This window comes from Megachile rotundata, chromosome 4 (assembly GCF_050947335.1).
Source record: "Megachile rotundata isolate GNS110a chromosome 4, iyMegRotu1, whole genome shotgun sequence".
NCBI lineage: Eukaryota > Metazoa > Arthropoda > Insecta > Hymenoptera > Megachilidae > Megachile > Megachile rotundata.
Window position 1 is genome coordinate 1,824,797 of NC_134986.1, and position 72,089 is coordinate 1,896,885.

The 72,089-nt window shown below is 36.6% G+C and overlaps 3 protein-coding genes and 2 long non-coding RNA genes across 6 annotated transcripts in view; all 5 read right to left on the reverse strand.

Annotated features, from left to right (window-relative positions):
* Positions 1–20,440: 20,440 nt before the first annotated feature.
* LOC105663531 (uncharacterized) lies at positions 20,441–23,017 on the reverse strand. Its single transcript, XM_076531211.1, has 2 exons — positions 22,343–23,017; positions 20,441–20,605 (listed from the first exon to the last, which is right to left on the reverse strand). Exons 1-2 carry the CDS (start codon positions 23,015–23,017, stop codon positions 20,441–20,443), a joined length of 840 nt encoding a protein of 279 aa, XP_076387326.1.
* Positions 23,018–23,811: 794 nt separating this feature from the next.
* LOC143264357 (uncharacterized) lies at positions 23,812–25,290 on the reverse strand. Its single transcript, XM_076531217.1, has one exon. It carries the CDS (start codon positions 25,288–25,290, stop codon positions 23,812–23,814), a length of 1,479 nt encoding a protein of 492 aa, XP_076387332.1.
* Positions 25,291–30,542: 5,252 nt separating this feature from the next.
* LOC143264360 (uncharacterized) lies at positions 30,543–32,021 on the reverse strand. Its single transcript, XM_076531223.1, has one exon. It carries the CDS (start codon positions 32,019–32,021, stop codon positions 30,543–30,545), a length of 1,479 nt encoding a protein of 492 aa, XP_076387338.1.
* A 24,843-nt stretch (positions 32,022–56,864) lies between these two features.
* Positions 56,865–58,305, reverse strand: LOC143264371 (uncharacterized). The gene is made up of 3 exons (XR_013038090.1): positions 58,006–58,305; positions 57,794–57,926; positions 56,865–57,667 (listed from the first exon to the last, which is right to left on the reverse strand). It is a non-coding gene; the product is annotated as an uncharacterized LOC143264371 (long non-coding RNA).
* A 13,135-nt stretch (positions 58,306–71,440) lies between these two features.
* LOC143264291 (uncharacterized) overlaps positions 71,441–72,089 on the reverse strand; it is a 5,912-nt gene continuing 5,263 nt past the window's right edge. For both annotated transcript variants that reach the window (XR_013037909.1, XR_013037908.1), the window contains one exon: positions 71,441–72,089. This exon is cut by the window's right edge and continues 6 nt beyond it. This is a non-coding gene — a long non-coding RNA (uncharacterized LOC143264291).

Genomic DNA, 72,089 nt, shown 5'->3' on the forward strand with positions numbered 1-72,089 from the left:
TAATATTTCCAATATTTTCCTGTTTACAGAATTCGTTGCAATTATAATTTCTTTATATGAATACGCAAGTTTTTCTTGTTCCTCTTGGAAACGTGAGTTTAAATAGACTCAGTTACGGGCTTCTGAGAGTTAATAATAAGTCGGCGCTCCATTCTACACGCATGTAAACGTACGTAACGCGACGTAACGAACGTGATTGTATGTACTAGTCCTTCGTACATGGTAATCTGTTAATTTCTGCTTGCCTAGATTATTTCTCTTCCCCAAGGGATCTTGTTTCGTTCAGGTGTTTGCTAGCACAAGACGTGAAGCTACAGATAAAATGGTACACCAGAGAAAAGAAAAATTCCGTGTCAAATTATAAAATCAAATTAATTTACAAAGGAGATTTTACACTTCTTAATTACTAATTTTAGTGAAACTGACAATGTTTAGGAGCGGAAAATAGCTCTCGTAGTTAAAGATGGGAAACAATTTTCTGAATATTTTGAAATTTTCTTGTAATACAAAAGATGTATATGTATAAACATTATATACTAGTCAAAAAAATTAAGGGAACAGAAAAATTCCTTAAATTTTTAGGTCATTTTCAAATTGCTCTGCCTCCGTTAAAATTCATCACAGAAGATATCCAGAATAGTCATTTTAAAGCTTCAGGTCTCTAGTTTTCGACCCTTTATCTCAAAAATTTTTTGAGCCTATTATCATTAATAAAACATACAAAAAATCGCGATGAAAAAATTTTAGAATTTTTTTTCTTTTTTTAAGGTTGGTACAAACGTAGAAAAATTTTTTTGATTAATGCCACTTCTAGACTGTTGTTTCCTGTTCCTTCCCCTATCATTTGCACGTCCATGAAGTTCGTTTCGATGATCTGTCGCAAAGTTATGAGCTATCAAAGCCGAAATGACGCTTTTTCCTTTGATAGTCATTATCTCATGAACCTACCATCGAACAAAAATTGTAAATACGGTTCCAGAAAGCGGAAAGTGTACCCTTTAAGGCGGGTATATCAGTTTTTGATTAAACTTTTTTTTTATGCTTAATAGTGGTGTAAAAAAACGTCAAAAAACGGTGTTTTTTCCTCAAATTACAAAAGTTGCGGTATCTTTGTAAATAAGTATTGCAATGATTACGCCTAGGTTTTTTTTTTGAGCTCATATGGCCCACAAAATATATGCGAAGTTTCAAATGGCTCCGATTCTTTGTTCCCTATGAACCGATGGATCAAACTTTGAAATTTGAACGAAAAGATTTAAGGAAACGTCATTACTGTTCCGATCCGCGACTAATTCGTTTGTTGGATAAAAAAGTTTGTGTCTCTACATTTTCCGGTACAATTGCTGAATTTTTTAAAGAATGCTTTGGCCTAAGGAGGTCGGATTTACACTTCCTCTTGTGTGTGTGAGTGCGTGTGTATGTGTGCCGTGTATATGCAGGTATATAAACGTGGGCGCGCGCAGGTATGTGACCCTGCAGCAATGTCTGCGCGGGTGAGTGTAATTTTGTTTTTTCAATAAAAATTTGAGAACTTGTAAATTTAATATCGAGTATTACCACCACGGTTGTTAATTACATCTTGCAAACGTTCACGCATATTAATGCATCGCCGTATTATGGCTTGGGGAATTTGGTTCCAAATTCAAAGAAGTGCATTTTCGAGCGCACGTAAATTCCGTAAACGTGGATAGTCCGTCCGCAATCGACGCACAGTGGCGAAAAACGGCGAAAACGTGGACAAAACTAATACCTTCGATTCTGAGATAAATTATTTAAATGTTTTTCGATAAAATGATTATATTAGTGTTACAAATTAATTTTTTGTGTTAAAAATTGAATTTTGATTTGTTAGTTAACTAATACGGTTAGTTAACTAGTACGTATGAATTTTTATCTCGGAAACTATTTATCGAAATTAATTAAATCTTTTTGCATTTTAAACTTGAATGTTTTAACTATCATAATAATATATTTTTCATTAGCAAATTCATTTTTTATTATCAGAAATTGCAAATAAATTTTTATTTTTTAAATTTTTTAACAATGTTTAAATATCTAATATGTAATATATATATATATGGGTGTGAGTATTGAAATCTCACCTACAAAACAAGACATTTTGCAAAGGTCAGCGACGACATATTTGAAAAACGTCCGAAACCGCTGTTATCACGTATGATAATAGGGCGCGCGCGTGAACATAAATGTGAATAACTCAGAAAACCGCAAACTGCCGCAAGATATCGTTACAGATTCTTGTTCAGGAAGCTTCCAGCTTTCATTTAAGCCTATTTGGTAGGTGAATCGAGGTGAAGATCACAACTTTTACCTTGCACAAACATTAAATATGACAATGGTTCATATGTCTTTCCATATCACTGTTAAAAATAAACATTTTGTTGTGCAACTTACATAATTATAATGTTAAAGTATCATATAAACAGCCGATAATAGTGGATGAACATAATATTTAAAAAATAATGAACAGCGTTATGTTAAACTTTACCCGAAAAAATTGACTTTAAAAAATGTTCAATTTTGGAGGCTCATATCTTCGAAATGGTAATAATAAAGTCATTAAAACTGTGAAAACAGTATGCACAGATTCTTTATAAACTAGTTCCATTAAACGGATTTCAAGAATTGCGATTTTCATTTTTTAACTTTTGTCCACATTTTCGCCGTTTTTCGCCACTATGCGACGCCCCATCATATCCCAAACGTGTTCAATTGGATTGAGATCTGGACTCATTGTTGGATGTGGTAGCATATTAATTCGGTGTTGCGACAGGAACCGTCTTGTAACGTTCGCTGTATGTGGTCGAGCATTGTCTTGGACTAATCTAAATCGGTTTCTAGTGTATTGACGAATAGGTAAGACATGCGGACTTAAATCCGCGGCATTATCGTTAGATTAATCCAACATTGTTTTTTTGACTTTTATGAATTAAATATGATGCTATAATAGAACACAATATGATAGTATTATACATAATATATATCTATTCAGATTGATATCGTTCACATTTATATGCATAAATATGTATACATATAAAATGACTTACGTAAAAATTTGTACATGGTATAGGCCGCATCTACTGAAATTAGAACGGACACATGCTTCGTCGTGCAACAGTTATTAAAAAAGGTTTAATTAGAAATTTATCCACATACTTTATATTAATTTACAATTTAAACCAAAGAAACATTTGAAGATATTGAGATAAATACGTTTTTCAACCTCAATCTTAAAGGCTGCTTTCACCCTTTGAATATAAATGATTGTCAAGAAAATATGTCTAAGGTGAAGTGGGGTAAGTGCAGACTGGTTCTTGTAGAGTTGGTATTTAAACATAAGTATTTTCAGTCTGCTATGTAAATACTTAACGCTGTCGATATCGAACGCTTTGCACAATTACTATTATTTAATTAATATTAACTAGGACCTTAATTTTCCTTGTACATTTTGATTTTGATAGGAAATTATTTAAAATATCAACTACTATGCACTTTCCCTGAAAATGGGGTAAGAGCGTAACTTGAAGTTAAATACTTTACAACTTTATTTCATGTGCAATGGGGCAAGAGCAAAATTATTAACAAATCTGCTATAATATGCGTTTTACTGCATTATGCAAGTACTCTATACTGCAAACAAGTACTCTTAGCTGAAATATAAAAGGGGATATATTGAAACAAAACAAGGAAACAAACATGATAAATGGAGAAATTTCGCACATATTGTAATAAAAATAGCCTGTATACGCATTTGCCCCGTTTACGAACATACACCACTTCACCTTATCAAATATTTTTTGAAAACTCCGTAAATGGAATGAAATGGATTATTATCACTTGAGAAGCTTCCCTTGTCAAAGGTAAATCGTGACTGACATCCAAGAACAACAAGAACTAGGTATGTTGTGCATTGTGTATATAATTGAATCAATGAATTGGAAAACAGTGCAAATACAAAATTAGCCGTTGTTAAATAGCAAGATGTAAAATGTGTAGAATAAGTTGGACGAAAGAACAATGCAAAAATAAGATCCGTTAAACCAAATTATAACTGTGCTCTTTGGGAGAAAGTTATTAGTTCGAAATGATGTACGAAGTGTTGTCAAAAATACTATGCAATTAATAAATTTTTAGTGATGAAATACATAATAATAAAGTATCCTTCTTTGAGATTATATTGTAGCTTGTGTAAATACGTATCCATACATAAGTAGGACAAATTAAGGAAAGTCTGAAGCGCTGAATAAACGTGAACATATTGTACACGTCTCGGTCCACGCATATTTTATGTGCGTAAGTGCGTAAGTGGACATCTATGTAGCTGGTTCCATTGTATGTACATATAAGCGAGAGACATTTTCCGCATTATAGGAGTTTCACGTTGTACGAAATTCAGAATGAAAACAAACAGAACTAAATAGTTATTTTTATATAGCAGAAAGTATTATACATTTTATTTTATGTTAAACATTTTTTTGTCTTATATAAAAATCAGTTTAATTAAGTAGCTAAATAACACTGAAATCGAACTATTGCTAGAATCGCTTAAAATTAAGTTTCACCAGTATTACCCTTTGGGGTTCGATCCAGTGTTTCAGTCGAATTCATGAAATGACACAATTCTATGTAAGAATAACTATCCATTGATCGATTATCGGGGGACCTTAAACGTATGAATAATCTCGTAGTAAATTCGCATTCCAATAGTAAATATTGCATATAATATATGTCATTAAAAAAACTACTCTGTGTGGAGTTTGTCAACAAACTTATTAACCAGAACAGCTTAATTGCAACTAGTATTTATCAACTTTAATTATGCTAGCAATCTTTGGAGTTATTTATCTTAAATTTTATTTCATTAAATTCAATTTTTCATATCTCTACTTCAAATCTCTGTTATTAAACCTTTTGGTTCATCTTTTGTCATTGATACAAAGAAACTCGTTATGCAGCCTAATACCTTAATGCTGAATAAAAACGCGACACACCGAAAGTTCGTCTTGTTCAGATACTTAAAGTTCGTTGGCTCGGTTCGATGGTCTTTAGTTGTGGCTATCTTTCTCTTCAGCATCTCTCGCGTCGTTATCATAATAATCGGCAATAACAGGCAGACCGGGAGGAGCAGTGTAGATGGAAATGCAGTTGGCGCTAATTGCAAAACGCCTATATTGGGCCAAGTGGAATGTACCATTTAGGTGGACTGTAATTGAACCGAGGGAGCATCGTTGCACGATTGGAATTCCTTGACGTGCTATCGTCTGCCTTTTTGATTCAGAAGAATAACATTCAATGCTTTATTATTGTAAACAGCTGTGGCCTATGTTATTAGCGTCTCACAGGCAGTCAATATCTGAAGGAGTACGACGAAACTGAAGAATCGCAAGAGAAAAATTACAGTTCGATCGCGTGCTTGTCTAATAAATAAAGCGAATAATCGTTATAAAGATTTTACGTAAATGATATGTGCGAACGAGAGTATCATCGAGTTGTATATAATCTTCCAAACAAGTTTCTTCGTTTGCTACTTTTTTGACTTTGCTTTCGTTATTGGTGAAGAAGAATATTGTTGATGTTGCACGAGATTTGAACTTTACGTTTGCTGCTTTGTATACCGTTTTTTGAGGAATTCAAAGATCTCTTATTTTATTTATTGATCTATTATTTGTTCAGCGTGTACTTGAGAGTTAATTTTTAAATAACTAAACACATGCAGTTGATAAGTATAAACTCAAGTAACTAGTGATGCAATGGTCGACACTGAACACTAACAATGAGTAATTGCTGAAGGTAGTGAGACTGCTGGGGCTAGATTTGCATTTCATTTGCCTGTTTGCTTGATTGCCTGTATCACGCTACAGTCCACAATTTTGAGTCATTTGACTTGAAATTTTAGAAGTAGATTCGTGAGTCACTCTAAATTTGCTGTATGGCGGCGATCTGGTAATAGAAACTTCTTATCGATGTTGATCGGCATCGAATCGATAAAAAACCGTACTTTTATATGGTTCTCCGTCATTTTTAACACATGGAATCAACTGAAGCCACATTAAAAGTTCTGTAATTCATCGTTGACAACAATACTTCGTCGTTATTGATGTCAGTCGTCGTCAAATCAACAATAATTGTGTTTGTTATCGTTTTCGATAGTTACAGACATGTTCGTGCATTTGGAACGACTTTTAAACCCTTACATCTCATCCCTGTTCTACCTATGTACATGTGTAACGTCCCTAGAACCTAAGTTTAGTTAGTTACAAGCGCTAAAAGGTAAAGAGCGGCTTTTACCCTAAACGACTCGATTTTGCAAGTAAAGATTGTGGGATTCGTGTGGTGTGCGGTTAAGGAGTGAAATCCACAGGTCAAAATCTTTCAACAATTAGATTTATTCAGTAAACGATAAGAAATGAAACTAACAAACAACAATAACAACAAAATAAAGAAAGTATATAAATTATAAATGATTGATTAGTATAAAGAACTAAATAGATCTTGAAATAATAATAATGATAGAAATAATAGAAATTGATAAATTAAACAGTATGTAATACGAGACTCGCTGGTCAGTACTTTATGTTGGATCGTATCTAATTCTGATCTCTGATAAAGTTAACTTCGCTTTTATACGTATTCGATTCTCGTGTTCGAAGGTATCGCAATGACAAAGTTTATCTCAATTTGTACGATTGATTGGTATAAATGTTCTTTGGCGATATTAATTAATACTAGCGCTTTATAATCTACCGCTGCGAGGAATTCGACCTAAGTGAGATTTTCTAAACGCACCTAAATACGCTTTCGCAAAAATTAGACAGATTTATCTACTATCTAACGCGGTGTAATCGATTACGGAAATGACGCTAAGTGAGAACAGTATTCTTTTATTAATTCAAATAACCAAAATTTATCTGAATCTGAGAACTACTCTTCGGAACAATTACTCTTATGATTTGACTCGACAACTAAATGGTTCATGACCCTTTTAGCCAAAACGAATACTGACATCCGAAACCAGATCGCTTAATTGGGGAGCTCTGCGTTAGCCAGCTACTAAAACGACCCAACGATACCAGAATCAGGTGAACAATACAAGTTCGACAGGGTAGCAAATCAATTGACTCTAATTGTAAAATCGTAATTGCTGAACTGCCACCCAAAAGACACGGGTTTCAGAGACCAAGCCGCTCAAATGGGGAGCCTGCTATTCGCTGGCTACTAAACTACCCAGAGCGAGCTCCGAGAATCTGATGGCGCGTTAACAATTCGACCAAAAATCAACTATGAGTAGCTGAGAGCTATCGTTTCGATATCTTAGCCTTTCTTGGTGCTAAGTATAGCTCTCTCCTGACGGAGTTTCAGATACGAGATCGTTTGAATGGGGAGCTCTGCGTTAGCCAGCTACTAAAACGACCCACGAACAAGTATCCAAATGGCGTATACTCGCTTGACCAATCAAGTATCAAGATTCGTTGCGGCTCTTAACAGCGGAAATTGTTCTGAGTTCTTATTCTTATCAATAATACTTCTATCGTGCTCGACTGCGAAAACTGTTCTGCTTTTAGACGGGTTTCGCTCGCCCTTTTATACTCGCAGGTTCGCCGAATTCCTGGAATTTCTGTGACGTCAGAATATCTAAATTTTCATTTAAATTCGTTATTATACATTAATTATAAAATTGAACGGTTTAATTATATTTTAAATGTTGCTCTCTAATTTCTGGCTAACAATTTGATATTAAAATAGTAGTATAACGGTGTTTTAGCGAAAAATACATTTTCTGTCCTTTTCTAATTAATTGCGTACGAATTCTATGAGAGTCGAATCTATTTCGATTTACAGCTTTTTAATTGAAGAAAATAATTGTGGTTCCGGCCATGAGTAGTTTAGTAATGCCTGATTTTGCGTATATAAATTGATTTAGTTAATTAATTAATTTAATGTCTGATAATGCCGTAAATAGAAATAGCATCGCTATCCTTTTCTAGGATTAGCGCTGATCTCAAGGATTTCGGGCGAGTATCGCGGCACGTAGGCACATCATAGCGTAGCGGAAATTTCTTATACAAAACTATTTATTAGAAAAATAAAATAAAATAATACATAATCTTGTTTTAACGATTCAAACTTAATATTCCATTATTTTCGCGGATAATATTACCTACTCTAAATCAAAATTATAAGATAATTAATATAAATGATAATATATATATATTATGATTACCGACTGTCGAATTTGATAGATATGGTAATAGATACCTAATGTACTGTCGATAATTGGCAACTACGGTCGATAATTGACTATTCTAATCGATGGATAGAAGATTGTCGCGATGATGCCGGTAGAAAGAAAAAAAAGTTTCCCCAGGGACGTTACACATGTTTACGGTACGTACTCTAAATTTTAAATGCACATTCAAAGTCGCGTGAGGCAATTGGTCTGTAAGTCTACTAGTGACTATTACATTTTTCTTTACAATTTAGTTTAACACATCAACTCGCTTTTTATGTATGCAGACGTTCATACATAAACATACTAAGCCTGTAATAAACCTATAATGATATATAGTATTATATTAAGAATATTAAGTAAATTTATTTTAGTGGCTTGTTGATCCAGACGGACGATGTCCATTCTCGTTTTGAAGTTCATCTAAAAAGATAAAAACGACTTTATTCTAATTAACATTTAAAATGAATGTACTGTAATAATATATAGACGTTTGTGTCAATACCATAATTAGTTGCTGTACTTTTGTATTTTTTCTACATTTTATTACTGTTTTAACATCTACCAAGATTGCAAACATTAATTTTTACCATTTTTATACCTTTTCATTAAAATTTAAAGCATTTATTTTCATTAAAATATATTAATGCTTTTACTTCGTGGACTATAAGGCACATGATTAGTTACCGAATAACAGCGATTTAAGTTTAATTATTTAGGATTAATGTACTAACTCAAAATCTTACATATGCGAATAATATAACAAAACGCAGTGCAAAAATAAGTGGATATCTCTTTGTTGTATGTCAAATTTGAAGCTTCATATCTTAAGAATGACTTGCACAAAAAATAAAGATTGGTAGTATTTTGAAAACATCTCAATAAGGGATGCAAAAATGTGCAATAAAAAATCCAGGGTTCCATTTAAGAAACAAAAGACGGCGTAAACTTCAAGCGATCATCATATTGCGGGCATCATCTTATGTTCTCCTTGATATTGTACAACTTTCATCTCAAATATTTTTCTATACAGGGCGTCCCGTAACTAGTGTTACTCTCTGAAAGGGGTAGTAGAGGACGTCATTCTGAACAAGATTTTCCTTTGCAAAAATGGGGTTTGAAGCTTCGTTTTTCAATTATTAAGGAAAAACACGGACCAATTAGAGCGCGGATTTCGCGTGCTCAGACGCGAGAGCGACAGCTTTGAAAATGACGGTCGATCGTGATCGTGAACAAGCGTATCGATACCACGTCGGTATAGCGTCGGTATGATAGAAAGCTGTTAGATGAAAGTTACATTGAAAAACGAATGAAAAAATCTGAATTATTATTGAATTATTGTTAGGTTGTAGAATACATTAGAGAGGATTAGACCTCAGGCCAAGTTTTGGGCACAATAGTTTGTAAGTTTTAGGTCCTTCAGAAAACAACATTTGTTACTTTCAATAGCTTTTGACTCGTAGCAGAAATAGGACCCAAGGAGTCATTACATTCTAGCCAGTTTTTTCTTGATTTATTGCCAGTACATCTGGGGTCAGAACCCTTAGCCGTAGTCGTAGAGTCTTTTGTTTGCATTTTCCATTCATGTCGAGGTACTCCTTAGGTTTATTACTCGCTACGGTCATTTTGGGAAAAACCCAATTTTCACTTTTTTGCCACTTCTACTCAATAGTTATCATCCAATAGGAACATCATCTTTGCTATCCCTTCCAAGTTTGAGGAAGTGTAAACGCCCACTGCGAGCTTTCCTGGATTGCGGGAAAGCGTCGGAGAGGTAGATATTAGACATCATCAGACATTAGACAACTTCGTTAGATATTAAACATAACCATTAGACATTAGACATACAAAATACAAAGTTCAACATTTACACAACTCTAAATTTATGCATTTAACTTACACGCAAGTCACTCACGATTCAATAAAGTTTGATATTGTTAAACTCGAAGTTAATCACTCAATACAGTCCACTTATATCCGACTTTGAGAATTGTCACAAATTCTACGCGTCAGAGACCGTCGCTAATTATTGTCAACACGACGACGCACAAACAATTATCATTTATTAATGCATAAGAAATGAAGAAAGTAGTCCCTACTCACGTAATCAGAATAAGTCGGATTTATTCGATACATTTATTTGTTATCGGTGTATCGTCGAAATCTTTCCAACATGGAGAAATTTCGTGTTTCAAGGAATAGATGAATTCGATTGAGGAAGAGGGTAAATAAAAATTGTTTAAACACAATTGAGCCTGAAAAACCTTAATAGTTTATTGGCTCTAGCGATTCGAATTAGGGGAAAAAGCCTTGCGGCATAAAAAACCCCTTACAAAATTATGTATTCATTAACGATTCTACGGTGCAAATGTGTACGAGTATGTATACGTTATGTGTATGGTTGAGTTGATTGTGGATCGATTTGAGGAGAACAGGGTCTCGCTCAATGTTGTTCGATTTGCGTGATAATTCACGTTGCGTGAGATTATTCACGTTGCGTGAGATTATTCACGATGATCGAGTTGAGAGTATAGGACTCACTCGAATAATGTTGATGTGTACGTTTAACCACCCTACCGTGGCCTGTTCGAGGATGTAGGGCTCGCCCGAACAGTGTACAGCGTATGTACGTTTAACCACCCTACCGTGGCCTGTTCGAGGGTGTAGGACTCGCCCGAACAGTGTACAGTGTATGATTTAACCACCCTACCGTGGCCCACTCGAGGAGTGCAGGGTCTCGCTCGAATGGTGTTGTGAATGATTTCCGAACCACCCTGCATTGGTTATACAGTATTGATTCGTAACAAGCAACAGTTTTGTGATTCGTAACAAGCAAATTTCTATCCCCTTTTCTTTGTTTGAAGTCAAACAAGCTGAGTGACAGATCTGAGAAAGAGTGAGAAGTCCGTGAAACCGAAGAAGTCATAAATTTTCACGGACGATCGAACAGTATAGTGGAAAGAGGACAGAACACATATATTTTTTTCTCACTTTGATGCATAGCGATTCTGTCGTTCATTCATCTGATTCTACATCGATTCGTAATAAGCCACTCGCTCGGGTTTGGGCAGTTGCTTGTTACGAATCTGGTATATTATTCCATTCACGAAATCTTACTACTATTAAAAAGAGAAAGCATGCTATGTTCTGTCCTTGTCTAAAGAATAACATTGCTGCTCGACTGTACTACGTTGCGTTACGCGGAAACTTCTAAGTCACGATTGACTTCTTCGACTCTCGATCCGAACCGTGCAAGCTTCAACGTTCGACTGTCTTTTTCTTTTTACGAAGAATCGCCTAAATACCCTCGCGTTTCCGAAGGTAACGGACGAGAGAGACTCTATGCCTTTGTTTGTCAAAAACTGTTTAAAACGAGAGGTACCGCTGTTAGCTGGTTTATGGTCCGTACATGTCTACGGTAAGATTCGTTCGGACCGGATATGATAAACAATAGGGTCCTTGGTGACCCGTATTACAAAGTAAAAACTATTGACGGTGGCCTACGCGCCGACCGCTTGGGCCTTGCAATAAATCGCTTAGCCGCGGCATAGGTTTTGGTTCGCGGCCGAACAATCGCAAAGAAATAATAGATAAAATATGGAAAATTATTCTCGTTAGATATTGTGATGATGAAAAAGAACAAAACCTCATTTTTTAGAATTTGAATAACTTTTCTATTCAACAAATAAAAATGTGAATTGAATAATTAAGAAATTTAAATGTAGCTCACCCATTAAACCGCAAATAATCACAATAAAAATACGTCTCTGTCACCGGTCCGATCCACCGGTCCTTACTGTTAGTATAAATCAATCACCATACAGAAACTCTCAAGAAACTTCATTGTCACCTATCACTTTCATCTTTCATTATTAGTTCTCATTATAACTTTTCTCTCTCATTTTTCACTAATTTGCACTAATTTTCACTGTGAGTCCGACACGTAAATAGGACGAATGAAAACACGTGAACGAATATTCATAAATAATTTAAACTGTACTATCTTGAAAGCAAGAAAACAGAATTTTCGGTTAGAAACAATGATACATTTTATTTCGACACGTTTCTTTCGACAATAAACGACGACCGTCGATCGACGCCGCAGTCGTTCAACAGATCATCGTTGCATGGCAACCATTCGCGACATATGCCTCGCGATCGAGAACGAAACCGCGATCCGTGGCCAGTGTAACAATGTCTTCTAATAAAATATATAATTTCGATTCCTCAATTCGGATATCTTATAATGAGAATAGTATATCGTTAAACATACATATCTACATGTATGAATAATCGTTTACGCGTTTTCATTCGGTCCGTTTACCGGTCGTGCTTATGTTGTGCAATTATTATTAGAAAAAGACAGTGAAATAAATTGAGAGTTCATTGACCCTGCCAGGACATCAGCTGTTGATGCTCTGATCGGTGGATCTACCTGGTGACACAAATATTTTTTATCGAAGCTAGTTTCTTCATGAATCAATGGGTAAGTTTTATTTAAGATGTTTTTGTATTTTTAAAATTAAATATACGCAGCAATTGATTTATTTCATTTCAATGAGGTACTGCATTAGATATTCCATTCCAGTTTTATCCCATTTCATAGATAAGGTACTCATTCGTTTTGAAACGTGAATTTATTCGTTTGCTTCATTCGAAGAGTCGAAAAATTAATTTTCTTGAATTTATTCTTTTTCCTTTTCAAAGGCGTAAAATAAATACAATATACTTGCTCTGGGTAAACAACAACTAATTGGTTTATCTCTAAACATTTTAAACATATTACAATTTACGAATATAATTTAGTTTTCGCATATATTACAATTTAAATATCAAATTGTAACAAAATTTTACGCATGACGTATATAGTCGTTATGATACAAAATTTTGCTACATCTCCATGGCGGACATAGCCGTCAAACACGCTTAACTGGTTAAATTTACCCTGTATATGTGTAGGTTATGGTGTTTTTTAATGAGCTAAAGGTGTGGAATCTAAATGTCGATCGGTTAAAGTAAACAGACAGATGGATTCTTGGACTTATAATTATGATTAAATAAGCTGGTATTTGTATATAATATAATTTAATATATTTTCCAAGACCGAGTTTTACAAGTGTTGAGTGTACTTGTCAGTTAAGAACTGATTGTAATTTGCAAGTGTTATCAAATCTTTAAGTTTAATTTAATTAGTTTAGATTCCGACGGAGCAAGAATTCTTCTCAGTTGTAATGAAAAATAAAATAATTTTAAGAGAAAAAATACACCGACTTCGAAATGCACTAAAAAGTATCAAATAATTTCTATTTCATTCAATCATACAATTACGTCACAGATATGAATGAAACCTATTTACTCGTTAGGTAGTATATTAAATACATTTCAACCTTTTCGGAGGCGGCGCAAAATTAAAAGATTTTCTTGAACATGTCAACCTTTGGACAGCCGACATAGGCAAAGCTGGTATAGCTATTTTCTTTCCATACGTATAACTCGACAGCACGCCGCGAAGTAGGTGTTAGTGCGTATAGAATGTAACTATGGTCTGTCTAGATTCATAGAGCATGCGACGGAAAGCCTCGATCGCCGCATATTCTATAAAGATAGAGCCTATTTGCCGCAAATTTGGTAATTCCCGCGTCGTGGGCTCCGTTTATAGGTTCTTAGATCCATGGCTTCCACATGCGAACGAAGACAATTCAATTGCATTTATATCAGAAACGTTGCGAAATGAAGATGCAGTCGTTACATTTACGTATATTACCAGATATATCTCTAATGGTACGTATTCTTTCTCAGGATTTATTAATTTTCAATACGCCATACTACAATTAACTGGTTATTGGCAGGAACGTTTACTGAGGTATTTTTAATTTTGCGCCGCCTCCGAAAAAGTTGAAATGTATTTAATATACTACCTAACGAGTAAATAGGTTTCATTCATATCTGTTACGTAATTGTATGATTGAATGAAATAGAAATTACTTCATTAGGAAATAGAAATTATTTTATACTTTTTAGTGCATTTCGAAGTCGATGTATTTTTTTCTTGAAAATTATTTTATTTCACGCTTTTTGGTGGAATGGGGAGAATTGTATAGGATACTGTGAGACAGTTCTTCCGGGCTTTTTTTTGTCTGTGTAAATGCCATGAACATAATTAATTAAAAGACAACATGGATATTCGTTTTTCAATTTCTTTTTTCGCTAATATCTCGAAAACTAAAGCTTTCCGTTAATTATGCATAAGGAAAAAGTTGTCCAGAACCATGCCCCTGACAACATATTAAAAGCACATTAAAATCATTCGTAGTTGATTTCAAAAGTTAATAACAATTTTTCGCTAATATCTTGAAAACTAAAGCTTTCCGCGAAATTTGTATATGAACAAAATTGTTCAGAATCATGTCCGCGATAAGATATTAAAAGCGCACTAAAATCGAGAAAAGTTTATTTCAAAAGTTGCCGATTTTTTTGCAATAACAATACTTTGCAATTAAAAAATGAAAAATTTTTTGATAATGATACTAATGAGGATTCAGAACCTACCAGATGCAAAAGGTTTCGTTCCGATCGGTCCATCCAGCTAGGCGTAATCGGCGAACATACATAGGAAAAAAAAAAGAAAATACCGATCGAATTGAGTAACCTCCTCCTTTTTCGAAGTCAGTTAATGGGCAAATGAGGATCGGAGAATATCGAAAAAATGCTTAATAGTAGATTTATGAACTGTATGGTTAAAAATAGACTCGACAAGGACTCTAACCCGGTCTTGTACAAATATTCCTCCAGACTTGACGATAGATAATAGATTGGAACTCGTACAGAGATTTCTTTTACTTGACGTTCAAAATTATCTGAACCCTCGTACAGAGGCACTGCTTAATACACGCCTCATTTACAGCTAAATAATTATTGCTATAATGTTAAGGCAATTAAAGGAAATTGAAATGTTAAGCACATTTTGCGTTCAGCGATCCTTGATTATACATTAGAATTGAAGTAAAAACTCAGATGCAATAAAAATCCGAGTCTGATCGTGATAAATCAGAATTGGAATGTGATAATTTTAACTGTAGTGTGCGTTGCGAACATGACACGATATTGTAGCGCAAATCAACTATGTCCGATATGTCTTCTTCACATCTCTTTTTATACCTAAAAATCAACGGAAGAAAGTGGTAGTGGAAACGATGAGAACAGATCAATGTGAAGTTTTGGTGGGACAATTCTCGCTCACGTTGTCGAAAAATTCTAGCGCGGTACGAAATAAGAAAGTCTCAATCGACGAGAAAGTCGCATACTTGCTTCGCGGAGGTCTCGAACTACATCCGAACATTCAGCTCCAAAATAAAGTAAAAAACGCTTGATATACATAAAATTTATTAGGTTTGTCATGTTCCTTATTACTTTCTATATTTTACTTAAATTTGTACCATTACTACCTATGGATAATAGCGCTTTAAAACGATGCAATTGAACATTCTTCTTCTTTTCTCCGAGTTTAACAAAATGGACATCCAGAAACTCGATTTAGAGATATTTTCGCGCCTACTAAACTCTTCAAATCCGGTACCGTCCAATTATCACTTGTTTCGTTTATTTTCAGATGCGCTTCGCGGTGTTTTATTTAATAAGTAAGACTTGTAAAAATTGGCTTATTAATTGATCCACCTCGAAGGATGCAGCTTTTTACAGTTGTCGAAACTTATCAATCGCTGGTAAGAAGTAATCAGCAAGCCAGCGAAATATATTATTGAATAACTGTAATGATAACTGATTTGAATGTAACTAATTTTGTTGACAAAATAAATGTTTTGAAAACTTATAAAGTACATGAACTTATATCACAACCTGATAGTTTCAATTCATTTTAAATCTGCCCCGTGAAAATGGCATTTGTTGTAGTATATTGAAAAGTAAATTGTAAATTTATTGTTATCAATAAAAAAATGCTGTTATCCTTAAATACAATAACAGACTACAGATCTCCAAAAACATAATTACTATTGTTTTATTGTTGTGTTTTATTATTGTGTCTATTATGACACAATAATCACAATAAAAATGCGTGATAAACGTCAATGTTGATTCAGAAAATTTTCCAGTGGAAATTTTGATTTATCCGACAGTTTGTAAGGTAAGCATTCAATACAACTCTATGATCATGTTTTAAATTGTTACTTCAGTTAAATTTAACATTAACTATACAAAAAATAGCTGGGATATATGGAGACACTTCATTGATAATGTAAAAATGAAATGGGAGAGCTATTCATGAAAAGCCTAATTGTTGTATATCACTTGTTGAGTACAAAAATCATTTTTTTTGGAAAAATCGCTATGTGTGAGTTCGTAAGCTAATTATTTTGGCGTGAAGTGAACGTTAGAATAGCGAACGTTTATCGTAGTAGTACTTAATAACTATGGAACTATTACTTGTCAGTTTTACCTCCTTACGAGTTTTTAATTTAGCCTAAGGTGGGAGTAGTTACAATTTTTAGATTCCACATGTGATTCAAAAAGTCAAAGCGATGATTAGGTTTATTACTGTTACGGTAATTCGCAGGAGGCCGAGTGCCGGGCGTGTCACCCGTGTAACGGTACAGGCTGGATGATTGCTGGTGGGGAAATGGGGAATTCTAAATTCTGGAAAAACCTCGCCGTTCATTCTCTGTCCGGACTTTTTCCCTCCCTTCCAGCGTACTGAACATATACTTATGTAATTTATATTGCATGCCGGTCAATGGAATTAGTCTGTCTTATACCGCTCATGAAACACAAAGAAAGTGTGTCAGAACCGAGAGTGTCCCTTTTCCCTTCCCAGTTAGTCTATAGATAAAAAGAAATAGCTTAAAACGAAATAATAAATTTTTCAAATTTATCCATCTAACCAAGATTTTATGATCTGTAATTCATTATTCAAAGCTCTAAAGGTACGTGTCATGAAAGCCCCAAGTTTCTAACATTCCAAAATGCAAACGTAGTTAAATTTCTGTCCCAAAGCACCAAAGTTTATCAGTTCTATTGTTTATCAATTCTCAAGTATCAAAGTTTCCGTATTTCGAAGTTCCAAATTTTCGAAGTATCAAAATCTCCACATTTCGAAGTTTCAAACTTTCGAGGTACCAAAGTTTTGAATGATTTCGAAGATATTCTAAAGCTGCATAACTCTGAAATTTTTAATCCCACGTTTAAAAACAGTAACATTTCACAACGCATTCACTCTTTACGAATGTTTTGAGAAAAATGAGGGATTTGAATAAAAGATGAATCCGCTCAGGATCTACTATTGGGTTAAAACGTACACATTGAGAGTCTATGCTATATCTAAACCGGGTTTGACGTTGTAATATTGCAAATATATTTTGGATAACTGAAATTAGGTGAAACAATTCCCAATGATGATAAATAATAAATTGACATAACAAAGTATCCGAAAAACGGTCTGTGTCAAACAGCGTCTCACTCTGCAAGATGTCAATATCAAACTTCATATAGTAAATAGCAATCTAAGGAAAAATGAAGTACCTCAACTGCAAATAACTGATAACTAGTAAGTTTTCCTAATATTTACGTTCCTGTATCAACGTTTATCACGAGATACTGTCCAATGCGATTGGCATTTTTTTCAATCTTGGAAGTGCAAACATAACGGGAATTTTCCGTGGAACACGAGTCCTGGGACATAATGATATTAATCTCCAAACTCGTACCGTTTCTCAATGCTCGACGACAATATCGTCGTAAATTTGTGGCAAATCGAATTCAGATTTATTCTCACCGCAGAGGCATGTTTATGCGCGAGCCACCTCTCGAGCGTACAGGTGTCTACTTTCAAATCGGAGAGCCGCTACTTCGTTTGAATGTCAATTCGTTTCGCTGCACGCGGTACCCTTCAAGGAGAACGAGAAGATTTTTACGTTCAATTTTTTATTTCAATTCCTCGAATACACTTTTCTTCCATCCCTTTCGATACGATAGACAGTTCTTGAAAAGTGCTAGTCGATGGCCGAGCGTTCCGAATCGCGACACGAGACTTTCTATCTTCTTTAATAATAGACGTTTTACTTGGCATTTCGCGTGATGAGTCGCGTTGTAAATAAAGTTATTATGGCTGTGTGAATCTACGTGGCTTTTGTATATGTGATGATTATCGATCGTAGATAATAATTGACGCGCGGTTGTGTATCAATCATAACGTAATGGCAGCGGGTACGATTAACGATTGAAAGGGTTAAATGGAATTAAACTGTGACAACTTGTACTTAGCGACGAGTTTCATTATATTGAATGTCAATGATTACGTTTTACGGTCAAAGTACTGAAGGACATTGCACTGTTAGAACTTCTAAACATGTGTGATTATACACGGTGAATCAAAAGTTAGATAAGGTGAAGTGGGGTAAGTTCCTAATAGTATGTTTGTTTCCTTGTTTTGTTTCACTGTATCCCCTCTTACATTTCAGCTAAGAGTACTTATTTGCAGTATAGAGTACTTGCATAATGCAGTAAAACGCATATTATAGCAGATTTGTTAATAATTTTGCTCTTGCCCCATTGCACATGAAATAAAGTTGTAAAGTATTTAACTTCAAGTTACGCTGTTACCCCATTTTCAGGGAAAGTGCATAGTAGTTGATATTTTAAATAATTTCCTATCAAAATCAAAATGTACAAGAAAAATTAAGGTCCTGATTAATATTAAGTAAATAGTAGTAATTGTGCAAAGCGTTCGATATCGACAGCGTTAAGTATTTACATAGCAGACTGAAAATACCTACATTTAAATACCAACTTTACAGAAACCAGTCGGCATTTACCCCACTTCACCTTACTATTTAGTCGAAGTATATTTTTAAAAAACGTATAATCTACATAGTTATAGAATAATTAATAATTATTGTTGAAGTTTTGCAGTAATTTTTTACGTGACGACTATCGGTATAGTTGTATAACTCAAAACTTTGTACAACGGCATTTTGAAGAGCACCGATTATATTTGTGGAACTACATTATCTGCAGTATTTTGAATATAATAATCAAAACTTAAGTAATATGATCCCCGTTATGTTACATTACAATCCCTAATTTGAGCTGTTCAGTCCGATAATTATAAACAATTATAGGATAACGACAAAGTAAAAATATAATTATTATAAGCAATACTAAACTTTTGACTAAAAGTGTCTATGCATTCCCATCGTTTCAAATATAGTGGCAGGTAAATGAAAGTTCGAAATGTATACGGTGTCAAAAATTGTGATAATTATGCAAGACGGAACTGTACTTGAAAAATTAATGGAATACATGTAATGATAATAAATATATGTACATATATGTACATATTAGTATATGTACATCAATAACTATTAGTACCTGAAACATCTTCGAATCTATAAGGCCTCGAGGAAATTTAATGTAACCAAAATTGTACGGTTCAGAGGGGTCTATCATATAGCGATAATTATTTTTGTCTTAATGGAGATGTTTCGGAGTTTTAACTGAACAATTAGAAATTCGTTTTATAGAAAATTACTGAAAGAATACTATAGACAAGTTAAAATAAATATTTTTTGCTTGAAGGAGGAGATACACGATAATTCAGATAACTGGAATAACAATAATTGACAATAGATAGCCTAAAAATAATAATATTAAATGGAATAATGATTAATAATGAATACATTTTACAGATACTAATAATTAGATTTATTATTTTTTATGTTTTAATTGTTATTATAATATTAGAAATGTTGAAACTTTAGTTCTTGTTATAAATACATACATATATAAAAATTGTATTCTACATTTTCCACTTATTTTGTTACATAAATATTTTTTAGCCGTATTAATAAATTATTAACGTCTTCTATATCTTCTAAAATTGTTTTCGTTCGATTTTCTTTGTATTTCATTTCACGTACTTTAGCTACATTTAAATTTCTTTGACTTCTCAAAATAATAAAGTAGAATCTTTATCATTTTATGTATTATCACATTATTGAGTATTTTTAAAGTTTTCTTATGTACCCCTGATTTTTTCAAGTCTTGACAATATCATGGTTTTTATATTTGTAACATATTTTGTGGTATATAGTTGAAAGTTTGTGCCTTTTTCCATTATTTTATCTATTCGCTATATAATAGTGTATATTGTTTATCTTTAGTTATGAATTATATGTATAACATCCATTATTTTTCTAATACTTTTATTCGTCTGTACAAATAAAGTCTCAAAGGGTGTTTGCGTGTGTAAAAACCGACAAATGTATTTTGACTTTTACTGTGTTCTAAACTTATTTTCGTCCGTTTCTTCTTTTTTACATAAAATGGATTAATCACGTTTATATGACTGTACTGTAAAAAATAAGTATATTTTTTAGAAATTTGATTTTGGCTCTCCTAACGTTAACGAATTTTTAATTTTTTATGTAATATAATTGTAATTTTTCGTATTTTCGCTTCACGTTTTTCGAAAAATTTATAATAGTGGAATTTTTCTTGTGTTAAAGATTTGTCTTTATTTAATTTTAAAATTAAATTCCACAGTTAACTGTTTACATTTAGCAAAAAGATGACCGAGTTTGAAAACAGTGTTGAAGTATTGAAAATATTAAAATCTGAAGACGCCAAACCTTACAAGCCTGTATACAGAAAGGAATATAAAAAGTATACAAAATATATTCATATGTAGATTATAGATACTTGTAAAATTTATTAAATACATATGAAATCCAACTCAATCCATAAAAATTAAGAAATCATTTATACGAGCTTGAAAAATGAGACCAAATTCAAATGGTCACAACTACGATGAAAATGATTGTGCCGGTATCGTTGAATAATTGTTTAACTGTATCAGAACAACTCAATTTTTCGACGGTGAATACGCACAGTTTATTTCAATTATTATATAACACACGTATTATAATTTAGTCTGCGAGTGACATCAATATTGCAATCAAAGCCGAAATACTTGATCCCGCAACGAAAGTCTTTGCAAAATATAAAGTAAAGTCCGTAATGACAAACAAGTACGTCCCGTAGTGACAAGTTATAAGTGAAGCCTCGTAACAACAAATATAAAGAAAGAAGCGCGTAGCAACAAATATAAGAGAATGAATCGAAGTGAAGTGCGGGCCCGGTGCCCTCGCTTATTTTATACGTTTCACTCCCCTACGACGTCTCCTAGCAACCACCCGATTTCTTCGAAATCTGCCACGTGCCCTCCATCGACCTTGGCTTCGCGGTCATCCCTCTACGACCGATCCTTGCGATGCCGCCCGCCCTTTGCGGCCGAGCCGCCGCGCCGCCACGCCGCGCGCCGATACCGATGTCGCGCCGGCACTTGCCGGTACCCGCCGTCAAACGGAGCGGTCCGCGCCTTTGTACTCGTTTCTCGAAAATTACGCATCAGGAGACGTCGCCGAAGAGTGCCTTTCTTTTCTGCCGAAGTGCGCACCTGGGTTCGCCGGCATTTCGCGGTGGATCAAATACTTATTAATTGGCATTTTTCTCGGAACTTCAGAGCATGTGCCACGTGCCACTTTTGCCACGTGCCATTGCCACGTGCACCACGCACGTGTACATTTCTTAGAAAAATTAATTATCTATCGTCTTCGAGTGCGACCGATCCCGCAGACAGCTAGCCGGAGCGCAGGGCAAGCAAGCTCGCCCTCGCCCGGGTTCTCACCTCTCCCGAGCGGAGTGGCCCTCGGTGTTTTGGTGAGCACCACCACTCCCGGGCGGATTGGTTACCCCCGGTGCTACGATGGTGTTTTTCATGCCGAGACACTCATGGTGTTCGACGAATACGGCCACAGGTTTCCCCGTGCACGTAGGGCTTCGAGGCATGGAAACTCGCCATGCCTGCTGCTTTTGACCAGTCGTCCCCGAAAACCCCGCTAAATTCATTAAATCTTATGTTTATCTTTAAATTTTCATTCCATGCTCTGAAATGCCTCAATTGGCCAGTTCTATCCGTAACAATCCTCCCCCTCGTACAAAATTCATTTAATTTTGTACCTCATTTATTCCTAGTAGTTTTATTAGTTTTCGTGCCGGACGTATAAAATCACCCGTTCGTGTGCGCACCTCGGCCACTCTGACTTCTTTATCTACACCGGGAAATACTCGTGTAACGGTCCCTTTTCGCCAACTATTTCGCGGTGCTTGTAAGTCTACTATCAACACTATATCGCCTACTTCTAAGGGATTTTCCTTTTCGGTCCATTTCTTACGCGGTACGAGCGTAGGTAAATATTCGCGCAACCATCGTTTCCAAAACGCCTCCGAGAAACTCTGCGCTGTTCGCCACTGTTTTCGCAAACATACATTTTGAAGATCATATCTACCTAGCTGAACCTCACCCGAGGACGATCCTATCAGGAAATGATTTGGCGTCAGTGCCTCTTTATCGCGAGGGTCCAACGACACGTGCGTGAGCGGCCGCGAGTTTACCGAATGTTCGGCTTCTGCAAAGAGCGTAGAAAGAACTTCTTCGGAGGGTGCTTGTTCCCTTAAGATCACGTTTAACGCGGTTTTTACCGACCTAATCAATCGTTCCCACGCCCCACCCATATGCGGTGCGTCAGGGGGGTTGAAAACCCATTTCACGCGTTTCGACAATGCGTATTCCTCGATCTTAGCTCGGTCCATACTCGCGGTCGCGTCTTTCAGCTCCTTATCCGCGCCCCGAAAGTTCGTCCCATTGTCGCTGTAGACCACCTGCGGTGAGCCTCTTCGCGCCGCGAGTCTTTGTAATGCCATTATGGCCGAACTAGCACTTAGCGAATGCGCGATCTCTAAGTGGATGGCCCTTGTCGTGAGACACGTAAACAACACTCCCCAACGTTTCTCTCTTCGCCGCCCGATTTTTACCATCATCGGTCCAAAGTAGTCGATCCCACAGTTTGTAAAGGGTCTCTGCCGAAAAGCTACACGCCCGACCGGTAGCGCGGACATCAACGGGTTCTGTGGCCTGCCTCGCCGTATACGACATACAATACACCTACTTATGAGCGAACGTAAAACGCGTCGAAGACCGATTATATGGTATTTTTGCCTTAATTCGTTGACTACCGCGTCGCTACTCGCGTGATAGAACTTCCGATGATATTCTGCAATTAGTAATTTTGTCGCGGGGTGTCGACCCTCAAGTATGATTGGTCGGTTGTCAAAGCCCTCAAGTCCCGTTGCCGTTACGCGCCCGTTTGCCCTCAAAATTCCCTGTTCGTCTACGTATGGACTTAAACCGGCGATTTTACTTCCCTTGTTGATATTACGGCCGTTTCTCAACGCAACTATCTCAGCTCCGAAATATTCTTCCTGGATAACGCGGTACCAATACTGTTCCCCTATCTGAACTATTTCCAACGGTTCTTTCACGGTGTTCTTCCCCTTCCAACGACCGACGATCGCGTGTACTCGTCGCGCGATGACGAGAAGACCGCGCCAACCCATCAATCTTATCGGTAGCGAAAATTCTGCTTTTACCGTCGCCGCCACGTAGACGCACGCTTTCCGCTGCTCCAATCCGTCGATTGTCGCCTTCTCTTTCGCGGTCAACGTTTTTCTATCGGCCATTCGGATTCCGGACGTCGCAAAAATTCCGGGCCTTCAAACCATCGCGGGCTTATAAATTCGGAGCTATTTTCGAAGCGCGTCGCGTCGTCCGCGGGATTCTGACCGGTCGGAACCCATCGCCACTCCGTCGTCCGCGTGTTTTCCCCGATCTCTCCTAAACGGTTCGCTACGAATACTTGACGCGTCCGCGGCTCCGATCTGATCCATGAAATCACCGTGATCGAGTCTGACCAAAAAACTCGCCTACTAATTTTAATGTCTAGCTCCTTTTCTACGAACGTCGCGAGTCTTGTCCCCATCAGGGCCGCCTGTAACTCTAATCGCGGTATCGTCAACGGTTTTAACGGCGCGACTCTACTTTTGGCCATGATCAAGGAAACGTGCGCGGATTCAGACTCATTTTCGTTTTCGAACCGCAGATAAGCTACCGCCGCGTAAGCCGTTAAGCTCGCGTCGCAAAACACGTGGAGTTGCGCTTCTGACTCCCGCGATTCCGTTACCCCGTAACACCTCGGCATCCGGCATTCTTTTACCCTGTCTATCATGGACACCCACTTGCGCCAACGGACAAAATCTTCCTCCCGTAGTGGGTCATCCCAATTTATACCGCTTCGCCATATTTCCTGCATGATGATTTTTGACTTTAACGTGAACGGCGCGAGGACACCGAGCGGATCGAAAACCGACATGATAACGCGTAAGAACTCTCGTTTGGTGGGCTTCTTTTCGCCTAGCAGGATTTCTTTTGGTATGTTCTTTAACTCGACATTGAATTTGAGTTCGTCAGTCTGTGTGTCCCAGAAAAGGCCGAGGACCCTCTCTCCCCCTCGGTCGCCTAACCGCATGTCGCCCTGCTCTAACCGTTGCCCGTGATCGACGGAATTTCGCAAGGCCTCCGCCTTGTTGCTCGCCCAACCATGCATGGCGAAATTCGCTCGCGCGTTTATCGCGATTACATCCCGAACGAGCTCTGCCGCTTCGCGCACGGTTCTTCGACTCGATAAGAAATCGTCCATATAGCTATCATTAATGATACTTCTAACTGCCTCCGGGTGAGCTTCATTACAGTCTTTCGCGTTCTTGTCTTTGACGTAGATCGCGCTACACGGGGGTGATTTGGCGCCGAAGATTAACGTCGACATCTCGTAAATGTCCGGTTCTCTATTCCTGTCTTTTCCTCGCCATAGGAATCTCTGCGCACCACGATCGCTTTCCCGAATTTGCACGCGTAGGAACATATCTGAAATGTCCGCCTTCACCGCGACCGCGTATTGTCTAAACCGAATTAATATTCCCGGCAATGATTTTAATAGGTCCGGACCTGACATCAGCTGGTCGTTCAAACTTATTCCTCCGGTTTTTGCCGCGGCATCGAAAACTAATCGAACTTTATTTGGCTTGTTTACGTTTCGCACTCCGAAGTGCGGTAGATACCACGTCCTATCCCGCTCCCACATTTTCTCAACCCTTTGAGCGTAACCCTGATCCAGAAAGCGCTGCATTTCCTGGTAATATAAACGTGCATATTCGGGATCGCGATCTAACCTTCGTTCTAATAATTCTAACCTTTTCCGCGCAGTAGACAACCGTTCGTGCTCGGCGCGTGATCGTCCTTCCATAAGAGGCCCGTTTCCCAGATTTTTCCCTTACGCGAACTAGTTTCCTCTAGTATCCGCAACGCGCGATCCTGCTCGCCTTTACACGCGACGCTATCCTTTATTCCGGTATATTCTAGCGCGAAATAACCCTTTACTAAGTCGTCTAAAGAAGTCAGAGCCTCCCCTGTACATTGGTATTCGCTTACCTCTATTTTGTATACCGCGCGTGAGGAGCATTTTGCGGACCCATGCACGGTCCAGCCAAGACGGGAGCGCGAAACCGCCAAATCTGTACCTACTATCTCGCGCAGTTCCCGTGTTACGATTAGGTCCCAATTGTCCTGACCGATTAATAATTCTACTCGTGCTCCGTGGTACGGTCGGATCTCCACGTCTTTGGCGGCATCGTGTACCCGCGCAATAATGTCCCGGCTGATCGACTGTGTAGGAAACTTCAGATTTTTTACGGTTATCGCTCCGCGGATCCGGTGCGTGCCGAAAATCCCCTCTACGTCAAAATCTACCTTTTTGCTGTTCTCTAATCGAATTTCTCCTTCGCCTATTCCTTTTATAGACACGTCTATTCGCGATCCTTTCGCCCCTAGGTCTCGCGCCAGTCTATCGTCTATCAGGGTGACCGTGGAACCCTCGTCTAGTAACGCGAATGTATCTATTGTTCGCTTCGGCCCACCCGCGCGTACCGCTATAATTTTCAGCAATACGCTTTGCCCGTCTAGTCAACTATCTATGGAACCGCGATTTTCCCCCGACCTGTTGTCGCTCGCGACGTATGCCCTGCTCGGTGCACTCTCTCCCCCGGATATCGCCCCGCGCTGAGCCTCATTTTCCGCACTATTTGCGTCGACATATTTATGCAACAGGATGTGATGCTGCCTCTTGCAGACCTTACACATCTCACTTTTGCAATCGTTTCTTGAATGACCGGGCCTCAAACACCCGAAGCATAGGTTGTACTTTTTCACGAGATCCCAGCGCTTACTCACGGGCTCACGGGCAAAGAAGAGGCATTTCGGCGACGGATGATTATCTTTTTTGCAAAACGCGCATTTTCGAGTTTCAGTCGCGTTTGCTTCTACGCGCCTATCTCGCCGTTCTGCTACGCATACCACAGCCGTTTTCGCCGACGGCCGCCGCGATCCACCGAACGCGCCGCGATCTACCCTTTGTGTCGGTCGTTCCGTCGTGAAGTCGATATCAAAAATCCCGGCTTCCGTAGCTAATTCGGCTTCCGCGTATATGAAATCCGCGAGTTTCTCGAGTTCCGATTTCTCTTCTCTAACGCTTACGGCGTACCGGTTATATGCATATCGCAATGCTATCGGTATCTTATGTCCCACGGATTTTACTAGTTCGGGGCTGTGCAGGTACCCTAATAACCTAAACGTTTTAAACGCTACCACTGCACTGCGTAACTTCGTCGCGAATTGTACGAGAGAAATTCTCCCCGAATCTATCTCCGGCAACGTTTTTAATTCCGCGACGATTTTCTCGGCAGCGGCCCGTTTATTCCCGAAATGCAATTCTAACGTCTTTATTATTGTGTCCGCGTCGCGGCTACTCGCGAGCAAAGTTTTAACCACGTCGCGCGCCTCGCCCTTTAGGGCATCGAACAATCGTGCAATGTTTTCGCGGTCCGAGTATCCGCCCGATTCGGATGACGATATATATGCCTCCTTAAAGTGTAGCCACTCTAAGGGATCACCGGAGAAGCTAGGTAACGCTTTCGCGGTTGTGAGACGATTTACTAATCGCGAACTTCCTTCCCCTGCGAGCGACGCTTCACGTACCGCCGCTAACGTACGTTCGATAGCCGCGGATAGTCGATCAGCCGGGTCAATAAAGGATTGCTCACTCACGTTTCGTTGACGCCTTACTGGTAACGCGGTGCTGTTGCTCCATGGCTGATGCGTTGCCCTGTCGTCCTCGCTGCCCTGGATTTCCTCCGCCTCGTCGGAGAAGTCCGTGTCCTCGTCGGCTGCGGATGGGATGCTCGCCTCCGTGGGTTGCCGCTGCCATCCTGCTCCGTGACCGCTGCCTCCTGGCAGCTCCTGCTGCCGCTGTTTCCCAGTGATCCTTGTTGCCCGACGCCCCTGTCGGATGACAGGTAGGATGGGAGACGGTGCCCTGGAAGGCCCCGCAGAATCGTTGTCCTCCATGGTTGCTGGTCCTGGTCCTGGATCTGCCAATGCTCTCGCCTTCGCTGGTCTGCCCCGCTTGGCCGCTGGCTGCTTCCCTGACTGCTGGACTGCTGCTCGTTTTCCTCGTACCATTGTCTCGAGTAAAGTTCACTTTGTGTGTCACTCGCACTTCCACACAAGTCACGATATCGCATCAAACACCGTCTGTCCGGTCAAAGTGTCCCGGGTTTCGGCACCAAAAATTGTATCAGAACAACTCAATTTTTCGACGGTGAATACGCACAGTTTATTTCAATTATTATATAACACACGTATTATAATTTAGTCTGCGAGTGACATCAATATTGCAATCAAAGCCGAAATACTTGATCCCGCAACGAAAGTCTTTGCAAAATATAAAGTAAAGTCCGTAATGACAAACAAGTACGTCCCGTAGTGACAAGTTATAAGTGAAGCCTCGTAACAACAAATATAAAGAAAGAAGCGCGTAGCAACAAATATAAGAGAATGAATCGAAGTGAAGTGCGGGCCCGGTGCCCTCGCTTATTTTATACGTTTCACTCCCCTACGACGTCTCCTAGCAACCACCCGATTTCTTCGAAATCTGCCACGTGCCCTCCATCGACCTTGGCTTCGCGGTCATCCCTCTACGACCGATCCTTGCGATGCCGCCCGCCCTTTGCGGCCGAGCCGCCGCGCCGCCACGCCGCGCGCCGATACCGATGTCGCGCCGGCACTTGCCGGTACCCGCCGTCAAACGGAGCGGTCCGCGCCTTTGTACTCGTTTCTCGAAAATTACGCATCAGGAGACGTCGCCGAAGAGTGCCTTTCTTTTCTGCCGAAGTGCGCACCTGGGTTCGCCGGCATTTCGCGGTGGATCAAATACTTATTAATTGGCATTTTTCTCGGAACTTCAGAGCATGTGCCACGTGCCACTTTTGCCACGTGCCATTGCCACGTGCACCACGCACGTGTACATTTCTTAGAAAAATTAATTATCTATCGTCTTCGAGTGCGACCGATCCCGCAGACAGCTAGCCGGAGCGCAGGGCAAGCAAGCTCGCCCTCGCCCGGGTTCTCACCTCTCCCGAGCGGAGTGGCCCTCGGTGTTTTGGTGAGCACCACCACTCCCGGGCGGATTGGTTACCCCCGGTGCTACGATGGTGTTTTTCATGCCGAGACACTCATGGTGTTCGACGAATACGGCCACAGGTTTCCCCGTGCACGTAGGGCTTCGAGGCATGGAAACTCGCCATGCCTGCTGCTTTTGACCAGTCGTCCCCGAAAACCCCGCTAAATTCATTAAATCTTATGTTTATCTTTAAATTTTCATTCCATGCTCTGAAATGCCTCAATTGGCCAGTTCTATCCGTAACAATCCTCCCCCTCGTACAAAATTCATTTAATTTTGTACCTCATTTATTCCTAGTAGTTTTATTAGTTTTCGTGCCGGACGTATAAAATCACCCGTTCGTGTGCGCACCTCGGCCACTCTGACTTCTTTATCTACACCGGGAAATACTCGTGTAACGGTCCCTTTTCGCCAACTATTTCGCGGTGCTTGTAAGTCTACTATCAACACTATATCGCCTACTTCTAAGGGATTTTCCTTTTCGGTCCATTTCTTACGCGGTACGAGCGTAGGTAAATATTCGCGCAACCATCGTTTCCAAAACGCCTCCGAGAAACTCTGCGCTGTTCGCCACTGTTTTCGCAAACATACATTTTGAAGATCATATCTACCTAGCTGAACCTCACCCGAGGACGATCCTATCAGGAAATGATTTGGCGTCAGTGCCTCTTTATCGCGAGGGTCCAACGACACGTGCGTGAGCGGCCGCGAGTTTACCGAATGTTCGGCTTCTGCAAAGAGCGTAGAAAGAACTTCTTCGGAGGGTGCTTGTTCCCTTAAGATCACGTTTAACGCGGTTTTTACCGACCTAATCAATCGTTCCCACGCCCCACCCATATGCGGTGCGTCAGGGGGGTTGAAAACCCATTTCACGCGTTTCGACAATGCGTATTCCTCGATCTTAGCTCGGTCCATACTCGCGGTCGCGTCTTTCAGCTCCTTATCCGCGCCCCGAAAGTTCGTCCCATTGTCGCTGTAGACCACCTGCGGTGAGCCTCTTCGCGCCGCGAGTCTTTGTAATGCCATTATGGCCGAACTAGCACTTAGCGAATGCGCGATCTCTAAGTGGATGGCCCTTGTCGTGAGACACGTAAACAACACTCCCCAACGTTTCTCTCTTCGCCGCCCGATTTTTACCATCATCGGTCCAAAGTAGTCGATCCCACAGTTTGTAAAGGGTCTCTGCCGAAAAGCTACACGCCCGACCGGTAGCGCGGACATCAACGGGTTCTGTGGCCTGCCTCGCCGTATACGACATACAATACACCTACTTATGAGCGAACGTAAAACGCGTCGAAGACCGATTATATGGTATTTTTGCCTTAATTCGTTGACTACCGCGTCGCTACTCGCGTGATAGAACTTCCGATGATATTCTGCAATTAGTAATTTTGTCGCGGGGTGTCGACCCTCAAGTATGATTGGTCGGTTGTCAAAGCCCTCAAGTCCCGTTGCCGTTACGCGCCCGTTTGCCCTCAAAATTCCCTGTTCGTCTACGTATGGACTTAAACCGGCGATTTTACTTCCCTTGTTGATATTACGGCCGTTTCTCAACGCAACTATCTCAGCTCCGAAATATTCTTCCTGGATAACGCGGTACCAATACTGTTCCCCTATCTGAACTATTTCCAACGGTTCTTTCACGGTGTTCTTCCCCTTCCAACGACCGACGATCGCGTGTACTCGTCGCGCGATGACGAGAAGACCGCGCCAACCCATCAATCTTATCGGTAGCGAAAATTCTGCTTTTACCGTCGCCGCCACGTAGACGCACGCTTTCCGCTGCTCCAATCCGTCGATTGTCGCCTTCTCTTTCGCGGTCAACGTTTTTCTATCGGCCATTCGGATTCCGGACGTCGCAAAAATTCCGGGCCTTCAAACCATCGCGGGCTTATAAATTCGGAGCTATTTTCGAAGCGCGTCGCGTCGTCCGCGGGATTCTGACCGGTCGGAACCCATCGCCACTCCGTCGTCCGCGTGTTTTCCCCGATCTCTCCTAAACGGTTCGCTACGAATACTTGACGCGTCCGCGGCTCCGATCTGATCCATGAAATCACCGTGATCGAGTCTGACCAAAAAACTCGCCTACTAATTTTAATGTCTAGCTCCTTTTCTACGAACGTCGCGAGTCTTGTCCCCATCAGGGCCGCCTGTAACTCTAATCGCGGTATCGTCAACGGTTTTAACGGCGCGACTCTACTTTTGGCCATGATCAAGGAAACGTGCGCGGATTCAGACTCATTTTCGTTTTCGAACCGCAGATAAGCTACCGCCGCGTAAGCCGTTAAGCTCGCGTCGCAAAACACGTGGAGTTGCGCTTCTGACTCCCGCGATTCCGTTACCCCGTAACACCTCGGCATCCGGCATTCTTTTACCCTGTCTATCATGGACACCCACTTGCGCCAACGGACAAAATCTTCCTCCCGTAGTGGGTCATCCCAATTTATACCGCTTCGCCATATTTCCTGCATGATGATTTTTGACTTTAACGTGAACGGCGCGAGGACACCGAGCGGATCGAAAACCGACATGATAACGCGTAAGAACTCTCGTTTGGTGGGCTTCTTTTCGCCTAGCAGGATTTCTTTTGGTATGTTCTTTAACTCGACATTGAATTTGAGTTCGTCAGTCTGTGTGTCCCAGAAAAGGCCGAGGACCCTCTCTCCCCCTCGGTCGCCTAACCGCATGTCGCCCTGCTCTAACCGTTGCCCGTGATCGACGGAATTTCGCAAGGCCTCCGCCTTGTTGCTCGCCCAACCATGCATGGCGAAATTCGCTCGCGCGTTTATCGCGATTACATCCCGAACGAGCTCTGCCGCTTCGCGCACGGTTCTTCGACTCGATAAGAAATCGTCCATATAGCTATCATTAATGATACTTCTAACTGCCTCCGGGTGAGCTTCATTACAGTCTTTCGCGTTCTTGTCTTTGACGTAGATCGCGCTACACGGGGGTGATTTGGCGCCGAAGATTAACGTCGACATCTCGTAAATGTCCGGTTCTCTATTCCTGTCTTTTCCTCGCCATAGGAATCTCTGCGCACCACGATCGCTTTCCCGAATTTGCACGCGTAGGAACATATCTGAAATGTCCGCCTTCACCGCGACCGCGTATTGTCTAAACCGAATTAATATTCCCGGCAATGATTTTAATAGGTCCGGACCTGACATCAGCTGGTCGTTCAAACTTATTCCTCCGGTTTTTGCCGCGGCATCGAAAACTAATCGAACTTTATTTGGCTTGTTTACGTTTCGCACTCCGAAGTGCGGTAGATACCACGTCCTATCCCGCTCCCACATTTTCTCAACCCTTTGAGCGTAACCCTGATCCAGAAAGCGCTGCATTTCCTGGTAATATAAACGTGCATATTCGGGATCGCGATCTAACCTTCGTTCTAATAATTCTAACCTTTTCCGCGCAGTAGACAACCGTTCGTGCTCGGCGCGTGATCGTCCTTCCATAAGAGGCCCGTTTCCCAGATTTTTCCCTTACGCGAACTAGTTTCCTCTAGTATCCGCAACGCGCGATCCTGCTCGCCTTTACACGCGACGCTATCCTTTATTCCGGTATATTCTAGCGCGAAATAACCCTTTACTAAGTCGTCTAAAGAAGTCAGAGCCTCCCCTGTACATTGGTATTCGCTTACCTCTATTTTGTATACCGCGCGTGAGGAGCATTTTGCGGACCCATGCACGGTCCAGCCAAGACGGGAGCGCGAAACCGCCAAATCTGTACCTACTATCTCGCGCAGTTCCCGTGTTACGATTAGGTCCCAATTGTCCTGACCGATTAATAATTCTACTCGTGCTCCGTGGTACGGTCGGATCTCCACGTCTTTGGCGGCATCGTGTACCCGCGCAATAATGTCCCGGCTGATCGACTGTGTAGGAAACTTCAGATTTTTTACGGTTATCGCTCCGCGGATCCGGTGCGTGCCGAAAATCCCCTCTACGTCAAAATCTACCTTTTTGCTGTTCTCTAATCGAATTTCTCCTTCGCCTATTCCTTTTATAGACACGTCTATTCGCGATCCTTTCGCCCCTAGGTCTCGCGCCAGTCTATCGTCTATCAGGGTGACCGTGGAACCCTCGTCTAGTAACGCGAATGTATCTATTGTTCGCTTCGGCCCACCCGCGCGTACCGCTATAATTTTCAGCAATACGCTTTGCCCGTCTAGTCAACTATCTATGGAACCGCGATTTTCCCCCGACCTGTTGTCGCTCGCGACGTATGCCCTGCTCGGTGCACACTCTCCCCCGGATATCGCCCCGCGCTGAGCCTCATTTTCCGCACTATTTGCGTCGACATATTTATGCAACAGGATGTGATGCTGCCTCTTGCAGACCTTACACATCTCACTTTTGCAATCGTTTCTTGAATGACCGGGCCTCAAACACCCGAAGCATAGGTTGTACTTTTTCACGAGATCCCAGCGCTTACTCACGGGCTCACGGGCAAAGAAGAGGCATTTCGGCGACGGATGATTATCTTTTTTGCAAAACGCGCATTTTCGAGTTTCAGTCGCGTTTGCTTCTACGCGCCTATCTCGCCGTTCTGCTACGCATACCACAGCCGTTTTCGCCGACGGCCGCCGCGATCCACCGAACGCGCCGCGATCTACCCTTTGTGTCGGTCGTTCCGTCGTGAAGTCGATATCAAAAATCCCGGCTTCCGTAGCTAATTCGGCTTCCGCGTATATGAAATCCGCGAGTTTCTCGAGTTCCGATTTCTCTTCTCTAACGCTTACGGCGTACCGGTTATATGCATATCGCAATGCTATCGGTATCTTATGTCCCACGGATTTTACTAGTTCGGGGCTGTGCAGGTACCCTAATAACCTAAACGTTTTAAACGCTACCACTGCACTGCGTAACTTCGTCGCGAATTGTACGAGAGAAATTCTCCCCGAATCTATCTCCGGCAACGTTTTTAATTCCGCGACGATTTTCTCGGCAGCGGCCCGTTTATTCCCGAAATGCAATTCTAACGTCTTTATTATTGTGTCCGCGTCGCGGCTACTCGCGAGCAAAGTTTTAACCACGTCGCGCGCCTCGCCCTTTAGGGCATCGAACAATCGTGCAATGTTTTCGCGGTCCGAGTATCCGCCCGATTCGGATGACGATATATATGCCTCCTTAAAGTGTAGCCACTCTAAGGGATCACCGGAGAAGCTAGGTAACGCTTTCGCGGTTGTGAGACGATTTACTAATCGCGAACTTCCTTCCCCTGCGAGCGACGCTTCACGTACCGCCGCTAACGTACGTTCGATAGCCGCGGATAGTCGATCAGCCGGGTCAATAAAGGATTGCTCACTCACGTTTCGTTGACGCCTTACTGGTAACGCGGTGCTGTTGCTCCATGGCTGATGCGTTGCCCTGTCGTCCTCGCTGCCCTGGATTTCCTCCGCCTCGTCGGAGAAGTCCGTGTCCTCGTCGGCTGCGGATGGGATGCTCGCCTCCGTGGGTTGCCGCTGCCATCCTGCTCCGTGACCGCTGCCTCCTGGCAGCTCCTGCTGCCGCTGTTTCCCAGTGATCCTTGTTGCCCGACGCCCCTGTCGGATGACAGGTAGGATGGGAGACGGTGCCCTGGAAGGCCCCGCAGAATCGTTGTCCTCCATGGTTGCTGGTCCTGGTCCTGGATCTGCCAATGCTCTCGCCTTCGCTGGTCTGCCCCGCTTGGCCGCTGGCTGCTTCCCTGACTGCTGGACTGCTGCTCGTTTTCCTCGTACCATTGTCTCGAGTAAAGTTCACTTTGTGTGTCACTCGCACTTCCACACAAGTCACGATATCGCATCAAACACCGTCTGTCCGGTCAAAGTGTCCCGGGTTTCGGCACCAAAAATTGTATCAGAACAACTCAATTTTTCGACGGTGAATACGCACAGTTTATTTCAATTATTATATAACACACGTATTATAATTTAGTCTGCGAGTGACATCAATATTGCAATCAAAGCCGAAATACTTGATCCCGCAACGAAAGTCTTTGCAAAATATAAAGTAAAGTCCGTAATGACAAACAAGTACGTCCCGTAGTGACAAGTTATAAGTGAAGCCTCGTAACAACAAATATAAAGAAAGAAGCGCGTAGCAACAAATATAAGAGAATGAATCGAAGTGAAGTGCGGGCCCGGTGCCCTCGCTTATTTTATACGTTTCACTCCCCTACGACGTCTCCTAGCAACCACCCGATTTCTTCGAAATCTGCCACGTGCCCTCCATCGACCTTGGCTTCGCGGTCATCCCTCTACGACCGATCCTTGCGATGCCGCCCGCCCTTTGCGGCCGAGCCGCCGCGCCGCCACGCCGCGCGCCGATACCGATGTCGCGCCGGCACTTGCCGGTACCCGCCGTCAAACGGAGCGGTCCGCGCCTTTGTACTCGTTTCTCGAAAATTACGCATCAGGAGACGTCGCCGAAGAGTGCCTTTCTTTTCTGCCGAAGTGCGCACCTGGGTTCGCCGGCATTTCGCGGTGGATCAAATACTTATTAATTGGCATTTTTCTCGGAACTTCAGAGCATGTGCCACGTGCCACTTTTGCCACGTGCCATTGCCACGTGCACCACGCACGTGTACATTTCTTAGAAAAATTAATTATCTATCGTCTTCGAGTGCGACCGATCCCGCAGACAGCTAGCCGGAGCGCAGGGCAAGCAAGCTCGCCCTCGCCCGGGTTCTCACCTCTCCCGAGCGGAGTGGCCCTCGGTGTTTTGGTGAGCACCACCACTCCCGGGCGGATTGGTTACCCCCGGTGCTACGATGGTGTTTTTCATGCCGAGACACTCATGGTGTTCGACGAATACGGCCACAGGTTTCCCCGTGCACGTAGGGCTTCGAGGCATGGAAACTCGCCATGCCTGCTGCTTTTGACCAGTCGTCCCCGAAAACCCCGCTAAATTCATTAAATCTTATGTTTATCTTTAAATTTTCATTCCATGCTCTGAAATGCCTCAATTGGCCAGTTCTATCCGTAACAATCCTCCCCCTCGTACAAAATTCATTTAATTTTGTACCTCATTTATTCCTAGTAGTTTTATTAGTTTTCGTGCCGGACGTATAAAATCACCCGTTCGTGTGCGCACCTCGGCCACTCTGACTTCTTTATCTACACCGGGAAATACTCGTGTAACGGTCCCTTTTCGCCAACTATTTCGCGGTGCTTGTAAGTCTACTATCAACACTATATCGCCTACTTCTAAGGGATTTTCCTTTTCGGTCCATTTCTTACGCGGTACGAGCGTAGGTAAATATTCGCGCAACCATCGTTTCCAAAACGCCTCCGAGAAACTCTGCGCTGTTCGCCACTGTTTTCGCAAACATACATTTTGAAGATCATATCTACCTAGCTGAACCTCACCCGAGGACGATCCTATCAGGAAATGATTTGGCGTCAGTGCCTCTTTATCGCGAGGGTCCAACGACACGTGCGTGAGCGGCCGCGAGTTTACCGAATGTTCGGCTTCTGCAAAGAGCGTAGAAAGACCCAATTTGATGTTAAATAAAATTGGCTTATTAACAATTATTTTTGTTGAACAATTTTTAATTATTAAACATTTATTTTTATTCAAATTTCTAAGATTTTAACCGTCACTCTTCTGCGTAGTTGTAGCGATACAAACAGTACTTTGTTAATTTTAAAAAAACTTTCCTTAACTGTGTAGCCCTCCATGTGATGAATTAAATCTTGTACGTTGCATTTTTATGGGTCGAAAGTGATTTACTTTCTGTGTAAACCGAGTCATTTTTATGTTTGCCATGCGATTTCTTTTGACCAAATTATTCGACTTTGAATGAGAAATTGGACAAAAGTATTCGTACACTTGAAATATTGAAATAAAAAGAATATTTCGTATTATTAAGTATATTTAATCATATGTAGCTGTATACTAAACATTACACTTACAGCAACAAATAACCGAAAACCGAAGGCAATAACATCATGTAGTAAGTTGAAATACACGAGACTGTAAGAAATCTTACAAAAGAGTTTATGAGAGGAAAGGAAAGATTGCACGGCATTAAATTGATATCCAACTGTGCAAATGTTTATGTTTACATTAAATTTTGTCGCCAAAATATTAATCACCTATTGGCATTCTTAATGAACGCGATTTGAGGACAATAAGTTGTTGATTAGTGTTATGCGCGTCGACTGCCATGGTCATTAGCCCGGGACAATAAGTGTTTTACCATATTAAATTAAGCTGTTTAAGCAACAATTTATAACTTCTGAAACAATGGATTCTGCCTTTCAAAATCATTATATTGCGTCTTTATTTATTGAATATTATCAAATTATGCAAAAATAGGTAAAAAATAATGCTGGTCCACTATGAAGATTAACCCCATGTCGATCCACAGTGACCTTAGATTTTCTGGAGCACACTTTAAACCATAATAATTGTTCTAACAAGACGAAATGAGAAATGATTTTGCTACAATTATATAGGGAAAAGCATTCTGATAATATCTTATTTTGATAAAATGCGGTACTACTTGAAATTTAAAGGATATTCTTTACCAATTACGGAAAACTTTGAGGCTATAGTTCATTGGGTATTACTTTTTTGATACTAGATTTACTTTCTATCAAAATGACGAATTTTAAATTACTTATTTTTCAATTGGTAAAATTATTAAGAAAATTATTTTTGTCAAAATGTATGTCCACCTTCATTCAGATAAATAATTACTATACATATAAGTTAATTTACATAGTATCTATTATTTATTTATTTTTATAATTTAATTTCAACTTAAAAATAAGTGGTCGTTAAATGTCGGCAAATCTAAGGTCGAATAAATTATTCGTTAAATAAATTCTCCAAAACATCAATAAAAGAAGACATTTTCGTTGAAAATAATTTTCTAGAAAAGAAATGGTCTCTCTGAATTGTTGATCCTAAAACTTTTATTCTAATACAGTTATAAATAAATTTGATTAATGTCATCGTTTTTGAAAAAGGTGAGCAATTAGAAAGCAATATACATATCTACATGCGCAAATATTGATCTGAAGAAATTAATTTCTTAATCAGTGATTAATTCATTTCAATAAAAGTGTGAATTGATTAAATTGTGTTGCTTTCTGTGCTGGAAGACTTGGTATTTTTTACGTAGACTTATAATAAACATTCAATTCAAGAGGAAAATACAATCTTGACATCAACGATGTACCTACTGGTAAGATCAAGTATTTATTCGTTAGTTCTCACTTATGTTTGCAAATAAATTCATAATACGAAAAGTTATATTTTCATCCATTTATTTTCATGTTCCTATCAAGTTTGTAATATTGTAATAATTTCATAATTCACTATCAGTGACGGCTCGCATATAATGACTATGAAACTGCAGCACCCCCTATTTCCACTTGATATTATAAATAATATAGTAAGTAAAATATGTTTGGTTTTGTTCTTTTAAGATTTTATCAAGTTTGTTAATAAATTTGTTATATATTTTTGTTTCCTTTTACACAATTTTAAAACAGAAGTTAAAAATTTTCTGGAGCAACATTCCCACTAATTTTAGCGATGAGTCTGCTCGTGGTGGTTGCATGCTCTACTTATATGAGATCAGTTACGCGCAGCAATGCATTTTCGATTTTTAACAGCTACCTTCAACAACTCGTTAGAATGCTCTCCTCACTCTCGCTCTTTTAATTTCCCGCACGGAAAACGAGCATGACTGACAGTTTTCTTTATATGGATAGTATTATTAAAGTTCTTTCGAGTCAGACGATGAATTTGTTCGGAATCTTGTTAAGGAAATTTTTAAGAGCGATACAATCGTGATGCCCGAAACGTGAGGGTTTTAGGATAATGTGTAGAATTTTCGAAGTAACTTGAGATTTTAAAGAGTTCTTGTTTAATATTCGTACTGCGTATGGTGAGAATAGTATATTAAGAAGGACTGTCATTGTTGGGTTGCTTATGGAGATCTACTCGATTGTCTCAGTCATACTGATTTAAAATGAAATAAATGAATCGTTCAGTGTAGCGCTGATCCTGCATTACAATGATTTAATCAAGCCTAGTGGTTTATTTTTAACCGACTTCGAAAAAGGAGGAGGTTACTCAATTCGATCAGTATATTTTTTTCTTTTTTTTTCTATGTATGCCCGCCGATTACGCCGAGCTGGATGGACCGATCGGAACGAAACCTTTCGCATCTGGTAGGTTCTGAATCCCCATTAGTATCATTATCAAAAAATTTTTCATTTTTTAATTGCAAAGTATTGTTATTGCAAAAAAACCAGCAACTTTTGAAATAAACTTTTCTCGATTTTAGTGCGCTTTTAATATCTTATCGCGGATACGATTCTGAACAATTTTGTTCATATACAAATTTCGCGGAAAGCTTTAGTTTTCGAGATATTAGCGAAAAATTGTTATTAACTTTTGAAATCAACTTCGAACGATTTTAATGTCCTTTTAATATGTTGTCAGGGGCATGATTCTGGACAACCTTTTCCTTTTGCATAATTGACGGAAAGCTTTAGTTTTCGAGATATTAGCGAAAAAAAAAAATTGAAAAACGAATATCCATGTTGTCTTTTACTTAATTATGCTCATGGCATTTACGCAGACAAAAAAAAGCCCGGAAGAACTGTCTCACAGTATCCTATACAATTCTCCCCATTCCACCAAAAAGCGTGAAATAAAATAATTTTCAAGAAAAAAATACACCGACTTCGAAATGCACTAAAAAGTATAAAATAATTTCTATTTTCTAATGAAGTAATTTCTATTTCATTCAATCATACAATTACGTAACAGATATGATTGAAACCTATTTACCCGTTAGGTAGTATATTAAATACATTTCAACATTTTCGGAGGCGGTGCAAAATTAAAAATACCTCACTTACCTCAAAACGTTGCTGCCAATAACCAGTTGATTGTGATATGGCGTATTGGAAATTAATAAATTCTGAGAAAGAATACGAACCATTATAGATATATCTGGTAATATACGTAAATGTAACGACTGCATCGTCATTTCGCAACGTTTCTGATATAAATGCAATTGAATTGACTTCGTTCGCATGTGGAAGCCATGGATCTAAGAACCTATAAATGGAGCCCACGATGCGGGAATTACCAAATTTGCGGCAGATGGGCTCTATCTTTATAGTACATGCGGCGATCGAGTCTTTCCGTCGCATACTCTATGAATCTAGATAAACCATAGTTACATTCTATACGCACTAACACCTACTTCGCGGCGTGCTGTCGAGTTATATGTATAGAAAAAAAATAGCTATACAAGCTTTGCCTATGTTTGGCTGTCCAAAGGTTGACATGTTCAAGAAAATCTTTTAATTTTGCGCCGCCTCCAAAAAGGTTGAAATGTATGTATATAATATACTACCTAACGGGTAAATAGGTTTCATTCATATCTGTTACGTAATTGTATGATTGAATGAAATAGAAATTACTTCATTAGGAAATGGAAATTATTTTATACCTTTTAGTGCATTTCGAAGTCGGCGTATTTTTTTTTCTTAAAATTATTTTATTATACTGAATATGAGTACAATAGGCACAATGTAAATAACGAACACAAATTCTAATTTTGGAATCGTAAAACAATTTTTAATAAACAAATGTTCTATTTTCCAAATAAATATAAACGGATGGCAAGAGATATGTTATATTTATTTTTACAAGTAAAATATGCAACAAATATGTAAATGTACATAAGATATGAAGGATACACACTTGTGTTGCTAATTGTATTGTATTTGTTACAATTAGAAGATTAATAAATTACTATAGTTCTTGAATATAGTACTTCGAAAGATTTTTATGAAAGGATTTACAAAATTATTAATTTCTTTAAATTGATTTTTGTTTATTTTTATCCAGATATTGTAAAGTACGTTCTAAATATTACATACGCAAGATTACATGCAAGAAATGCTTGCTCTTATAAAAGGTTTGATTTTTACCTGAATCATTTTAACTTACAATTAGTATCTAATAATACAACTTACATTATGTTTCAGGGGAAATTCATATTTGATGAGGAAAAGGATGACGGGTAAAGATGGGGTATCACTTACAACTACACTTAAAAAAAATGTTCAGTTTTTTGAACTGTTGGATGACCAACGTGTCCAAACAAATAAGATAGCAAACACTACAGACTCATTTCCAACAAACATACTAATCGAAACGATTTCTACTCCTTACTCATCCTGGACTTCGCACCCGTCCTGAGTCACACTGTCCTTTGACCACCATCCCTACCTCAACCTATCTCCAGCAATAATATATATAAACCTCGCAATGTACAAAAAGGTGCAGAAAAAGTCTAGTACTTATTGTTAGTCGACCCAATAAAGTTGTTCGAGTTTTCTTAAAATAAAGTGTGTTGTCAATTCCCCTGGAATCCAACAGAATATTTTATGAATTTTTCTTACAGTGTCATGTTAAAGGTACCCTTTATATTATACTATCAAAGATATTTAAACCAATTACAAACTAAGATAAAAGAAGCATGTACATCTATATCCAGTGCAAAGTTAACACAAAGTATCAAAATTATAATCAAGAGAAATCAAGAGAAATGCATTTTTGCTAATGGACGTCGCTTTGAACACGATACACAATTAATTTGTAGTGATAACATATTAAGAAAAACAGTACTCTGAAATGTTCAATCTGTTTCTTTTATTTTTTCCCTTTTATGACCTTAAAGGTCATTGTCATATACATAAACAAATTCATATTGACACACTTTCATGTGACAGTAACACTTTCGCTACGGCGCGGTGGTTCAGTCCGTAGCGCCACTCCTGAACGAGACCTCCCGCCGAAAGTGTGCACATTGCGCGTGGATAGTGTATTTTGGAAGAAAAGGGATTTTTCTTTAAAACAATATACTTATAATATCTCCGTAAGATATAAACTTATTTAACGGGTAAAAAAATCTCATTAATAATTGAAAAAAATGAAGAGATAATATATGTTGTTGCGTGAACAGCGCGGATTCGAGCACCTGACACTATTCTGGCCCAGTCACGATTTAACGAGCTCTGAGCCTGGTTTTAAGTGATAATTGTGATGTGACGATTCGATTGAAGGTTCGTTGTTCGAGATATTAGTTGATTCGTTCGTGGTTTCGGTCTTTATTACTCGAGATACAAATGAGTTCGTTCGTGATTTAGATGTGATATTTGAGACGTTCACTGATTACTGTTCGCGACTTAGACGCGTGTTGATTGTGATAGTATCGTGTTCCTTTTCGTGTTTTAGCTATGTGTTGTTCGTTGTATTACTGAGTTCTGTCGTTTTTCGCAAAAGTGACTGTCGATGTTAACTCGGAATCGGTAATTCGGGAGGGGGTGTGTTTTCTTATTGGTTGTGATTTTTGAGAGGTGACCGCCCTCTAAGAAACGGTCACCTCCCTTGTACGAGAAATGGTCACCCCTGGAAGTAGCCGCGACCAAGGGGTGACGCACGAGGGATTCCGCGATTTGGGAAAAACCCGTAGCAGGTAATAAGGTGAAAAAGCACTCTGACCCTGACGACGATGATTGAAAATAACGGAATAGGAAATTAAACATGCTGGTCCCAAGCAGTAAACTTGGGTACCGACGCGAAGGTATTTTTTGCTAACGAAAAATGGTCAATGGCTTCATAAACTTATTGCCTGTACGGTCAGTTCGAGATCCTCGGTCTATTGCCTTGTAAAAATACAAAAGATAGCTGCATCGCACTCTAAGGCGATGCAACATATGTATAATATAGAGTAGAGGGCGAATGTCGCATATATCCGGCGTTCGGCTCCGCAAGTTTTCATGTGGATGACGGATATATCCGTCGTTCGGAGTGAAAGGATTAAAAATTATGCAACATTTTATTCTAAAAAATGTATGGTCGCCTCAACTTCTCGCAAAATAATGCAAGTATAAAAAGTATATATATTTTATTGTGTTGCTAGTAAAATGTAGTTTGTACAACTTTTCCATTTTTGGAAATATTCCGTATACACGAGAAAATCACTGGTACATATTACTATAAACACCCTGTACTTATGAAAAATATAAATTTTCTTAGTTAATAACGGCGACATAACCCTTTAAATTACAATTATCTATTTATGACGCAAACCTTCGAAATTCACAAATTTTACTTTCAGCTCACTTTTTACGTCTTGTGAATTTCGTGTGAAATGTTTCGTAAATCCGTACGCATCTTAATCGGTATTCATATGGCAGCTATGCACGAAGTATATCACGTTCTTTAAGCATTACACCGGTGCGAATATGCTTAATCTCGTCGTTGAGCCTGCTAAGATTTCCTCAGTGCATAATGCACACACGCCAGCGAGTCGTGATTTAAACGGACAGCTTCGAGAATCGAGGATTCGTAGGCTGAAGAGGAACGCTATTTATAAGATATGGGATGCCCGATAACAATAGCCGAATTTTGTATGCCACTCGACTAAGCGCCGTTCCTGCGGCACAAAGGGGCTTCATTCTGAGCACGTATCTTCAGTGGCCAGTTAAACAAGCATTGAATTCCTTCTTCGAAGTGTTGATTGATTTTAAATTGAGTCGAAACTTTTGGCCACGTCTGAATTGCTGAGGTTAACACTCGTATGGCCAGTATTTTTATTTACCGACTCATTAAATAATTCTGTAGAAGTGCAAAATCAATTTTCCTTCGTTACAATTTTTGTAAACTCTTCCTTTCATATAGTATAAACACTAATGAGTGCTCATTTCTTTTTATATAAAAATTTTTGATATTAGTATTTCATATTAAACATTTCCGGATTAAATTAATTGTTAGTTTCATATAAGAAATTTTTAGATTAGATTAGACATTTGATACAGATTTTCCTAATTCTAATTCATTAATTGTTTAATTCATTAAAAGACATTGCTTTTCAAATTTGAGATGAATTTTGTTATCGTTCAAATTGCATATAAATGTTAATGACCGCTGTAAAGCTGCTTTGATACAGCCACTCACAGCACGATGAAAAGAACAGATCTTCTCTAATGCAATACAGTAACTATAAAATAACTATTACAGGTAATTACTCTACAAAGTTATTTGTTCATTCTCAAACTTTGTTTTCATTTTAAAAGGGCAGATTGAGATGGTCATGTTTTTTATCTTGATTTAAATCAATACCTACTTTTGTTTTTTATCTTCATTTAAATTGTGTAGTATGAATTGATACTTTCACCCAGAATCTAATTTTATGTAATAAATCATATGCATTACATTTCCACAGGTTATTCTTACTGTAAAATGTACAACACATATTAATCAAAAAGATCATGCGACACTGTTCTTAACAAGCTCTAATAAAAACATAATAATGTATTAATTTGCAAAAAAAATTTTTTTTTTCGATTAGTTACAACATAAAATCTGTGTTATTCGTTAGAGAAAATATGAATATCGGAGGATACGAACAAGTTGAATGTTTCAAAAACTAAAATTTAAATTAGAGAAACGTGTCTTGTTTTTAATAATAAGTTGAATGTTACTGAAACAACATTTGATAACATTAACCAATTAGAATTTTTGTATTGTTGTGTTGCTTGCGCTTCAACTTAATAAAAAGGCGAGCTCGTTGAATGTGTGGATCAGTGATGCCATTCAGGTGCAAAATGAACGAATAACTGCTTCTGGATAAATATTTTCAATTTATTTAAAAATGAAAGTTTTCTTGTAGTACTTTAAAAGAACACTTCGTAACTACGGACTATACAATTTTGTACTTGATTCGTTGAGAGCGGACAAGAGAATCTGAAGAACCTAAAAAGAATATTTTCGCCAAAAATTTGAATGTGGAGTGGGATCGACATGCTGCTGTGGGTGGACAAGCGATGGTGAAAATTAAACATTGGATTCGTTAAAAAAAAATATTAATGGAAGGGAACAAGAACCGCCCTTACCAAATGCTCGGCCTTAACTAGGCCAAGTTTGAATTACGCCGTCGCTTGTTACCTAACGGTTCGGTAGTAATAAAGCCATAAAGTTTGCTGAGACTCGAAAAAATATGCTAAATAGAAAAATGTTGAAATGCAAATTGTCTGTAATAAACAGCCGCAAATGGCAGCAGTTGTTTGTTCAAGGATATTCTAAAAAATAAAAGATACACTTGGTGGCTTTACGAATTTAAGAGTGTGCCGCAACATGTATAATTATTCGCAATGGGTATTAGACCAGAGGATTATAATTGTCAATTTCATTAGTATACGAACAGAATTTGTCGGCAGATTTAACACAATATGATTGCTTAATACATTCACATACCCACATACACTAGCTACCTGTAAAAGAAAAAGGAACGAAGTGGCACAAAAGAGTACCGCAAAATCGGATTTTTCTGCACTTGATGAAACCAGTTGCAGAAAAAATGCAAGCAAGATGAAAAAGGAATCTAATAAGAGCATCCAAATATCAAATAAAGACTCTAAGGGAGGAAAAAAAACAGAATAAGGGGAGTATGGTGCAGTGGTCGATCGAGGTCGGCGGGCGCCAGGTCTCTGAAGTTTCAAAAGTCATCTCGCGGTGAGTTTTTGTTTCATAAAAGTGTAGGCTATGTAAAGGTCGTTTTACACCGGCGAATCAATGGGGAAGAAGAAAAAGTAGTAGGGCTGAGGGCCAAGCGGCAATGGATTGCCAGCACTGATCACTCCTACCACTTTGTGTGGTCCAGGATGGTTACCCGGTGTATATAGGTGTGACCGCAACGAACATCGTGAACAGGCAGTTCCGACCCTTCTCAGAAGGAGGAAGCTAACCTGACGAGTAGAGAACGGGAAATGCGACGGACAACCGATATTTTTGGTGCATCTTTTCTCGCTTTAAAAGTTAAGGATTGAAAGCAATTATAATATCGATTTCGGTTTCCACAGTATTTACGAAGAGCCTGCAGAAACTTTACCTTAAATAAATTATTAATATTATGAAGATTCGAAATCTGCATTTACTGGGCGTCGTCTAACAGTATCGAAGACCGTAAATTTGATTCATATACACTACCGTCCATAAGTATCCGGACACTTGGATTCGTTACATAAAACATAGGTGAACTTTGTACGAAAGATATTTAGGGTTACCATATCATTTGTAATAATTATTATTATCTTTTTTGAGGTGTCATAACGTAATAGAATTAATTTTTAATTACAAATTATACAATGAAAGTGTGAAAGTAAAATTCATGTCCAGAAGTACAAAGTCCAAATTTGTGAATCTAATGAAACGCTTTCGATTCTAAAAAAAATTTTACTTTCTATTGTGTTTCATTTCTATGGTGCAGAATGTATTCAGAGGATCTGAGAATGTATTCGATATGTTTCAAGTGTTTGTAAACTGTTGGTAGATGTTTAGGTTCCTTCAATAGAGATAAGAATGGAGGTAACGCTATGCACTCGACACTTTCGGCTTAGTTCGTCTGTAGCTTCTTTTCCATCGAGATATGAGTTCCAAACGAGAATTAATTATCAATCGAAAAACGGTCCAGTATTCTAACCTTCGCAGAAAAAAAATCGATTTTAGTTACTGTTGCAGATACTTGCATAACTTTCATGCAATGCGAGTGCATATTTCGCTTGTGTCCGGATACTTATGGACGGTAGTGTACATATATGTAAACGTAGACTGGTGAAAGTTGATATATGGGATAATGAAGTACTCTCATAAAATATATACTTTTTAATTTTATTTTTATTTTTTTCCTAATTAAGTTGTAGACATATAAAGCATGAAATTATACGTAGAACAAGTTACAAGAGTAGATAATATTTATGAGAGGAAGTTCCTAGGAAGAAAGAAAATTTGTGTACCTTTAGTTAGACGAAGGTGATATACAATGAAACCAGAAAACTAATATGCAGTCAGACATAGGAAGTATATTGCTCATGCTACATAAATTGACATGAATGTTATATTATCATTTATAAGTACATCGTCGTTATAAATATTTAAGAACAGCACCTGTATAAGAACAATTATATGCATAGTTTATCTTTCTCAATTTCTGTACGAAAAATTAGTAGATGAGCCGTTTATCTTGAAAGTGGGACAAGTCCACATAAAAAAAATGAAGATTATGATAGCAATGGATAAAACTTCGTATTATGCTTTTATCAGTAAGCAGTTTATAGTAAAAATATTTCAAATTCCTTAATATTTAGACGATGGAAGTTTAGGTGATTAATAGTAATGGGAAGATGTTTATTTTGAAAGTGATGCAACTCCACCTTAGATTGAAATTATTTTTAGCTGGACGCATTGCGGTAAAATTTTAACTTCATACTGACAGCACTGTGAGAAAGTACAAATTATGGATTATTGGTGGTATAGATAACGACAATACGAGTGACGGTGTGCTGTATGCTTGTCTAGGTATGACTGTTAATTTCTATTATCAGCTTGCAAGTAAGTTCTAGTTCAGTTTTTAATAAATTCTTAACAAAATCGATATGGTTCTTGTTTTAGTATCAGGGCACAAAACCCGTTAACAGTACACCTAATTAAGTACGAATTGTGCTTTATTTTATTTAAAAAAATGGCTAGAAAATTATTATTGTGATACATCTGAAAGTAAAGCTGGTAGATAATAATAAGAAAATAAGAATACTTTTCTGAGTAATAATGACACTCTACTAAAGTCCTTGTGTCCAAGGAATTTTATTATTTTTATTTTGTTTATAGAACTAAATCTCATGAGATCTGGTAATATTGTAGAATAAGAATCTTGGTGTTAGGATTGGAACATGAAGACAATTTAAACCAGAATGATTCAGAAAAAATAAGAAAAAGAAAGGCTAAACAACTGAAGCAGTATCCCTCCCATTAATAATTACAATAATTCATTAATTTTGAAAGTGAGGCAGGTATATTTGAATGCAATAAAACCTTTATGTTTTTAGTTAGCATTTTAAACACTACTAGATAATAAACATATATTGTGTAACACTACAAAATACAGAATATGTATATATTAATTATTACCAATATTTTTAAATTTATTGTAATAAATAAATTTAAATCAATGACAAAGAATGGACCTGCTCCATGTTCAAAATAAATGTCGCAGCTGTGGACACATGAATAATATTTACGTTGCAGTGTATAAGTTGCAGAAAATTTTCGTTACATTGTCAAAAACGGTGGCGTAGTAACGGAGAATTCTTGAAGTTGTCACTATAGAAATGTGCAATTTGCGAATTTTTCTACATGTTTACATCAAAATAATTAAAAATGATAACGTAAGGATTTAACATATAGCCTGATATGTGGTGATACACAGTATGGTAATACAACATGTGTTCACATGTTAATTTCCAAATTAAAGCAGATGAAATTTGATTAGGTAGTATTCTTGTTTTTGACTAATCTTGTTAGATATTTCCACATTTTGTTGTATTTATTATTCATAGTTGTAAATAGTTAGCACGAGTATTTTCAATCAGATAAGTGAACAAATTCCTAGTAGTATAGATGATGGATTCGTATGAACATGTGCCACCCAAAATTGGTTGATATAACAATTAATACAATATGTAATGATATAACATTTCATCGTGCAGTGTATAACAATCTAATGCTCAACATTTACCGAAGCATCTGTGACTATAGTCGTACATTAGAAATCGATTCCAATTTTTAAAATTATATCAATTTCCGTGCGACACGATGAGGAAAGAGTTAATAGGGCATATAAAAGTCTATATGAAAGAGGATGACAAAATAAAGAGTTTACTGTATTTTTTATTTATTTTCCTAACAGGAATCAAACCCTTCCTAATAGTCACAGAATTAATATGAAATTCTAAGGAACATCTACATTATTTATAAACATTATACAGTGCTTATTGGTTTTACATTAAAATTGTTGGTTAGATCTTTAATTAATTTTGTAAATTCTCACTGATGTAATTCGTAATCTCACCAGATCGCTGCTACGAGACTCGATGTTGATCAACAATTTGAACATAGTTGCCGAGCGTAATGAATCATGAGAGGGCGGAGGATAGGTAGCTGCTACCAGACAGCTTCTGACGATTTTCGTACGGCGAACAGGATCCCAAACAAAAAACAGAGGCACAACATTCAACTTTATATCACGGTTAAAGTTTTTACCACTTTGATCCTTCGATCAGTAGTGCATCCCTTGTGGTCACGCTCGATTTCGCCTGAACCCTTGCTCCTATATCTCGAGCTTCCTTCGCTACACATCTCCCTTCATTGTTTTTTGAGTTACGTCGATCATATTGCATCAAATGGAAATTATGACCTGAACTATTTACTGAAATATTTTTGGAAAAATGTAGCAATGTCTCTGCGTCGTTTTCATGAAAGTACTTGTTCTGAATCACAAAACTGGGTCATTTATGCTTAAATTCTTGCTAAAATTGTATAGAATAAATTATAGACTATAAATTTGTAGAGTAGCACTATAAGACAGAAATAGTTCAAATTTACTTCCTGAAGTAAAAGTAGTAAATTTAAAATATTGCAGAAACATACGTTGTAACATAAATTGTTATACATAAGTATAAGTTACACTTTTTTAAAGCGATGGGTGCCTTACAATGTTCTTTTAGCAAACACGTATATCCAGTACAGGCTTATTTAGAAACAGTGCGTGAAATACTTGGTACGTACAGATTCACATTTGCTTGCATACAGCATGCTGATGATATATTGGCCTACTCAATTAAATACTATGTGGCAATGAGAACATGACCCTTCACGCATCTATTGAATATAAATACTGAACAACAGAGTTTTCACAAAAAAATTACTTATATTCTGTACAACTTGTAATTTTTATTATTGAACACATTACAATCTCTGATATATGTTAATAAAATTTTTAAATCCACTTCTGTAGTGATTATTAAACATTCTTAAATATTTATAATGAAGAAGTACTTATAAATAAGATATTAATGGTATAAGTAATTTAATATTCTCGACAATTTATGTAGCATGAACAGTGTATTTTTCCTACTTCTGACGCCATATTAGTTTTTTAGCTTCACTTCATCACCGTCGTGTAGTTGAAGGTAACAAAACCAAATTATCCCTTTCTTCTTCAAAACTTCATTTCATAGATATTATCGTATTCTAGGCTTGGAATTTCTATGCAGAATATAGAATTTCATGCTTCTATTTTTTCAAAACTTAATTACCAGAAAAATAAAAATAAAGACTAGATTTGAAAATATGGAGTTTTATTATTTATAAATTATAGGGATTTCCAACTTACAAATTTATAAGTTTGAAAATTACCAAATAAATAGAAAAGTAAATACAATATGTGTAATATACATATAATGCAAATGTTAAGAGATTAAAAATGGTAAAAGTCTTCAAACTGATTGTATTCTTAAAACACGATTTATGAAAATATTTATGTAAAATCTTGCATAGCAAAACCGTATACCACTTGACTTTTTTCTTAAATTACAAACCATTTATACTTGATATTATAATATAGAATACTTTTAAACTGTCCGAATGTGTCTTAGTCTTCTCTTCCTGTCCATTGATCTAGCCCCTAATAAAAGCTTAACAGGTAATTATGAAAGAAAACAGAAGAGTTCAATTCTTCCACATGCAGATGATATAAAGATAAGGGAGGTTTTGTATGAGGAGAAGTGTTCGGAGTACTGTTATATAAACATATTACGGTGACATAGAACAAATTTATTTATTCCAAGAAGCACTTATTGGTACTATTATAGCTAACGGCGAACCTTCAGTACAAATCATTACAATTTCCTGTACTGTTTTTCGACGTTGCATGTAACATAAGTTCTGATGGTATGTCGTTTTTCTGGCAAAACTTTAATGACTCACTTGTGGGACATTTTGCTGGTTAATCATCATTGAACACATAACAACTACATATTTGCTTTTTGTTTTATTAGTACCATTGTACAGATAAGGATATTTTCAATTGCTATTTTAGTACGAACGTAAACAACATGATTTACTCTACTTTATGATATTGTCAATAATTTCTTCAAAACTTTACAGAACCAGTTATTAAATAAAACTTCATTTCAATATAATTAAACAGAAATAATTAATTTTAATCTTTTTCGATATTATGCTGAATGGATTTTAAATTCCACGGGCATATATTTCTTCCTTACCTGTCATAAATTTTTAATTTTCATGGCCATAATTATGCTTTTTCTCCTTAATACTAAAATTAAGACTGATTAAATGGTAACACAAACCGGTCAGATGTCCAGTTCGCAAGTTTCTTTGCTGGATACTCTTTTTGAAATCTGTGTTGATTTTTTATCGAAACAAGAAACTGACTATGTCCATAAACACTAATTTATGATAAGAATCATTCATCTACTTATTTTTTCACTTTATTTTTAATTTCAGATTAGGTGTCATTATATGTCGGTAGGTTTAGTGTTAAAAACACCTAATTAATAACTCTATTAATAACTCTATTAATTAAACTAATATTAATTTAAGTGAAAATCTTAAAAATTTTTGCATATTTTTCTTTTTGTCGTAACTGTCACTTTGATTCCTAAATCTTTTGTATAAAATTTGTTCTTCATAATCCAAAACAATCTTGACAAAGAACTATGCAGTAACAATTTACCAGGTATTGTGCCGTTTTATAACCGCTATATTGAATTATAAATATGTATTTAAGGGGTAATACCACTCTAGAGCCCGAAAAAGAAGTCTAACTTTGATAATTTATTTTGGAAGAACGACAAACGGAAAAGAATTTCTTTTCAGAGGGTTTATTTAACACATATTGAACTACAAAAAAAATATTTTTTTATTGTCATTTTCCTACAAAATGGTGGCGACAGAGCCCATCGTCGGAAACACATTTTGGAAAAAACACCGCCACGGGAGGATGGATTTCTCGTTATGTATGAGTCGTGGAATAAAAAATCAAAAGAATTTATAATCTATTTATAAGAATTTATATATATTGGCTTTGGAAGTACGTAAAGTTTTTTGATTAATCAATTTTTGTGGAAGTTATGCATTTTTTAAGGAATGAATCGACTTTTTGCATGAAAAATGAACACTAAATTGTTTATAAAAAAAAAGTTTACATTCAATCAAAAAACGGCTACGTACTTTCAAAGACAATATTGTTGTGCAGCTACTGTAAAAATTTCAATTCGATCCATGCAATAGTCATAGAGAAATCCGTCCTCCCAATTTGAAAAAAGTGGTTTCGAGAAAAACGCGTTTGAAGTTTTATGAACATTTCAATCCTTAAATTCTCTGTTCACCGCTAATCTGCAATGCCTGTACCATACACTTGGCTATCTAGATCAGTGTTTGCCACCTTCTCTAGCTTTCTGGATGCTTCTGTTTGTTTTGTAGGTAACAAGTAAACTTATTATTTTAAAATTAACTTATTATCTTAAAATTTGATTTTCACTATAAATCAAATTGCATTCTGATCTTAAGACCCTAAAGTATCATTTAAGCCAAAAAAAAAATCGATTTTTTGAAAATCCTAGAGTGGTGTTACCCCTTAAAGTCAACATTGAATTTTTTAGTCATTTTTTGATTTTTGAATTTATTATCGAAAACCAAATTCTGACTGTAATTAAAGAACACGATGTTTTTGAATCTGAGTCGATGTCTTCTTCGTAAGAAAACGACATTTATAAATGAAGAGTGTTATAAAAGAAAATGTAGTAAAGAAAGGATCACGATTTTATTTATTACAAATATATTCGGAACAAAGAAGTTGTGGCCTTTAATTATAGGCAAATCCAAAACTACGATCTTATAAATCCCTACATTCATATAATGCGGTTGATAGAATGGTATAAATAATACCTGGATTATTTGTCAATTGGTTGATAACGATTGATAAAAAGTGAGATGAGAAAATTAAAAATTCTTTTATTTATCCACTTCAATTCATCGAAGCTTCTCTCGCAAAATATCACATTAAAATTGGGATCATTAAGTGAAGGAATCATAAAAAGTTTCAAAAGTATTTTCTGTATAAAAAAAACGGTAAGAATATCTCAAATATCATAAAAGGTAATGAGAACGACGCACAAGTTATAAATATAGCTATCACAGAAAAAAATTGTTAATTGTTTAAAAAAAATGTGGCTTTCCTTTCAACGTGAATAAACATTTTGTGGAAAAATCAGATCCAATTATAAATAGCAATATTAATATCAAATATGACCAGATTTTATTTTATTACAATCAATACAAAATGACATTTGAAGAACTTGTGGGATTTGACGCTAACGTTAACGTCATTGCATCGCTGATGAATATAGAAATGACTGAATCTGTTACCCAAGGTGCACTAACCGATATCATAAAAAATGAGTACGAGAAAGAGCCGTTAGAAATTGAATCATCAGTATTAGCTAAACAGGCCACACCAGTAGTCAACATTTTACGCTCTCCTTTTTCAGAAAATGCCATAACATCGGGGACGACATTTATTGGAAAACGTCTGATAACAGATTTTTTAATAATAAGAAATACTGTATATGTACATATACAATACATATTTTCACATATTTTTTACTGTAAAATTAAATTTCTGTTTGTGTCTATTTTATTACATATACTTTAACGTTTATACGTGTACTATGTATACGGATATAACTATAAATATGAGATAAATATTTCAAAATTTAATTTGCATTGCTTTCTCGAAAATTTTACTCGAAAATTTTGATAAATCGAAATTTTTATGAGCCAAAAATTTTAAATGTTCCTTTAAAAAGCTGGTTATGAAGATTATATTATAATATATGGCAATTATTAACATTTTTAACTAAACAATCATATTATTAATTAGCACAATTTAAATTGTAAATTGGCCACATAAATGGGTATTGAATAATATATGATTGTTACTGACTGATGTGGTTGAGGTATTGACTCAAAGTATTCCAATGAGAATGATATTATTACATATTAGAAATGTTCGTATTCCTATTACAGTAGACTCCCGCTTAACCGGCCCCAGTGGGACCGGACTCCTGATTGGATAAACGACTGGCCAGTTAATCTAAACATTAGTAGTTATCATTTCTAGGTAGTTACTGAAAAGACATTAACATATAACTACATTTAAACTGTTCTATAATACTTGAAATACACGATATGCAGGAAATGATATATGCAATTCGATACTCAAAAATTAAGTATGAGTATGTAGATAATAAAATTAATAGAATAACTCCATCTCAAAACCATCATTCTTTATGTCGATATCAGGGGTTTTGCTTCAATTGAAAATATAATTTAGTAAATGTAAAGTACGGAAGAATTTAAATTATTGTTTTATTAATTTCAAATTTGTTCAAATAATACCAGTATCTGAAGGTTGCCACTTTTACTTATATTCGTCGCGCTTACACATTTTTATTTTGGGAACCGTATATTCAATTGAACTTTACTTTTCTGTTTTACTCGGTGAAATTGAGTTATAAATGTTACATTTTTTAATGGATTGTATAGTACTGAAAATGATATACCTTTGCCGCACTGTAGCAGAACTGACTCATGACGCACTTGCATTTCAAATATAATGAACCGCAGTTGAAGAACATGTCACGATATGAAATTGAAATCCACTTATAATTTACATACAAAAAAGATTATTATAGAAAGTGTTATAGAAAATACCTAACTATAATTTGAATACTAAATAGATTTTAACTTCCTTCATTTGCTTTGATACTGTAGTATAATTCTGACCGACGAATTTGACAAATGAACCATACGACAAAGGGTTAATGAGCTAGAATTTTCTACAAAATTCAAATTTTATAAAGAAAACACAAAATTCTTTGTGTAAAGTTCCACATAATAAACACTTGTCTAGAATTCAGAATTTAAAATTAACAACATGGGATTGGTGACCAACGTTTCAGGTAAGCGAGCCGCGCATTCTAATATTACGATCGGTGATCTGTACCGCTCGTACCTCATAAAACCTGTCATATGGCTTAAAGACAATATTACAGACACCAGTACCATGTTAACCATGTAATTACCATGTTGCAAACGCACGATTATATCGCTAAAGCATAGAGCTTATACTTATCACATATGAGAGAATTAATACATAACGGAGAATTTATTATTATTGGTGATTTATCAAGAAATTACAGTTTTGTTGTATGAGACGAAGTAGGTAATCATTAAAATAACAAACGAGCGACTTTTCATATCCCTATTATGTACAATGAACAATATAATTATAACTATCATTTTTTTTAAATTGGGACATAATACAATTGTTGCTTATTCACACTTTTTTTAAATGTAGTGGAAATACTTTAGAAATATACAGGATATAATATTCATATAATATTTCCATTGTGATTTTCACTATTACAATATCAATTTTTTTAGTAAACAAGATATTATTAAGACAGCTCGATATTTTTCGAATAAAATAAAACAAATCGCAGTTCAATTAGACAAATAGTTTCGGAGGTAAAAGTTCATAAGCGCAAGTAGTTTTCACGAAAATAGGCAAGCGTTGTATATTTCAGATGATGACATTTCTTTAACATATTGGAAATCGGTAAAATCTTAACTTAAACTACCTCTAATTTTATGTACATTATGGTATATTCCAATTCGAACTGAATACCTGAACATCAACGTCAGAAAATAATCAATTTAACATGAAATCAGCAATGCTTGGTTAAAATAAAGACCGATTAAAACGAGACTACTATTGTTGATATTGCAGTACAGTGAAACCATAGCATCTTTCCTGTTGAATGCAACAAACGGTGGTTTAAATCACTTGCAGGTTTCATGACACACTGTTATTACACAGCACTCTGTGTTTGATCTAATAATGTTTGTTTACACTTATTGACATATTCTAAATAATCATATATACACTTAATTATTCATATAGGATGTCCAAAGAGTCTGGGACCAAACTTATACGTTGTATTACTAAGGTTAAATAAATGACAAAAGTTCGTACAAACTTCTGTCGGAAAATGTTTTCTTGATAAGATATAAACATCCAAGGATTTATGGAAAAAATTCGTGTTACAATTCGTTGTACATGGTGTTTACAAGAGCAATATATTTGGAAATATATTCAAAGTGCATTTACTATTATTTCCAATACAGTTAAAATACTTGAAAGAATTTAGTAATTAATAACTCGATGGGAGCTTACATCATAGAATAACAAATTTTCGAATATTTCTTATAACCGCTACAATAAATCATAAATACCTTCAAAAGCATATCTCTCCTCAATGAAGAATTTTTGTATAAGAGTTCACATGAAGTTTTGTCACCTATGTGACCACAGAATTATGTAGCATAAATTTGGTCGAAACTAAATTTTTAATCCTTCACATCAATCTTTTTCGAAGGTAATTAGTTAATGTAAACGTCATCTTACTGAATTTGTTTGAGCAATCAAATTTTCTTTACAACATTTAAACATTTAATGACATATTAGTGGATTATACATGGTATCTAAAATCAGTATCCATTTGGTTCCAATGAAATCACTAATATCGATGTTCACTAATTATCGATGTGAAAGATTAGTTCTTGCAAACATCAGGAGCTTCCTGAATTTTCGAATAAAATTGTTCATTATACAGCAATATCAAATACTGTTTCTAACTTTTAACATGGGAATACATAAAAGTAGTATAAATTACTTAACACGAAAGAACATACGACGTATGTATTTACTGCGGTAGTTGCAAGTTATCAATTTACTGCAATGTACAGAGTATAACAAACGTAATTATTATCATCACGTGATTCTACATCCTCGGATTAGTGAAGATTGATGTAAGAAAATTTTATCAAAACTAACGTTAACTTTAAAATTCAAGGGTCTATGTACATCGTATCTACTCATCAGAAGGACCAACTATGAAAGCATTAATATGTATACCATAACATTCATTTCTTTAAAAACTAATGTTAAGGTTCCAATAACTCTTACAGCTATTTTATTCATATGTAATGTCTTTAAATTTACAAAAAGGTATAAAATAAATCTGAAAAAGCAACAAGAATTAATGAAAAATTCTAAACTGATGCGAGTTTTACCCATTGAAGCAACGATTCAATAATAATCGGAACATAATATTACGTTGTTTATCAGAGTTCAGATTTATTTCGAGTGCATTGGCGGATAGACAAACGGGTTGTCACTCCTGTTTGTCGTTATCTATTAATCTGAACATGTAATATAACTCGACATATAGGAATCTATAATTGGATAATAAGATCATTAACTGGATAATAAGATCAATAAAAGAAGGTCTATGACATCATACAACATATCCAACTACTCCAATGAAATGAACATATTACTCGACAAGATTTTTATTACTAAATGCTATAGAAATTGAAACACAAATTACTTTTTTACGTAGAAAGCATTTGTTGGGATTTAAGAATATGCAAATATATAGATCATCAAGTATTGGTCAAATTTCGTCTAAAACATTTTTTAAATGCACTACCCAAAATACTTAAAAAATGGTGATAAAACTTAATGATGGGGAGACCCTGTAAGGTGAAGTGGGGTAAGTTCTTAAACGGGGAAAGTGCGTATACAGGTTATTTTTATTACAATATGAGTGAAATTTCTCCATTTAGTATGTTTGTTTTCTTGTGTTGTTTCACTATATCCCCTTTTATATTTCAGCTAAGAGTACTTGTTTGCAGTATAGAGTACTTGAATAATGCAGCAAAAAGTATTTTATAGCAGATTTGTTAATAATTCTAATTTGTTAATAATTGTTAATAATTATCTTAATAATAATTTGTTAATAATTTGTTAATAACTCTTACCCCATTGCACATGAAATGAAGTTTCAAAGTATTTTTGACTTCAAGTAACACTCTTACCCCATTTTCGGGCAAAGTGCAGAGTAGATGACATTTTAAACAATTTCCTATCAAAATCAAAATGTACAAGGAAAATTAAGGTCCTAGTTAATATTAATTAAATAGTAGTAATTGTGCAAAACGTTCGATATCGACAGCGTTAAGTATTTACATAGCAAACTGAAAATACTTACGTTTAAATACTAACTTTACAAAAACCAGTCTTCACATACCCCACTTCACCTTATATGTTTACTCGTGCATTTAGAAACAGCATTTTTGAAATTTCGTTAATTTTAAGCCATCATATTTTGTATGTTTTCTAGACTAAAATGTACATAAATTTCAGCGAACTTAACCTAACTGAACCATTGTTACTATACCGTATTAATAATTGTTATTCTACCGCATTACTATAATAGCAACATTCTTCAAAGTATTATTTAGATATTATTTCTCGTTATGATTCAATTGTGGTACCGGCCACCAACGATCTCACATTATTAACCTGTCATAAACTCTACTTAAGTATCCCGCACATTTAACACCATAAATTCTTCTGTTTTAAATTTTTTATAACTGTTCAACGCTGTAGAGTATTTATGGACCTTAGTGTTTCACGTGATAATGAAGTTTTGTATAATAAATTTATTGACTTGAGAGTGTTCTTGAAAATATCTTTAAAATAAAAGATAGTAGTCCTTTCTCTTTCCATTTCTGGTTTCAATTACTATAGTTTTTGTTATGTAAATTGAAAACTATTACACAACAGTTTTACACTTTTCAAATTTATACTTTTATTAATTGTCAATATAAAGAAGTTTTTTGCTGTCGATTTCTATTTGGAAATTGTTGAAAATAGCAAAAATAAATATACAAGTATGTCGGTAATTTGCGAATAAGTCGGTAATCAAGTATGTATACTTATCTACTATCTATATGGTACCGCTCGTTTCAATTAGATCCTCAAATGTAAAAAAAAATAAAATAATATCTATATTCTTATTCTTCTCTGTTTTCTCTGCAATTACCATATTGTACACGTATATTAAAAGATCTTGTGTTTCATTTAAAAAGTTCCTTCCTAGTTATTGTTTCACGTTTTCAAAATAAATTCATTCAGTGTTTAAATTGTGTTAGTTATGTTGATTTATATTAAATAGTTTTCAATATTGTGGAGTGTGGAATTATTTGTAAATAGTTGTGAATATTGTGTTTGAGAGAATCGATTGTAAATAGTTGTGAATGTTGTGTTCGAGAGTTATCGATATGTTTAACCCTTTCCTTACGGCAGTCCGCGCCGCGAAGTGTGCACTTTGCTCGTCAGTAGTCTTCGATATTCGGACTAACGTTTTTCAACGCCACTTTGTGATTGTCTTGTATGTACACTTTTTCAAGAGCTACATAACAACTGTTTCATCGTATTATAGGAAAAACATGAAAATGAGTATATTGTATGAATATTCAGTTATTTACATATAACACCCGTACACACAGGTCGTCGCGCGGCCGCCGCCTATAGTCGGCACCCGTACACACAAGCCGTCGCGCGGCCGCCGCCTATAGGCGGCACCCGTAATGAAAGGGTTAAAAATTGATAGCGAGACAAAGAAGCGCGAAGAAAAAAACGGCAATCTCTGGGCGAATTTCAGAGGCGAAAGACGTTTCGAGAAAGTTGTCGAGAACGAATAGAAATACGAGAAAGTTGTCGAGAACAATTAGAAATAGCGTTTGAGTGTATTAATTTCGTTAAAAACAGTTAATTAAAAGTTTTGTTGTTATCCGTGTTAGTTTCGTTTATTAAAAATAAATTGTTTTGTGTGTTTTGTTAAAACGTTTGATTTAATTCCTACAAAATTGGGGACTCGTCCAAATTTAACATTATTTAGTAGAATTAAATCGGTGCAGAACATACAATTTAGCATGACATTTAAACCGGCCAGTTTGACGATTCAGAAATTGAAGGAATTGTTGGAAGATCGGAAGTTACCTACAAATGGGACGAAAACAGAATTGATAGCACGTTTAGATAAATATGATCCATTAGGAAAACGGATGAGTGTGTGTCAAGAAAATGAGGTGGATCATAGGGAATATACGTCGTCTAAAGGGGTCGAAGCAGAAGAGAATGCTTCAGGAGGTGTAAATCGCAGCGACAAATCGAACTGTTTTGCGGGAGGACTGGAGCATTTATTGTGTGAAGTTGGAAGATTATCTTAGGAATTGGAAAATATGAAGCGTGGATGTTTACATCATGAGGAGCAGGAACGTAATAGCAGTGTGGAGGAACAGGAATTCTTACAGTCGAGAAGGAATGTAAGTGTAAAATCAATTGCTGAATTGTTGGGGTATTTTGACGGGAAGTCAGAGGATTTTCCGGTTTAGGCGCAACAGCTTCAGATGTCGAAAAATACATATAAATTGTCAGACGATGAGACAAAGATATTAATGGGAATGAGATTGCGTGGTAAAGCTCAAGAATGGATACATTCCCGACCTGAATTTGTTGTTATGCTAGTTGATAAATTATTGGATGAGTATCGTAGAATGTTCTGTTTTCGACATAGTAAAAGTGCTTTAAGATATTTACAGGAACGTGTTTGGAGAAGAAGCGCGTCGTTCGTGGATTATTACCATGACAAAATGATTCAGGCAAACAGAGTTCCTATCGATGATCCTTTCGAGCTAGTTGATTTTCTAGTAGAGGGTATTTCTGACATGAACTGAGAAATCAAGCGACTATGAGTTGTTTTAACAGCCCAGAAGTAATGTTACGAGCTTTTGAAAGATTATTGTTGCCACAGTCGAATCAGGGAAGCAATGTGCATGGTGAGCGGTGGAGGGTTAATCCATCAACGAGATCTGAGGAGCGTGGGCAAGGTGATTGAAGGGCGCTAAGGGGAGATGCAGGAAACTGTTTTAGCTGTGGAGAAATGGGACATTTAAGCAGAAACTGTCCAAAAACAGAGCGTGGTTTTAGATGCTACCGATGTGGAGAACACGAGCACATTGCACTAAGTTGTACGCAGCAGAATTCAGTGAGTACATCAAAAAGTATAAATGTGGTGGCGCAGCCTTCAGGACCGAAAACCAGCAAATCGGTGAGAATTAATAATTTCGATGTAGCAGCCCTCATCGATACAGGCAATGACTTGATGATCATGAGAGCTGATTGTTATGTTCGAATTGGCGCACCGGCAATACAAAACAGTGAAGTTAATTTTCGTGGGATAGGTTCAGAAATTATTAAGACGCGCGGTAGTTTTGTTACAGAAATTTCTATCGACGGAGGCTTATATGCTATTATGATTCATGTAGTGTCAGATGCGTTGTTAAAATATGATTTACTTATAGGGGCCGACTTTTTAAATAAAGTAGACGTCGCGATTAATAGGGCAGTTGTTCGAATAAGGAGAAGTGAAGGGGAACATGTTACCGATAAAAATAGTCTGGATGTATGCCGTATTGAATGTACAAAAAACAATAGCGAAATAAATTTATCACATGTAAGCAATGCCGTTTTAAGAGAAAAACTTGAACATATGGTTATTGATTATGTTCCCGAAAAGACGCGTGAAACAAATATTAAAATGCGTATTGTATTAAAGGACGAACTTCCTGTTTATCAAAGAGCACGACGTTTAGCGCCTGGGGAAAAGACCATCGTTAATAATCAAATTGATGAATGGCTTAGTAAAAATATTGTTCAACTATCGTTATCAGAGTACGCGAGTCCTATTGTGTTAATGAATAAGAAAGATGGTTCAAAACGGTTATGTGTAGATTATCGGAAAATAAATCAGAAAATTGTGGAAGATAGATTTCCATTACCGATTATAGATGAGCAATTCGATGCATTGCAAGGCGCGAAAATATACAGTACACTTGATTTAAAAAACGGGTTTTTTCATGTTCCGGTAAGCGAGGACAGTCGCAAATTCACAGCGTTTGTTGTTCCGGATGGACAATATGAATTTTTACGCGTTCCGTTTGGTCTATGTAATTCGCCTGCAGTTTTTGCACGATTCATTAATGATGTGTTCAAAGGTTTAATTAAAGAGAAGATAGTATTAGTATATGTAGATGACTTAATTGTACCATCCGTTGATCATGAAACAGGAATTAAAAATTTAGAGCGAGTTTTAACGATTGCAAAGGAAGCCGGATTAGAAATTAATTGGAAGAAATCCATTGTTACAGAGTAAAGTTGAATTTTTAAGTCGCATAGTGGAAAATGGTAGTATTCGGCCTGCGGAACAGAAGATGCATGCTGTCGCTAAGTTTCCAAAACCGACAACAGTCAAACAGGTTCAGAGTTTTTCGGGTTTGACTGGATATTTCCGGAAATTTATTAATGGATATGCATCGATCGCGAGACCGCTGAGCATTTTGTTGCGAAATGATGTTGAATTTGTTTTCGGTTCAAAGGAAACAGCAGCGTTTGAGAAACTAAAATTAAAATTATGTGATACACCAGCATTAAAATTATATAGGTTAGAAGCGCGGACTGAATTACATACGGATGCATCTGTCCATGGATTCGGTGTAATATTGATGCAGTTATGTGATAATGATGGCATGATGCATCCTGTTTTTTTTGCAAGCGGTAAAACGACACAAGCGGAGGAGAAGTACCCGAGTTACGAATTAGAAGTTCTTGCAATTGTTAAAGGTCTTAAAAAATTTAGAACATATTTATTAGGCATTGAGTTTAAAATAGTTACGGATTGTAGGGCTTTTGCGTTAACTATGAAAAAACGGAATTTATCTGTGCATGTTGCGAGATGGGTTTTATTATTGAAGGAATTTAATTACAGTATAGAACATCGACCGGGCAGGGCAATGATTCATGTAGATACGTTTAGCAGGAACCCACTACCAGAGTGTTTGTCAATTCGCGAGGACGATGGAATGACGTTTAAAATAAAACAATTACATCAAAAAGATGATGAGACATGTAGAATTTTTGAACATGTGAAAGCAAAGCAAATGGACGGATATTTAATACGGGGGGGTTTACTTTTTAAAATTATTGATGCAGACGTTTGTTTGGTTGTACCGAAAAGTTTGCAGTCTCAGATAATTAAACAAGTTCATGGAAAAGGACATTTTGCAGCAACGAAAACGGAACAATTGCTTAAAAAAGATTATTGGTTTCCAGGTATGAAGTCTAAAACGGTGAAAGTTGTGAGGAATTGTATTGACTGCATTTTAGCGGAACGGAAAATGGGTAAACAAGATGGACTTCTTATGCCAATTTGCAAAGGCGAAGTTCCGTTAGACACATATCATATTGATCACCTCGGGCTTCAACAAGGAAGTATTATCAAATATTTAACATTCGCTGATTACAACTGGAACTCCGAGGGGAAATGAGCAAGTTGAGCGGGTAAATCGTACACTTATTCCGTTGCTTACGAAATTGTCAGCACCTGAACCGGGTGAGTATCGAAATTTGGAAGCAGCTCAAAAATTTTTCAACGCGACGCCACATTGTAGTATTAAAACATCACCATTCCAGTTGTTTTTTGGAACGCGTATGCGTGCAAGAGATGATCCACAAATTAGGGAGATATTAGAAGAGGAATGGGTCGCTAATTTTGAAGAAAATCGAAACGAACTGAGAGTAACAGCGAAAGAAGAAATTGAGAAAATTCAGGAAGAGAATAAGAGAAGTTTTAATAAAAAACGAAAGGAAACAACAATCTACAGGGAAGATAACTTGGTTTCTATTAAAAGGACTCTGTTGAGTCCTGGGCTGAAATTAGCAGGGAAATTTCTTGGACCATATCGGGTTTCTAAGGTTCTGCGACACAGTCGATACGTTGTGGAAAAAGTTGGAGATCATGTAGGACCAAACAAAACGTCTACATCAGCAGATCAGATGAAATTGTGGGCACAGGTCGAGCACGATGATTTTGACGAAAGTAGTGACACAGGTATTGACGTGACAGACGACGAATAAATGCATTAATGAATCGAGTTATAAATATTAGAAAACGCGATACCCAGGGCGGGTATCATTGCAGGATGGCCGAGTGGGGAGTGTGGAATTATTTGTAAATAGTTGTGAATATTGTGTTTGAGAGAATCAATTGTAAATAGTTGTGAATGTTGTGTTCGAGAGTTATCGATATGTTTAAAAATTGATAGCGAGACAAAGAAGCGCGGCGAAAAAAACGGCAGGTCTCTGGGCGAATTTCAGAGGCGAAAGACGTTTCGAGAAAGTTGTCGAGAACAATTAGAAATAGCGTTTGAGTGTAGTAATTTCGTTAAAAACAGTTAATTAAAAATTTTGTTGTTATCCGTGTTAGTTTCGTTTGTTAAAAATAAATTGTTTTGTGTGCTTTGTAAAAACCTTTGATTTAATTCCTACAATATTATATAATAAATCTATACTCCAAATTCCATCAGAAATCATCGAACGTAGCTTCGTAACTCGTATTTTAGTGAAAAAACACAATAGTGCTTATTTCATTTAAACCCATTAAAATATCTAAAAATTCATTAAAGATCTAAAAAATATTAAATCTTATAGTTTATTAAAAATTTAAAACAAAATAAAACACTGATCGTGTGAAAAACAAATCTTGAATCGAGTTTATCACTTACTGCACTAGTTACTAAATAAATCACTTCCATATGAAGTGATATTGAATCAACTACTCGGTTCATGTAAATTAAACTAATTTGACTAAAAATAGCAGAATATTGAAACGAAAAATTTAATCTGCTCCACTCTATATCATCTTTTTTTTCTAAAAAAATTTAAAGTCTTAATGTGTAACAATAGATTACCTTTAGTAATTTAGTAATACGTTTTATTAGCGATATACACATTTAGGTATTTCTTGCCGATATAAAAGAAAAAATATTTAATGTTACAGTGCCCTGTTCTATAAACTTCTTCATTATTGATCGAATATTTGTTCGCGTTAACGTTCCTTCGTAATGGCCTTTTTAATCCGTCAATTATTTTGAAAAGCGCATCGCTCGCTTCTCTGTAATCGACTACACGCCACTTAGGTTAGGCAGTTAGGAAGTATCGAGAACCGGATGCATTTACTAGATGCAGAGAAATCAGGATCGTTCCACGACAATTTTTATCCGTACGATTTGATTGCGATGAACGCGTCAGAATGCATGTAAGCGATTAGTGATCGGTAATTATTGTAATACGACATTTCGCCTGGCGACTGATCGAGGCAATCTGGAAACGGGAGGAGGCTAACCTTTCGTTTCAGCTGGCATTACAGATTTTTCTGAACGACTAATAACAGAGCTCGAGTCCCAGGGCGACATGCGTTTACCCATGGTCGCGAACGCATCGATCTTGAAAGCCCACGCCGATTCTCCATGGTGCGAGTACAGAGAAAGAGAAGAGAATGAGAAGCGGAGAAACAAAGTTGTGTTCGAACAAAAAGCTCGCTCGCACCGCAGCCGTTAAACACCGGGGCAAATGGAAAGAATCGCCCGGAGTGAGAAGCGAGTTCTCATCTCGTCATTGAACGTGAACACAACTGGGAGGTCTCTTCCTTTCGCCGTCTCTGTTCCACCCTCGTTGCTTCTGTCTTCTGCTCGTAAAACAACGATAACCGTAATGATTGCGAGACAGAGCAGCAGAACGGTGCACACTGGTGAAAATGTCCAAAGAGATGGTAATAATTCTCAAGATGGACGTTCGATAACAATTTTGCTTTTTTATTAAAAAAAAAATTGTATAACGAACAGTTTCATTAGATTATAATAATGACAATAATAATAATAATAATAATAATAATAATAGTAATAATAGTAACTGGAACAATTATCTAGTTTAAGTATCATGTTTACCTCATAAATTATAACAAATTTTCTTTACAATATTTTCAAATTAAATAAGATAATAGTGGATTATACAAAGCGTTCAAAAAGATTGGGGCCTTTATACTATGTTTTACTGTGGGTAAATGGATGATAAACATTTCTGTAAACTTTTGTCCGAAAATGTTTCAATGAAAAGACATGTGCTTTTAAAGATATTTGATTTATTGTAGTAGTTATAAGAAATGTTCGAACATTCCTTACTCTGTCAGCCTCCCATTGAGTTAGTAATTACTGAACTCCTTTGAATGTTCCAACTGTACAGCAAATAATAGTAAATGTATTTTGAATACATTTTAAAAATTATTGCTTTATTATTATTGTTATTATGTAAACATTAGCTGACATTCAGAATTATAATACGTATACGATTCTGTACAACGAATCGTGATGAGAATTTTGTCTGTGAAGTGATGAATGCTTATATCTTTCCAATAAGGCATTTTCGAACATAAGCTTATATTAACTATTTAGGTATATTTTACGTAACAAGTATGCACAAGTTTGATCCCAATTTTTCTTGACGCCCAGTTTAAATGTACAAATATTTAGGTGTATAAATAAATTTTCGCGGTCACGTTTAGATTTTGTCAATAAAGCTAAACAAACAGCATTGGGTGAAACGCACAGTCGTAATAACAGTGCGTCGTGTAACTTGAAATGACTTAACCTACCGTTTCTGATTGCTGCATTCAACAAAAAAGATGCAAGAGCACTTGTGAGTTCTGTATCATACAATTACAGTGAAACGCTGCGAAAAATGATTTGAATTATTCAAACGAGCTAGTTAGAAGAAATTTCTACAACAAAACGAAACGACGTACGAACACTTCAGTCTGTGATAACATAATGCCTCATACTGCTTTTTAAATCAAGCAAATGTTATTTCATCTTAAATGCGAAATCCTGTCCTATGCAGCATATTTTACCGAATCGGGCTATATAATCAAACTAATCTAATTATCATTAATTTCTGTCAACGCATCATGATACTTTCCACATACATTTTCGAGACAAAAATGAAGTTCAAGAAAAGATTAACAATCGCTTCAAATGAGAACTTTGATCGACATTACGTACACACCGCACGAATAGTAACAGCAATTGAGAAATTTAGAAGGCAACTAAATATTTTAATCGAAGTGATGATATTTTTTATATTAGTAAGCGTGTTTTTAAAAAATATCGGGAAAATTTATTTATACATCTAATATCAACGGACATTAACCCCTCCAACCTATAATTCGAAGAAGTGTCGAGGTTTGCAAACATAAATATGTTTTTTTATACGAAGTTTGCATTTTCTCAATTGCAGCAAAGGATACACAAATATTACAGCAAAGGAAGATGTAATTTGGTATTAAATTAAATTGTTCTCACTGACATTCGCAGTAGGCAACAAATATTTGAAAATATCGAAGGCGAAATTATAGCACATATCAAAGTATGTGCTCATATTTAATGTAAAAAGAGGATATAAATATTAATTAATTTAAAATTACAATAAATACAACTGCTATTGTTTATAATTACTTTAATTATTCACTTTGATGATAATTGAAACAACTATTGAATTGTATTTTGCGACAAATTGTTTTGTTTTATTGTGATAGGTATTTTAAACCTTTAAGTATTGTCAAACTAATTGACATTCTTGTAAAACGCTTATACAAATATTACTTAAAAATTTTGTTATACTTACTCCATAATATTTAGGTCCTAGAAATATGCAAGACATTGTAAAATGAATATTCTATGCTTTCTTATTCAAATACATTTTAATCATTTCTGCTTGATAATTGTTCTAAGTGAATCTATATTTGGTATATGTTCCGCTTATTTATTATTTGTTCTTGTTTTTAATTAAAATATATTTCATTGCTCAGTTTACCTTAAATGAAAAACGTATCAGTTATAATATAAATTTAACTGTTTTTTTTTTGTGAATTTGAAGAACTAGGTTATTGTATATGTAGGTATAAATTATTCAGAATATTGTTGTTGACAATATATATTTTGAAATTATTGAGATTGGAAAGTGGTTCCATTTTATTCACGTCTAGTGAAAAAAATAATTAAAAATGTTCAGATTAAAAATTGACGATATTTATAATGTTAAGGAAAGTACACGATGTAGTAATTTTAATATAACATTAATACTGGGTTGTACGGCCTAAAGCGATAATTATAAAATTATATGCGCCACAAATTAGTGATGGAAAACTGCTCAGAGAGGGCACGGTGCCTAACGTGTAAAATATGGACAGTCAAGTGCACCGATGGATGTCAGTAGACTCTCGTCATATTTTCTTTAACAAGATCGAAGAATTGAGAAATTGTTCGAGTTAGTAACATAGATAGAAGTCTTAACGTATAACATTTGGCGATTCATAAATTTGGAAATTTGGAAACATCTACATATTTGTAAAAATCATAATGTAGTATTATAAACAATATTACAGAGTACCACTCATTATTGTTTACGTATAATCAAAACTTCATGTAATACGTGTCTGGCTTTTCGCTTAATTTTGTTTATCACTATTATAAACGATAAAACACTTACATAATTATCTTTGAATATTTTCATTTCCGCACTAATTGACCTTTCGATCATGAATGATTCATGAAGTCATTAATTTGATATTTGAATAATTATAACAATTACTTCAAGAACAATATAATCTATTTCATATATGATAAAAAAGCTGATGAGAAATATGATAAGAAAGCTGATTAGAAGCAACATGAATTAAATGCTTATATTTTTGCAATACATATTTACATGAATTTCTGGCATGTCACTTTGACATAGAATGTATTAACAGATTAACCGTGTATATGTTGATTTAGCGGTTATGTTTTATATTACAAAATATATATTTTCCTGGCTACTCTCTTTGAAACCACTGTAGGTTTTTAAATTCCAATACTCACTGTATTGCCAAATCTGTAAATGTAAGTAAAAAGAAAGAGAAAATAAATTTATTACATTTAATGTGTGCACTTATGTAATTTTGCACATATGCATTTTAATATATTTGCAAATATATAAACGTAATTAAGAAGAAAGAGGAAATAAATTTCTTAGTACATACATGTTTTAAATTAAATTAGTACACACATGTTTGTTTTAATTTTGTAGCGGTTTCCGTGGATCCTAGTCCGCAATGACGATGAGGAAGTGCAAATAAGATTAATAACGAAAAATTGAAACAAAAAATTTATTTAAGAAATCTGAGCTGATTAAAAACAGAAGATTAAAAACAGATATTTACTATTGTATACCATGGACAACGATGAGGGGTGGCCAGGAGAACAGCGCACGAAGTTGCCTCGGAATTATTAGTTAGGTTTCCTGGTATCGAGGAAGGATGTTGGCACAGCGAGAGACACCAGTCCGCTCGCCATTCTCTCGTTTCCTTCTTGACAATAAGTCTGGTAGCTCGATCCTCTTCCTGGCAGCATGTTCCGTGCGTTGGAAACGAGTGTCATCGGATGTGCGGATCGGCAATAACGCCCCGTAAAAACGGCCTCGAAGAAAGCGCTAATGTCGGCAGATTCCTGAAGGAGGGTTCACTTCTTGCCGGGAGTGCTGCTACGCATCGGGTCGGGGGGCTGTACGAAACTGGTATATCATCACCGCATTCTTTCCTCGGCCAGCGTCGACCAGAGCACGAAAACACGACCAGGACGAAGACGAGGCCGAGGACGACGAGGACGAACGTAAATTTCTGTACTTCTTTATGCCTGGTGGACGTTTAAAATCTACTTTAGCTTCTCCCATCTCACAATGGGACCACCCAGTACCATGAGCGTTCACGACCTTTCCTCTGTCTTTGATATTAAAACTGAGCGTGTTACAATCTACGACACAATGCCGATGCGTCGAAACAAGAAGAATATTACAGAGTCATCAATAGCAAACGTTAAGAAATATCTACGGATTTGATTCCGAAAAATTAGACAATTTTTTTTTCAAAGTAAAAATGGGGCCAAATAAGATGTACAAGCGGGCACCATATAATTTCTTATAAAAAAAGTATAGAATAAAATCTTTTGATCTTCGGCTTAATTTTCGATAAGTCTGTTCTGGCAATGTTATCTTCTGTTGCGGAACGTTATCGTATATTATGATCGTAAGCAATATTAACGCAACCCGCGAATGTCATAGGCTCGGAAGAAAAACACAAATAAAATTCTCAACAAAAAAGAAAATTATTTTTTCAGTTGTAAAATGATTGAAATTGTCCCTGTTCTCAGATTTATAGCTATGTTCGTTTAATTACCAAAGCATGTATCTTCGGTAACAAGTTTCGGTTTCCTAGTTCCTTAATTGCTTGTACTAATTGCTTCTTTCAGTATCTTCACTTTATACTTTTTGAAGGCCATACGCCGCAACCAATAAACATAATTATGTGTAGAGGAGTATAATACGTGTTTACATTGGTAAATAAAAAATAACATTGACGACACAGCATCGGAACATAATAAATCTTCAACTTTAATATTCTTCAAAACTAATCCAAAAAACAAAAGATTCTATGCTATCTCTTTTCTTATTTTCTTTATAAGACATTACGTGGTATCCACTTTTACGTATTACTCTGCCGGATATTTGAAATACCTATTTTTCTTTAACTATAATAGTTACACCAACTTCATAAATTAATTTTTCTATTGCCATATATTCTTCTTTCTGTTGATATCAACCAGTTCTATAACTACTTGTTGCTTGTTTTACATTAACAATCCCGTTCTTTGACCGAGAAATACCTCGACTCCCTAACAGTGCACACCACTCCTTTTGATAATGTCTATCTATCTATAAATCTATGTACAACAAACTCTAAACTATTGTCACTAATGGTATTGCAGGAATGAAAAATTCTACAGTTGTTAGTATATTTAATACGGATCAATCAACTGCATTTTGTTTTAATTTTGTAGCGGTTTCCGTGGATCCTAGTCCGCAATGATGCTGAAGAAGTGGAATTACTGCACGAAAAAGTTCATATAAAGGTACCAATGAATATCAATTGTATTTTTCTCCGTAAACAAGTAACAAATGTATCCACCAATTGACAAATGTAAACCAATGTGGAAACGTTTGTTTAAAAGTAATTTTCTTAATTCAAACGTACAGTAAATGGCTAGACATTACAATTTAAGAGTTGAATACAATGTTTTATAAATCATTATTTTAGATATCAAATTTTCTAGCAATAACACTAGGATTTTAAAATACTTGCATATGAATCAAACAACATATTTTAGAAAATGTTACTGTACTCAAAAATATGGAATGTTCTTATTTTACTTTCTTATTGAAATATAAAGGACATCTCTAAATGGAGTCCATGGCACAATTTTCTAAATTTGGATAAAATATAAAATTTTGTACAACAAATTATTAAAGGCGATAATGTGTAAAATTAATACTTATGCAAATGTTATCAAAATAAGTTTTAAGTGAAGCGGTTTTTAAACAGCTGTTTATTATTAACGTACTTTTTTAAACTATATTCAGGAAGGTAATTTATCATCATAAACAAAGCTGCATTATAATCGCATTGACTGAATTGATTTTCTAATATAATGTTATTAATTTAAAAATATCTTGATAAGTATTTACTTAAAATGTTGTCTCTTTTAATACTTTTACAAACTAAATTGTACGCTTCATACAAATCTAATTATAAGAAAAGATATTACGTATTCCGTTCATAAAACGGTGACCTTGAAATTTCACTAATAAAGCAGCTAATAATAAAGACAGCGTTGTATGTATCCCCGGAAACCATACAACTTTCATTTGGAAAATTATGTTATATAGTAAATTTATATATTATTTGAAGTCGTCGTGTTAGGACACTCACCCTGTATAATAATCGGTGAACTAAAAAACACAAGTTTTTGTTTTTTACTTCTTTTTCAGAAAAGATGGTTTCACATACGAATAAAAAAAAACGTAGATATTTATGAAGAACAAAATACCTATATTTTACAGTGATAAAATCTGAACAATGTAAAATACAGAATCACCGGAGGAAGAACGTAATGCATAATTATCTTACATTTGTATAATAAAACTTTGTAGTTAAAGATATAGAGATTATCTCCTTTCGACAAGTATAGTAACAACATAGCCGCAGTAAATATAGATTTTTGCTCAATTTATAATCGTCGATGCCCGCGAGGACTACCACTCGACTTTCAAACTCTAGGGCATCGTTACGCACCCTAGGTGGGAAGATAACGCGCTTTTAATGCGCATAGCCCAGTCGGATAAAACTCTACGTCGTATTTTATGGGCGTTCCCGTTGGACGCGTGTCCGGACTACTTATATGCACATATACTGGGCCGACGCGCAACTCGGTTTATTATAAGATCATAACGCGAGCTTAATTATCCCCATGACCCTGGTCTAATGAAGGGAATCAATCTTGAGAGGCGCGGCATTCGTCTTCGTTCCGCGTCCTTCGGATCATCTTCTTCACCTTGGGTACCTTCATTCAGAAGGGTCATTCATGGGCAACTCACGCGTCTTTGATACTCGACGATCGCTTGATGGAACCCGCTAACCATTCGCTATATAGGGTGCCTTATTTCAAACTCATGTAATT

Coding starts and splice junctions, on each gene's coding strand:
- LOC143264360 (XM_076531223.1), bottom strand. CDS start 32,021: ATGTGGGAGCGGGATAGGACGTGGTATCTACCGCACTTCGGAGTGCGA.
- LOC143264357 (XM_076531217.1), bottom strand. CDS start 25,290: ATGTGGGAGCGGGATAGGACGTGGTATCTACCGCACTTCGGAGTGCGA.
- LOC105663531 (XM_076531211.1), bottom strand. CDS start 23,017: ATGGCATTACAAAGACTCGCGGCGCGAAGAGGCTCACCGCAGGTGGTC. Junction 20,606..22,342: donor AAGAAGTCAGAGTGGCCGAG/GTGCGCACACGA, acceptor TATTTTTTACAG/TACAGTCATATAAACGTGAT.